Source organism: Tasmannia lanceolata, unplaced genomic scaffold (assembly GCF_043159265.1).
Source record: "Tasmannia lanceolata isolate RefF3 unplaced genomic scaffold, GAP_Taslan_0.1 ptg000003l, whole genome shotgun sequence".
NCBI lineage: Eukaryota > Viridiplantae > Streptophyta > Magnoliopsida > Canellales > Winteraceae > Tasmannia > Tasmannia lanceolata.
The window spans coordinates 60,923,590-60,994,707 of record NW_027518680.1 but is presented as its reverse complement, the minus strand read 5'-3'; the positions used below and the strand labels follow the sequence as shown (position 1 = coordinate 60,994,707).

Sequence of the window (71,118 nt, the reverse complement as noted above, 5' to 3'; positions counted from 1 at the left end):
TGTCCTCAAAATTTAGGCATCCTGGACAGACCCTAAAATGGTAGGTATTAACAGGTCTTCACTTAGCATATCTTCGTACGTGAATGGAAGTGGGGAGCCAATAGTTGTCATAACGATCGGCACTGAATCTTTCACCCATTTGCTCAAAGATTTCTGTAGCTATTTCTGCAGTATTTTCATGGGTTCGATCTACGCTTGTAATCAACCTATATTAGATACTATTTTTAATCTAATTTTCATTCTTTTGGTTATCGATTGAAGGTTAGTTGTTGAAATTTTCTGCATTAATTTATCTTCTTATTTAATTCAAGTTTTAAAATATCTTTTTGATATATCTAACCAAGAGACTCTTGGTTCATATTTCTGTAAAAATTTGCAACATAATTTGTTATCAGAGCAACAATAGTCAATACTAGATATATCAATTTTACCAAGAATTAGATTTCTTTCCTTACAGTTAATTGTAATTTGGTATCTGAACAACAAGAATCTATACTGGATATCAGTTCTAACCAAGAGTTAAATTTCCTTGCCTATCGGTCCTACAGTATATGGTCCATCATATTTCGTATTGGGGTAGGTTAATTCTTGCATTGTTTGTAATTGATAAATTTAGGTTAATTCTTGCATTGTTTGTAATTGATAAATTCAGTGTTTAAAAACTCCTTGACTCGACAAGGAACTCCCCCGAGTCGACTCCTTTCCGCGTTGCACCACATCCGCATTCCGCGTTTTGTCCTACAGAGTCAATAAACTCTTTCGACTCTCCCGAGTTATGATCACGTCAACCGCATTCTTGGCCACGTCCGCGCCGAGTCAACAAGGATTTTCCTTGGCTGCGTTCCGCATCACATCCGCGTTTTTAAACACTGGATAAATCTAAGTTTTGCTCAATGGTTCTATAAGAAATGCTCAGTTAGAGTGGCTTAATATCAGAGGATGACATTATTTGAGTGCTTATGAGTTTGTGGTGTGGTAGATGCAATGATCCACTGAGCTTAGCATCTCATTATCGTAAATGTCCGTGATATTTCAATCTTTTATCTTTCCTTCCATAATAATTAAACCTGAAACAATTTGATATGATGGTGTGGGCCCGTGGATGTTCTTTTTCTTCGGTGATCATCCAAATCAAGATAGATAAATTTATACTGGTAGTCTGTCCTGGAACTGTGACCTAAAATTTGTTCCGAACACAGCATCTGCCCACTAATGGGGATGCATTTGTTGTCTCTGCTGTTGCTTCCATGGTACCCTCTCTTTCAGGCTGATAACACTTGTTCTTTCATGTTGCTTTAAACATTGTAGGTTATCTAGTGGAATATTTCTTCAATCATTGTCTACAAATATCTGTCACACTTCGCTGTAGTCATTGCCACACTTTGATCTTTGGGGAGAAGCATTACTTCTTTTTCTCCTCATGTGTATATGTCTGTCATAAATGAAGTGTTTATTGGAGTTTAATGTGAAACCAAATCCATTATTGAATATGTCTGACCTTGGGAATCAGGTCAGATTGTGGATTCAAAATATGCTCTAACAGTTTGTGAAATGAAATGCAGACCATGTGTCATTCATCAAAGATGTAGCTGCAACTCGGCCTCCTGAACATCTAAATTATTTGTTGAAAATGCTTCGAGCAAGAGGTGGGAATTGCTACACCTCCTTAGTAGCTTGTATCGTTTATAGTTATGTTATAGTATCTGAAACAATCATCAATTACTCAGTTAAATGGCTACTAGCTTGTCCTTTTATCTTGGTAAACTGCTATTTGTTTCTATGAAGAGCTACATGGTGACATCTATCAACTATGATTTTCATTGGCAACATAATGGTCATGAATGAATACCTAGCCTGATTACCTTAAAGTGGTGTGCCTATTAGAGCTTGATGGCTTCAATGGCACCCTCTGATCTTGAGTGATTCTCTGGGCAATGATCTACATGCACACAGAAAATGAATATATGTCTACAGAAGTTCCCAATATTGAGTAATATCATAATATCTGGTTCATGACATTGATACAAAACTGAAAGGCACAAATCTATATTTCATTCACGAGTCCTGTTAAAGTTACCACAATTCCTCATTGCTTATTTGATTTGTACCAGGTGAAACGGTCATGTCTCCTGGAGCCAGGCAAGGGTTGATACCACTCGCTATTCCTCTATCGGAGAACCATTCAGGTTAGATAAAATACATTTTAGTTAGATAATCAGCTAGTAATCTTAAGTGAATGCAAAGCTTTGTGCTCGTTCCTTGTTGAAAATGTTTCCATTGTCATATTTAAATATCCTTTGTGACAGGTGCTCTAACTGCATTACTGAGATGGCCAACATCTCCACCTGGGTAGGAGGTCCAAATCTGTGACCGCTCTTTTCTTTTCTTTCCTTTTATCATTTGTGGTCTAACATTATCATCTGTGAAATTTCTTTCCATAATTTACCATCATATGCTCCATTTATATTCATATAGGATGGAGATGCCAGTTGTGGGAGTTCGTAAACATGGGGTGTGGCTTTTAGCAAAGAATGTAAGACGTCGATTGATAAAATGATTCTTAGTGTGGGAAATGGATATTTAAATTCATTGTGGAAAATCCTAACTTATATTTCCTATGAAAATCCCAACTTTACGGTTTTAATTTGAAAAAACAAGTAGTAATAGTCTAAATATTGTAGGTTGATCAATATATCCATAGAATCCTGGTCGAAGAAGATGCTAACAATTCCCAGGGAAATTATGAAGAGCTATTTTGTGCTTCATCGGAGGCTGGCAGAAAACTCTACAAAAGGGGTGATTTTGCGGAATCTAAAATATCAAATCTTGATGTCTATCTCCTGAAGAAGGTACAAAACAATATCTAAACTGCATTACACAAAGAACCAAGTAGATGAATACTTTTTTTTTTTTGCTTATTGTTTTCTCTCAGGTTGGTTTGTTTCCAGATGTTTTAGAGCGTAAAGTAATCCAACATTTGGAGAAAGGAGACCATGTACAACTCGAGAGCTTTCATGGTTTGGGTTATTAAATATTCTGGAAATATTTACTAAATGATTTTACTCAAATTTTTTTATTTTTCTTGTCTGTTGAAGGTTTCTGCACTCGTGACTGGAGAGTTCTATGCAAAGAATCAGTTTCCAGGATTCGGACGGCCTTTTGTGTTCAATGCTGAGGTTTTGCTGAAGTTCGTAGAACTATTATTTGAATATGTGAAGAAACTAGTCTAACATTGTGCTGACAGGTATGCCATTTCTTCTTAAATAACATTTTAATTCATTATTCTAGGATTGGGCGTAAGTCAGAATCGAAGGATGCTGCAAGGGTGGCATTGAAATCACCATGGTGGACATTGGGGTGTAGATATCAGGTATGGCACATTTGAACAATATAATGTCACTGGTTTTGTTTTGTTTTTGTGTGTGATGCAATGCATGAGTCGTCTGGTTTAGGATGTTGCGGCAATTGCAGAGTGGGAGGATGAGCAAATTGAGTACCTAAGGGAGAGGGTAACGGAAGAGGGTAGGCGTGAAGATCTCAAGAAGGGGAAGGCACCTGCTCAGGTATATGATACTTGAATATCCTTTTCAATTCTGTTAAAGTATAAAAGATTAAATAACACCATCTCCAACGGCTTCAGCTTTTGGAGTAATTGGTTGTTTCACATGGTATCAGAGCAAAGGTCCGAAGTTCAAAACTCTTTGATATTAAAAATCCACATCTAGTGGCCGACCCAAAAGAGGGGCCACATGTGCCACGCGTAGGCCAACCCTATAAAGAGGGGCCACATGTGAGGGGGAGTGTTAAAGTATAAAAGATTAAATAACGACATCTCCAATGGCTTAAACTTTTGGAGTAATTGATAGTTGAATTTCCTTTTCAATTCTTCAGTAATTTATAGACCAGAACAGAGGAGAAAATTGTATGAGATCAAGAATCCATTTTGATTAATGTTCACTGATTTTTTATTTTGGTTGGATCATGTAGGTGGCCCTGGACCAAGCTGCATTTTTGTTGGATTTAGCATCCATTGACGCAAATTGGGCTGATATCTTGGAGCAAATTGCGGAATACTATAAGGAGGCTGGACTCCATGACATGGCCAGGTTTATTATATATAGAGATTAGATTAGATAGAACAATCTAGTCCTCGGCAGAAATTCGTAAAATGATTCTCTAACCCTTCCTATTGGAGCATTACAGTGGGACCAATGGCAAAACAAACGGGTGGCCCAATATCTTGTCAGACAGGTCCATTGATTGCCCAATATGGAGTGGAGGATGTCCTCATTTTTTATTTATTTATGTTATTTTTTATTTATAATTTTATGGGTTTGAACCCCCGATATGACCGTCCTTGTTGGGCTCATCCTCATATGTTTTTGAGTTTTCTTCTTCTATAGCTGATGTAGGGATAAAAAACATAACTTCAGAGGTTGCATCATAGAGCATTGTCTGATTGAGCTAATGGGCTAAGTTAATGAATATGAAAGTCTAATCCCTTTCACAATTGCAGGGTGTTTTTGCAAGTGAAAATGTCCTAACTTGATTTAAAAAGTTTAGTTGTGTTGTAGGCTGTTTGATTGCATGATAGATTTCTCTTTGATAAGATCTGTCCCTAGAGTGCACTCAACATAAAAAGAATGAGTGTTAGTGTAATACCATCCAAAAGGTGGAACTGCATTTATTCTTGTTTTCTGAAGATTGTGTTTTCAGAGATAGGAATCATGACAAAACTTGTTGACAGTTTATAGTGTTTAAGTTAGAATCATACCAAGTTTTAGTGTCATTCTTTTAAGTTTATATTTTATGTTCATTAGATAGGGCCCATCATGGATGCTGATGTAGGACACTATTTGTATTTCTCTTTAGATTTATTATTAATAGTATTGTTTGTTTGTTTTATTTGTATTAGGATTACTTAAAATTTAGAGTTTTGTTATATTAGGAGTCCTAGTCTTAGTTGGATTACAGATAGAGTTTATCCTAATCCTAGTCGGATTAGATATAGAGTTTGAGTGACAAGTATTTGAAATCTATAAATATGTGGTCATGGGCATGGTTTTAAATTTCGACCGAAATCCGAAATATAGGACCGAAATCCGGTGGAACCACACAAAACGGAAATGATCATTTATTTCGGCCGAAATTTCAGTTTTTCCTAAATTTGACACAAAAAATCTGTTTTTTCAAATATTAATTTAATATTTCACCGAAATTTAATAATGAATAAAATATTGTTTTTTTTTTTTGGTGCCAGATTTTGACCGAAATTTCGAAATTTTAAAGTCCGAAACCGGTACCGAAACCGAAATTTTAAACCTTGGTCATGGGGTGTACCAAGAGATATCATTTCTTTCCATTGAATAAAAATTGAGTTTCATATCTACATCAAAAAAGTTTGATCAGTGCACTGTCCAAATTCATAAAACCATCACCCTTACTTTTCCAATGTTGATATTTGTCTTTCATAATCTCCAGTTGCATCTCATGCTTTCTCATCATTTCATATTTTTCAAAACCTGTTTTTCCCTCAATTTCTTTTTTTTTTTTCAAACCTTTTGTCGTCTATTTTAGTTCAGTTGTTTTACTTGAGGTGTGTGTGTCTTAAATAAAAAGCTTTTTTCATATAGGTAATTCTACTCTTAATGAGGATTGTTACTCAAACTCAACCCATTATGGCTAACCCATGGAGGCTCGTTCTTGTCCAATAAATTGGCCCGTAACGGCCATTTTTTCTAAGGATTGGGGTTCCTAAGCTCACTTCGCGGCTTATCTTTCAAGCGACACATTCTTTAGCAATAGAAAACAATTATCATTTTCATCATCATCAACAACACACGTCAGTCAATATCATTACCAAACATTTGGCATCAACATTCCACAATGTGCATCAGCAAATTCTAATTATATTTTTTATTGAAAATATCTATTATAATCAAAGCGTACGCAGATCTTCAATTCACGTATATTTGAGGGTTATATTTGTGTAAATGAGATCTCACCGTTGGATTAAGTTAAGATCTCAATATTAGATCAGATCAAGCTGAATGGGGTAGTTGGTGAGATTAGGCAACTAAGTTAGATATAGTAGGTATGTTATATTAGCCCGTTTAGATACCTCATGCATTTGTATTTTGATTTGGATTTGAGTTTTGGATACAAAACACATCAATCGTCTTCATGATCGTGTTTTGAGAGAGAGAGAGAGAGAGAGTGAGGGAGGGAGGGATGTCTCGCTGCTGCCGGAGCAACGTCGAGGAGCAGCGATGGTGACGGAAGTTGCCACAAATATTGATTTCCAAATAATGTCTCGCAGAAAAGATTTGAAAATTGGAATTTTTTGCACTATTGTAACTGATTTGGAAATTCTAAGGATCTTATCTAGTTCAAAATATCAACTAAATCCAAATCTAAATCTTGCTGGTATCTAAACGCGGCCTTAGAGTATTTCAATCTTTATACATTAATCCTTAGGTTGATATTTGCTAGGGAATTTGAGGGAAAGGCATTTCGTGACTGACTTTTACATGGGAGAGAGAAGTGAGAACAACCACCGCAGAACCACCTCAGACCAATCAAATTAATAAGACAAAATTTGCTGAAAAGTGAGCTTGTGTGGCTGTTCTCTCCTGCAAAAGTTGGCCGCCAAATGCCTTTCAGCGGCAATTCTCTTACAAATGTTCTATATAAATACTTACTGGGACTTGCTAAGGATTTTTGCAAAAAGGCATTTTGCGGACGGCTGTTGCATGAGAGACCAGCCACCTTTGTTGAAATAAATGAATAAGACAAAACCTGCTGAAAAGTGAGCCCCTGTGGCTGGTGTCTAATGCAACAGCCATCCGAGAAATGCCTTTCTGCAAAAGTGCTTAGCAAATCCCATACTTACTAGGTTCATTGTAAATCATTTAATATCAGGGGCTATTGCAAGAAAGAGTAACCACATAGTTTGCTATTTTGCGAAAGAGTAATGACATTTGACCCGTTTTTTTGCAAATGAGGTAAGGTTGATGGTCACTACTCACTAGGCAGAATTCAAACGGAAGATGAATTTAAATTTGAAAATGACAAAATTAACCTTTATTTAGAGAATGTTAGGGTAGGCATTTTGATCTTCCCATACCCACCTTGGTTTTCAGAGTTTTTATATGGTGTAAGCTCTCATAGTCCAGTATTTTTCAAAAAGTACTTTACAGCCCACACAATAGGATGATCCAAACCAACCATTTGATGGGCAACAACGTAAATAGGTTGCGCCCAAAAAATCATTTCCATAGGATGATCCTAGCCCTCGGATCGCATGTTATGGAAACCTCTATAGATCTGGAAGGCTAGGATCATCCTATGGAAATGATGTTTTGGGCACAGCCTATTTACATTGTGGCCCATCAAATGGACGGTTTGGATCATTCTATGTTGTGGATGGTACAATACTTTATGAAAATAATGGACTATACAGGCGTACACCATATAAAAACTCTAGTTTTTAAATAAGCTAAGGGCCCATTTGGATGCTGAGAAGATTTTGATTTGGATTTCTCACATTTGCAGCCCTTTTTGCATTCTAATTTGGATCGGATGAAATTCTTGGATTTCTAATTCAGTAGCTGACAGTGAAAAAAAAATCAGATTTCTAAATTTGCTGTGGAAATAAGAAATTGGAAATCCACAGACGTGGCAGTTTCCTTCACCCTCTTGGCTCCTCAACCTCTCTCCTCCACTAGGAAGTACCCCCTACCCTCTCTGTCTCCCTCTACATGAGCTGCCAGATCTATTCAATTTGTATTCAGAACTCAATTCCAAATCCAAATACAAAATGGGAGGTATCCAAACGGGCCCTGACTGTTTAAGAATTCATATTAAGCTTCGCTACTATTAGATTTTGTCGTATTCAAATATCAAATCTTGGCTCAACTACCGACATTTCACTTTCATTACTAATAGATTACTTGAGCTGTGTGAATCTCATTTTTCATGACTCATTATAATGCAATTCAACTTACGGCATGGTGAGTCTCGTCATAAGCCATGCTTTGGATCTCATGTGCCCCAAAACATCAGACCAATAATCCAATCGTAGCACCTAATCATGGTTTTAAATTTCGACCTCAATCCGAAATTTCGGATTTCGGTGGGGACCGAAACCGAAATTCACCGAAATCCGAAATTTCCCGAAATTTGAAATTTTGCAAAATTCCAAATTTAGGCCGAAATTTCGATTAAATGCCATTTTTTATTTTAAAAAATGTTAGAAAATTTCGGTCCGAAATTTAGAGACAAAATACCAAATTTCGGCCCGAAATTTTGGATTTCAAGTTAAAGCTCAACTTGAATTCCTACAAAATTCAACACGAGTTGCACCTCTAAAATCAATACACAAGAAACATTCTTTTGGACTGGGTGTTACAATGCAATGACTAGCAAAGGTGTGGGAAGATCATAATATCTCATAGGTTAAGAAGGAACGTGGCCAAGTGCAAAAAGAAAATTGTCTCCAGAAACAAAAGTAAACGAAGAAATGGATTCATAAGCAAATTAGCTTATTTAAAAAGTAGAGTTCTTATATGGTGTAAGCCTGTATAGTTCATTATTTTCGAAAGGAATTGTATGGCCCACACCATAGGATGATCCAGACCGTCCATTTGATGGGCCACAACGTAAATAGGTTGTGCCCAAAAAATCATTTTCATAAGATGATCCTAGCCTTCCCAATCTCTAGAGGTTTCCATACAGGATCATCCTATATATGGAAATGATTTTTGGGGGCAAAACCTATTTGGATCATCCTATGATGTGGGGTGGTACAGTACTTTTTGAAAAATATTAAACTATGGGAGCTTACACCTTATAAAAACTCTAAAAACTAAGGAGGGTGTGAGAGGATGAAAATGCAACCCCTAACATTCATTAAATTTAAAATCATCTACCGTTTGAATTATAGACACATTCAACTTCACTCCATGACTCCATTTGCAATAAAGAGCCAAATGCCTTTTTGCAAATATGGCATAGTGGGGTTACTCTTTTCTGCAAAAACCCCTTAAGATTATAAGCATTTTTAGTTTACAGACAGATAAACTACAAGGAGTAGCCTGCATTGCCCGTCGACAATCCAAGGAGACTGAAACCTCCCTTGTCGCCGGACTATTTTGGGAATTGCGTCGGAACTATAAGTTCGACAGCCACGTGGCGGCTCACACAGGTAGCATGTCATCTTCCTCCTCTTGTGGTTCTGGATCATCAAGCTATGGTTCAGTTTCCTTCTGATTGTTTTCATGTAATTTTTCTTGAAACAACCAATTACTCCAAAAGCTTAAGCTGATGGAGATGGCATTATTAATCGTTTATACTTAAACTCTCCCCCTCACGTGTGGTCCCTCTTTCTAGGGTTGGCCTACACGTGGCACATGTGGCCCCTGTTTTGGGTTTGGCCATTGGATGTGGATTTTTGTTATCAAGGAGGTTTGAACTCACGACCTTTGCTCTGATACCATGTTAAACAACCAGTTACTCAAAAAGCTTAAGCTGATGGAGAGGGCGTTATTTAATCTTTTTTTACTAGAACCACACTTTTCTTCATCTGGCACACAGACAGTGCCGTGCGAGAAGGATTGGAGGGTTCGATTAAAGCTCCCTACGTTATGCATTTACGAAATTTTGATCCTTACAGCGTGTTGATGACGAACTCGCCGAGGTTTGATATGTACGGGAATGATTTTGGGTGGGGAAGGCCAGTGGCGGTTTGCAGTGGCCGGGCAAACACATTCGATGGGCTGATGTCGGCGTATCCTGGAGTTGAAGAAGGGAGTGTGGATTTGGAGCTGTGTCTTGTACCCGAGTCAATGAGTGAGTTGGAATCGGATGAAGAATTCATGGCTGTTGTCTCGGAATTATAGATTGTGATTTTGGGTGCATATGAAATATGCCTTAAACTTGTAGTGTTTAAGACAAATATCGCCCCCACATAGATGATCTTTATGACATGCATGAGCTCTCACAACTACCTCGAAGGTCCAACGGGAAGTTGTCAATTCCGTTTTGTTCGTCGTTTTGTTCTGGTTATGTTTTGGTTAATGGAACGGAACGTTTCTATTTTTCTGCTGTTTGGGCATTTCGTTTTGGAAACTACGCTACAACTTCAGAAATTTGTTAACAGTTAAAAAAAGAAAATGCTGAAGAGAAAATCTATTACTATAAAACTCTGCCTGCAGAGATATTAAATTATAAATAATGTGCTCATCACACTCGCCCCACTAAACCCTTAATGCCCAACTAAATAGAGCATTAAAAATGTTCTAAACATTGTATCCCCAAACCTTCCTCTCTTTTCTTGATCTCAACTCTCATAAATACAACAACTCCATGCGTTCTTTGGGAAGCTTTAGCTCCCAACCAATATGGGATTAAAACCTTTCAAGCCAAAGTTGGTAAGAAGAAGAAAAATAAATAAAAATGGAACATGTTTCTCCTCTCTCATGACTAATCTTTTTACACTACAAGTGGGTGGCCCAGGGAAGAAAAGGGTCTGAATATATCATTTCCCCAAAAATAAAAATAAAAACAGGACTTCAGCCTCTTTCCTATTATTAAGTTTATATAATGGTATCTTTTAATTTTTTTCTAAACTTTAATATTAAAACATTATCAAACATAATTTTAATATCAACAGTAGTATCCTCAATATTATTGAAAGTATAGTAATTAACAATCAATATTATCGAGCAAAAACCCGGGAGGGTGTGGCTCTTTGGCGTAAAGTCATGGGTTTGCTCCCTAGTGACGAGTGTTCGAATCCCCCTTGCTTACCCGATGCGCATGGTTTCCAGGTGATTGCGCGCATCCATAGGGAAATAGTCCTACCCTCGAAGGGGGTGGGGACACCCTTCGTTACCAAAAAAAAAAAATATATATATATATATATATATATATATATATATATATATATATATATATATATATATATATATATTATCGAGCAATCACACTAAGAATTGAGTCTAAATGCATGTTTGGCTACACTGAAAACTTTTTTCCAAAAAAAAAAAAAAAATTGCTTAAAAATTGAATCCAACATTTGTTAACCCAGGTTTTAAGGTAAAACTTTTCATAAAAAGAATTGAAAAAACAACCCATGCTAAGATTACTGACAGGAAAAAAGTCAATTGGAGTGTAATAAGATTATATCATTTACTAAAATAGTAGGTATACAGTCATTTACAATTTAGTGTATAACTAGGGAGATCAGATCTGCACTCCCATGTTTTGATAATGCCACTCTACATTTTCTAATTGGGTGTTACACTTCCCAGCAAGCTATCAACAACCAACCAAATAAATTTAAATTAAAAAAAAGGGGTTTCAATATCAAAACCATTCCCCCTTGAAAACAAGAAAACCATTTTTTCTGTTTTGCTGATCAAGTAACTAATGGCAATTTGTGACAATCACAATGAGACTGATTCCTCTTTTTTACAACATGTGGGAAGATAACATTCATCTGCATGCTGAATGATGGCTGACAGTCAATCCTCCTGCATTTCATACTACAATTTATGTTGTTCACTATAGTGATTAGTGACTGGCAGATAAAAAAAAAACTAAGGCCGTGTTTGGCAATCTTGAAATTTTTTTATGGAATATTAGCTTACCAAGTGTGGAGAGAAGGGTAGCGAGAGTGGGAGAGGGAGAGAACTGAGAGTGCATGAGCGAAGAGATGGTGCGAATTGGCTGAGAAATAAGGAAAACATATACTATATTTTGAGTAGAGTTTATCTTTTCCCTATTATTCTATCACTTACTCACCCTTTCCTCACACATTCCCTCTCAATTCTCTACCTCTCCCACCGCTTGATAAACTAATATGCCAATGAAAAAATTTCATGGCTACCAAACATGGCCCAAGAGTTTTATAAAGCAAGTATACTGACCTGTAAACATTAAGGAATTGACGGCAACGATGGAAACTCTGAGAGCTGGAAGTGCTGTTGAGATTGAATAAAATGGGCATTATCAGTGTAGCAAACACAATGCCTTCTCTTTGAAAATAAATCGCTTTAAAGTCACTACAAAAATTGATTTGATGTTGATCAATTGCAATGCAGATGGTGCAATCTAGTTGGAATTAAGGATACCTCAAAACTTCACAGATCAAATACAAAGTGCACCCATGTCTGGTGTGTCTGCTTTAGATACATGGGAAGGCGCACTCTTCGTGGGTTCACCTTTTCTACCCTGCTTTCTTCCTTTTTTATTCTTACTAGCACCAACTTCTGGGGTACTGGATATTCAAATACACAAAACAGTAAGTTCTACTTACCAAAATCAAACTAGAAAGAGAAATCATCCGCGAATAAACAGCACACCAGATATATCTGTACTATTACTCCTAATAGAGAGCCTTGTAAAGACAACCTTGTTACTCAGTGCTAAGAGTTTTTATAATTGGTAAACAACTAAACAAAGTTCCTAAATCACTAATTTGTCAAGATTATGTCATTGATCAAAGGAAATTTCTAATTTGCCAAGATTATGTCATTCATCAAAGGAAATTTCTTATTCCTAATCATTACTAGAATTGAAAAATAAAGATAAATATCATCTTGGGTGCACTGACTTCAATTGAGTAAGTCATAAACTGAGTATCAAGCCCTCAGTAAGAGGATTTTCTTACATTAGGGAACATGGTAAATAGCCTACATATCAATATCTTAGACAGGATGACTACATTTTGCTTTTTTTTGGCATCAATGGAACTTAGGGCTCTTGGGATATGAAATTGTTGAACATTTACTTCAATACACAACTAGAAAACAGAGAAAGAGCAGGGAAATATCACTAACAAGTCTCTTAATCCTTACGAATGATTTCCCATTATGCCCACCCAAGTACAATTGGTTGAATGCCCAAGCCAGAGTTTTTCGTTCTTAGTTCACCTTAACTTTTAACGAAAAATCAAGTACCACACTGAGATACTACACTATCTTACATGTAAGCTTTATTGTGTTAAATTGCGAATGAGGCAAACATGTGAGATCAAACCATTTATGTCACACAACATAAGGTGGAGCAACTCATCCAAATAGAGAGGTCTGTATAAAACTTTGGGAAAATTACAGATAGACCCCTTGTGGTTTCGCCATTTTCCACTTTAAACCTTGTGGTTTGGAAGTTACCAAAGACACCCCCTCAACTTTCTGACATTCTTAAGTAGACCCCCTCCGTTGACGATCTGTTAGTTTAACCTGATGAAATGACTAAAACTAACCGTGGTTAATATTTTGAGGACAGAAATACCCTTTATCATTGGTTTTAAGCCATTTGCAAAGGGATTACGGTTACACCATTTCCCACCGCCGCCGCCACGTCCAGCCACCGCTGCTGTCGCCATCTCTGGCCACCGCTGTCACCTTCACCACAGACAATGAAACCCCACCCTATGGCTACATCAAACCCACATTTCAATGAAAAAAAGCATTGATAAAAAAAAAAATCCCTAAAATAGTGGGGTTTATGTGCAAATCATGATAATGATGTGAATGAAGACAAATAAAACTCCTAAATCGAGGGTTTATGTTGATAAATAAACAAGGGTTTGAATCAAACCCTAATTTTCAGTTTTAAAGTATGAAAACCCTAATTTCAGTTGGGGAAGACGAGGGCATAACAGTCATTTCCCCCTTTCCGTCCACTCCGTCACGTTAAAAAAACTCACGGAAAGTTGAGGGGGTGTCGTTGGTAACTTCCAAACCACAGGGTTTAAAGCAAAAAATGGCCAAACCACAGGGGGTGTATATGTAATTTTCCCTAAAACTTAGTCACTGCATAACTTGCTTTTATGTCATTTTATCAATTTCCTTTTAATCGTTCACTCTAATTCCTTTTTTAGTCACATATGGGTGTGTTTCACCATAAGAAGCTGCAGTTAATGGAAATACAAAAGTAATTGCAAGGGTAAACGATAAAGATGGGCTAAGGAATTAAATACAACAGCAAAATGTAGGATTCACTCAAATAGATAAAAACAACTTAAAAGAATTCAAGTATACATTACAAAATCTTGGGAGAGTTCCCCTCTTCCTGACCCACAACAAGCCTTGTACTTCTTTTTCGAACCACAAGGGCAAACCTTGTTTCTTGGGATCTTCTGTAGGAAGAAGAGAAGAAAAAAATAACATGCATTTGTAAATCAAATCAATATATATATATATATATATATATATATATATATATATAGAGAGAGAGAGAGAGAGAGAGAGGAAAATGATTGTGAGCTCGAAGCTCATATAACTTATATGAGCTTGAGGGCCCAAACACATGTGGGCCCACATTGTTAGGATGATCCAAAGCATTCATTTGAAAGACCCTTACATAGATAGGGTGTGTACAAAAAATCAGATCCATAGGATCATCCTAACCCATCAAAAGTGGAGGGCAAAATGGACAGACACCGTTTGCCACAAATCTGCACATTTTTGCCCTCCGCTTTTGGAGGGGTTAGGATGATCCAATGGAGCTGATTTTTGGTACACACCCTATCTATGATGGGGCCTTGCAAATGAATGGTTTGGATCACCACAAAAAATGTGGGACCCATCTGTTTGAGCCCTCAAGCTCATATAAGCTATATGAGCTTCAAGCTCACAATCCTTTCCTCATATATATATATATATATATATATATATATATATATATATATATATATATGGCTGTTCTGACTTACATCTCGAATTGGAATGTCAGTACTAGCCTTATTGTGTTCACATGTCTTGGACTGAGGAGGTGCCTCCTTGGGCTGTTCACAATTACCATTTTCATCATCACCTGCAAATTCACAAATATTGTTCTCAGGAATTTCTTGGCAAGGGAAAATCTCAGGATATATTAAATTTGTTTTATTTTTTCGGGTTTAGATCGGGGAAAAAACTATAAAAATTATTTAAAAGTCTATAAAAGATTTTTTTGAAAAATATAAAAATATAGAAATTAAGAAAAATTATAAATTATAAATACCATAAAAATATCGTGATATTATCGTGTCAAATGAAAATATTTCTATATTTTTTAATTTCTCCGGTCAAATTGATGAAGCAAAAAAGAGGTAGGGGCAGACCGAAAACAACTTGGGTAGAAACAGTGAGGAAAAGACTTGATAGCTAGGAACATAACAAAGAACATGACCTTGGATAGGATATAATAGAAGAAAATGATCCGTGTAGAAGAACCCAACTAGAGCCAGGATTAGAGCCGGATAGATTCCTTTCACATTTTTCATGAAATTTTTCTAAAGGATTCATTTAGCCGACCGCAACTAGTTTGGGACAAAGGCTTTGTTGAGTTGGAGTTGAGTATCGGAGATATTTGTGACAGAACAAATACTCAGAGTTCTTAGTATTGACACGATATCAGACAAGAGGCAAGACCATAATTGCTCTAAGACCACAAATGTTAATTTATTTATTGAGCACAAGAAAGAAAAATTGCAGAAATAGGATCATAGTCGTAACGTTTCAGAATATGTATCATCCATGGAAGCACCAAACCCTAAAATTGTTGACCATAAATCTGAGGAATGAGCCTCCCAGAAACGGTCACTTAGTTATCCTTCTTGTTGTTTACAAGCACTTCCCTAGGATGCATTACCACTCAAGAACAAGTACTAGCTCAATTTTAAGCACTCTATGCACGAATGAAACGATAACTTCTTCAACCAGAAATAGTATGAATAATCTTTTTGGTAACGATATTGGCCTACAAGTATCTTGTAGTCTAAAGTAGAAAACCATAACTAAAATTTACCCTTGAATTTCATCATTTCTCTGGCACTTGCTTTTATCTTCAGATGGGAAAAAGGATATTCCTTAATCGCAAAACAAATAGTAGCCTCTAAGATGTCCTGTTTGTGACTTTCAAGAAAGTGCTCCAGATCAGAGCTACAAGGAAGATATCCTTGATAAGCATGCAACCACCTATTTATATCAACTATCAACTACTAACTACAATATATTACTAACAAATCCCAAAATCAGAAAAGAAGTATACAGTAAGCAACCCTCACAGTCAGAGAAATGAATTTTCTTTCTCAATAATTATGAACAAAGTACTACAGATTCGCCATTACCATAAGGCCATGTTTGGATGGCAAGAATTTTGTGAAAAAGTTTGGAAAGAAAAAATATTTCTAAAAGTTCCAACTTTTCTTACACACGAAAAAGATAATTGGAACCAACCCTATTCGAATTTTATTTAGAGGGGCTTACAATTTATGAAAATATCCATCCAAATTAACCATAATCATATCATTTCCCTTTAAATTGTGGAAAGAAAAAAATTTCTCAGGAAATTTTTTTTCATCAGAAATGTTTTTCTTGCAATCCAAGAAGAGCCTAAAGGATACCTTTTCTATAGGGAAGCTCATCATGCTCAACCAGCTTTACATCTGTTTCTTGTGCTGCTGTCAGAAATTCTATTGCTGCATCAATGTCTCCATCTACATCTAGTAAAACCTGCATGTAGGGTCCATACAAACAATCAACGTCAGAAGCTTTATAATACCAAGATAAGGAAAAAACAGCAATTTAGGAAACCTTGAAACTTAGGCTACATAATTTTATTTTGCATGTAGACTTCATGAAGATTCCAAAGCGGAGGTTAAAGTAAGGTCTAACAGCTCCGTTGAAACACCATTCAAAAAAAAAAAAAAAAACCAACTTCGTCGAAACCAAGTCATATAACCTAAAATGACTAAGTTCCGGCCTCGGATGGCATGAAACATGTACTCAACAGGGGGATGTTAATGCACACATGTTTGGTTTAGTTCAGAATGTTTTTTTTTAATGGTTGCAGATTTCATTAATCAACAAAGGGGCCGATCGACTAAGGCAGTCAACCCAAAACAGAAAATGAGAACAAGTTCAGAATGTTCTATACAAACAATCAATGTCAGAAGCCTCATAATACCAAGATAAGGGAAAAAACCAATTTAGGAGAGTATAAAACATAGGCTACATAATTTGATTTTGCATGTAGAGTTCATGAAGATTCCAAAGTGGAGGTTAACATCAAAACCAAAGTCATATAGCCCAAAATGACTTGGTTCCAGCCTAGGCTGGCATGAAACACGGGGATGTTAATGCACACATGTTTGGTCTAGTTCAAAATGTTTATGTCAGTGTTGGTAAAATGCTAGAGTCTTACCCGAAAGGATTCGAGCTAAAAAATGTATTGACCAACACAATCACGTTAACACATGATTTTACCTAAAGTGAAAAAAAAAAAAAAAAACACTAAGCAAAGGAAAAGTATTATCACTCATTCCAACCACCTCGCCCCCCTGCGCGCACACTCACACACAGACACACACACACAACAACAAAAAATGGCTCCCAAAAGAAACAATCAAGAAAAAACAATGATTATAGCGTGATGCCGACAAAAAAAAGAAAAAAAAACGTTAGCACCCCATTTGTAAGGATTTTGCTTTTGGGGAAGTTTCCAAGTTCAATAGCTACGTTTTTAGTTTAGCCAGATCTGTGGTAATATGATAGATCTATGCATTTGGTGCTCTCCCACGTCAGTATCATATCATACCCTTTGATTTTCGGAGGCCTTTCTGATGAAAGTAGATCTCTGCTTTTCTAATATATAACCATATATTTCAAGGCCACAGATTAGAGGCTTATGCTTGGGCCATGGCCCATCCATAGCAACACCAGGCGAATAAATGATTTGGATCATTGGAGAAGTGGCCCCAGTTGTAGTTCTGCGGCATACTTTTTCCAAGGAAAATATGTGCATGCATCGAATAATAACTATATAAATGTACGAATATACATACATATATGTATGTGCGCGCGCGCATATGATATACTTAAAGTTTTTACATTAGAATTTAATGTAAAAATACAATCACATTACATATGGATGTAGTTCTATTTGACTTTTAGATCATTTATGTATGAACTTTTAGTACATGATACTCACAAGAATACGGCCCAATTGCATGGGAATTTGCATTATGAGATGGCCATGTGGCCTAAAAAAGTACAAGGTGGGTATTGTTTCAAGTGCAAAATTAAGCCTCTGCCACTGGGCTGTGATGCAACTAGCCTATGCAATCCCTCATGTGGACCATATTATGCTGCAACTTGCTAGTATTGGACATGTTAAGTCATCAATCTATACTATCCATTTGGAGTACCCACCACAATGCAAAATTAAATCATTTGGATGATCCAAACCATCAAACGGCAGCCTGAAAATGAAGTTCGAAACAAAAGAGAATAAGGCTTTTCTTTGCTTTAAGTATCTATTACAAAAACATTGATAGGATGGTTAGGATTGTTCTTTCAGAGCAATTTTTGGTCATTTGCAATTAATGTGTAGCGCCAAAATATGGTGAAAATGGGTTGCACTAGATCATTCCATACACATATGCACCCACATACATGGGAATAAATGCAAACAGGCAACAAAACAAAGGTGGTTCCACAGACTGAAAACTGACACCTCATAGGGACCAAACACCTCACCGATATTTTAGGCAATTTGGTGTGTGTCACAGAAACTTTTCTGGTCCTGATTCCTAGGTGATTGACTAAGCAGCCAAGAGGGCCCTACACTTACGTCTAAGCCTATGTCACAAATATCGTTATCAGAATTTCTCGGCAAGGGAAAATCTCGGGATATATTTATTTTTTTATTTTTTTTGGGTTTATTATCGGGAAAAAACCATAACATAAAATTATTTGAAAATATATAAAAATAAATAAAGGGGAATGATAGAATGAAGGGCACCCTTGAAAAACCAGCGTCAAGGGCGCCCTCATTGGTCAATCCGTCAATTTCAATAAAATGCATTTAAAAGGTGGCACCGAAAATTACAGAAACTGCTTTGGGAAAATCTCGGGATATATTAATTTTTTTATCTTTTTGGGTTTATTATCGGGAAAAAACCATAAAATAAAATTATTTGAAAATATATAAAAATAAGTAAAGGGGATTGATAGAATGAAGGGCGCCTTTGAAAAACCAGCATCAAGGGCGCCCTCATTAGTCAATTTCAATAAAGTGCATTAAAGGTGGCGCCGAAAATTACAGAAACTGCTTTCACTTTGAAGGAGTCGTAAATGACCTTGCTGAAATAGACCAATGAGAGCGCCCTTGAAGCTGGTTTTAGCAAGGGCACCCTTCATTCTATAATTCTTCATAAATAAATTAAGAAAAAAATACAAAATACAAAAATATCGGGATATTATCACGATAAATGAAAATATCACTCTATTTTTTAAATTCTCAGGTATATATCGGGATTTTGTCTTTTTCTCTAAATATCGCGATAAAATCGCTATATTTTGAAACTGTCGGAGATATTTGTGACATAGATCTAGGCATATTAACAACTGTGGTTCCAACTTCCAACTGTTTACAAATGATTCATAAAGCAAAATAGGATAGAGGGCATTATCTCACCTGCTTCACCTTCTCGGCATTCTCGCACCCAGTTCCAGACATGACTATTTTAACAGATTGTGTATCAACAACATTCTTACTAGAAATGCCTTTGGATTTGGTGGTTTGAGCCTTTGCTTGATGGGATGATGTAGCGAGATCAGCATCCGCCTTCCATGAGAGTAATAATCTTAGTCATACACAGCTTTAATCAAATTTTTAACTTTTAAACTTGGAAAGTAGTATGGATGACATATTTTTATTGATAATTCTTAAAAACTAATGCAGATCTTTGAAGAAGGAAACCTTAATCACAATTGGTCTAGCTGGTCCACTGCAAATATCTTCCTTTATTCGGACACTATTGTAGTGTTCCCCGTCATGATATGACCTACGGAAACAACTCTGGTAGAATTACCAAATATAATAAACATAACTGATAAAAATTTGTGGAAAAAAAAGGACATTCCACGAGCTCTGTAAATCAATTGGGGCATTATAATGGAGACTTTATATCCATCATTAGATGGACAAGTTTGAGGAAGAATTTCAGCAAATTGTGGATGGGTGATTTACTTAGGAATTGGAGGGAGGTGTAAGAGTCGTGCTCTGCTGGTGAGCACAGAACTGAGACAGAGCCATCTTCCTCTAGACATCATTAAAACTCAACTTTGATGCTAACTCTCATAGGAACTCGGGACCAACCAGTGTGGGTGGGGTTTCAAAAATTTTGATGTTATCTCTCATGGGAACTCGGGACCATCCAGTGTGGGTGGGGTTTCGAAAAATATACCATGGAAATCATTAAGGTTCTTTGCAGCCCGATTGGAAACATAGTTCAAATGAAGAAGACGTGAGAGCACTTCTTACCTGGTTAGGCATTCTCAATGAGGATTTTCCAGTGCTTTATTGGTACAAGACTCAGGGAATATGATGGCGTGGGCTATGTGATTTTGGGTGTGTTCGTGGAGATGAGCAAGATTTATTTTGGAAGTGCTTGATCTTTGCCGGGAGACTTCCAAACTCTCAAACCTAATCAAGATCTCCCAATGACAGAGCAGATGGGCTAACGAGATGACACTAGGATTGGTCTTTTCATTACAAAAAGGATTCTTCTATGATCAAGAACTGACTAAGTTGTAATCTTTTTTTATCACTAAGAGGCATTTTGTCCCACTTTATGATTGTACTGATCATGTCATGTTTTTTTATTAACGGAGTATATATTTATTTTTTTCGCTCAGCAATCCTTTGATCTGGGTTGTGCTTCTTTAAAAATGATTTTATTTGAAACTTTTGAACTTTTAAAAGCTTAAAACTTAAATCACTTAGAATTCAGCACTCAGCAGCATTGTGAAAATTACATAATATGACATAATAACTCAGAATTACAAAAATAAAACACCTAACAAAAATTTCTTTTACAAATTTTTTGTCGCCCATTAGTATAACATCTGAATGACTAGGGTTATTCTTGAGACTTCTGTAATGTGTGGCACACCAAAAGTTTTGTAAAGATGAGTCTACCAACCTTAAAATGGGATATGTAAAGAAACATAATCTCCTTCATAGGAAGTATCGTTGTGGAACCATTGCGCACTTTAGTTTTGTTAGTCGCACCTCCATTTGGAACTTAGAAAAAAGTTGCATCAATCAATTCATTTATTATAAACCTCTCTAAGCCATGAAATACTTACAAGTGAATCATGCGAGCACCTTGATTAACAAAATTCCGTATGTACCAGCGAGGTGACATAGTCTGCATCAAGAAAATAGTGAGCATACCCCAACTTCCCTATTAGAAGAAAATGTGAAGGGTTAATTAATCAGGCACTCAATCACAGACACATGCATATTTGTATGTTTGTTTATGTCGATAGGATGGGGGTTGTTCCCTCCCTCTTCTTTTTTTGTTTTTGTTTCCTGTGATTGAAATCCTAAAATTACTATGATCAGACAGAGTCATTCAATTGTTGTGAAGTTTGGGCTATAGCCCATCCAAAAAATGGGGCTCATTAAATAAACAGTGTAGATCATGTAAATGTGTGCCATGTTATTGCATTAAGAGGCACTGATAACAAAAGAGAAAAAGGTGACTAACACGGATAGTTTCTTTTGCCATTCAAAACATTCAAAACAAAAACACAGATACTGTATATATATATATAGACATACGCATGAAATGGATGTACGAATATACGTGTATGCTTCTATACATATTTGCTTGCATGCATGTATTTAAATATGACATGAAAAACTGCAAGTTTAATATTTAGATAGCAAATTGAGAAAAAACATAAAAGAATATATATCTCTCTGCAGGGTGAGCATGACAGATTTGTTACTTGATGTTACAATCTTGAGCTCCAAACTCGCTAGACCAGAATCACAGTCTAGGGTCCCCTCAAAAGACTTACCCCAATTCAAAAGGAGAGTGGACTCTGTTTTCAGAAAGTCTCATGATAAAGCCAGACAAAATGACAAGATGAACAAATGAAACATGGTGCACATACAGGAAGATCTGAATAACATAGCAATGCAATTGCAATAAGTACAAAAGCACGGGGAATGGAAAACCACAATACATCATTTTCGAAACAAGTAGTCAATGAGAAAACGCTAGAATTTCAAACACAAGTGATCTATTAGTGCCCCTCTTGATGTGAGTCAGTTATCTTAGTAGCGGCTAGATTTTTTTTTTTTTCCTATTGGACTATTGGGCATCTGTTATTTTCTTTTATTAGCATTTAATTTGGATTATTAGTATTAAATTTAGCCTAGATGTCGGGATGTCGGGATGTCCACATCACCTATGGCCGACCATACCCTTTTTCCCCATGCCCCACCTTCCTCACATTTTTTCCAAGCCCTACGATCACTTAATCATAAGCCCACATGTCACCCATTAAAAATATGCCTACTCTTTTTAGTAAGTACGAACCTTGGCAAAAGACTCATTGGCCTCATATAAAAGACCTAAAGGAGGAAGCCCCTAGAAGTCTTGGAAATGGTGGAAAACTCCCCCCTTGGCTGCAAGGTATCTCCTCTCCTCTCTTTCTTCTCCCTCCCTCATCTTTCCCCTTCTCATCTCCCTTCTTCTACTATTCCATCTCCTTTTTTTGCCTAATTACATCCTACATCCATTCCCTTTTCTCACATCTTACATCATATATTCATTCCCTTTCTCTCTTCTTTCATCTTACTCCTATTTCCCCACATTTTCTCCTCCTTTTCACCCTTCCCGATTGGATTTATAAATCATTCCCACTTTTTCCCCATTTTCACGATTCCCGGTTAGGTTTCTAAATCATTCCCTCATTTCCCCCATTTTTACCCTTCTCGGTTGGATTTATAAATCGTTTCCCCCTTTTCTTCTTGTCTTTTCTTCCTCTTGGTTCCCCTTTTCTTGATCTTGATCTTCTTTTCTCTCGTTGATCTTGATCTGTTTTGGATCTTGATCTTTTCTAGATCTTGATCTTTCATTCTTTATTGATCTCTCTTATCTTGATCTTCCTTGATCTTGACTCTCTTTCCTTCATCTCTCTTTATCTTGGCTGAGATCGACTCTTCTTTCCCTCACTCTAGCGTTCTCTCTTTCTCCTCTCAGCCATTATCTGCAGTTGGCGATCAAGATATGAAGCCTGACATGTCACTCCCCAAGTACAGATCTCATTTCCTTCATTTCAGTAGCCTACTCATATTCTTTACCTCTTGAACCTTTCACATCCTGTTTTACATTCCCTTAGCTAACCTTTTCCAGATCCTATTAGTTTTTGCAATCACTTTGCCTTGACTCCATTACCGAATACCACACCCTAACTAGCCACCTGTAGGTATTGCTTGAGCCAAGACTATTTCAAAGATATGATTTTTATCATACATTATCTGAGATTTGTTATATCTTTCTTATCTAGGGTGCTTAATCTTATTTTTGGAATGCATATTGCTGTTTTTTTTATTGAATTAGAACTCATATTAGATCTAACCTTTATTACCCACTGCCCTATATACACTTCTATTTACAACCCCATTTCTTTGGCTGTCCATTTTCCACCCAGGCCTTAGATTTTTCGGCCCTAGCTTCGTTTATTTCCCATCTTTGCACACTGTGGACAATTAGTACATCATTGTTTCGTCTTAGTTACATATCTGATTTCTTTGGCATGACTTTGTGTTTGCAAACTATGTTTAGGCTGAATTTAAACTGGTGAATTAACTCCAAAGCTTTATAACTTTGCAAACCCTAAGTTGCCACTTGATTAATTTTGGGTGTTTAAATGTGTTCGTGGAATGAATGTGTAGGGGTGTAAACGAGCCAAGCCAAGCCGAGCGGAGCCTGGCCTAGCTCGGGCTCGGCTCGTTAAGATTAACGAGTCGGGCTAGCCGGCTCGGCTCGGCTCGTTAAGGATTCGAGCCGAGCTAGAGCGAGCTTCCGAGCCCGAGCCCAAACTAACACCCCTAGTGGTTTTTAAATTGAGGTTTAGGTCCTTTTATGCTCCTGAAGTTCTCGTAATGAACTAGCAAACCATACGTTTGTACCAATTTGGTATCAGACCTAGATTTGCATCAAAGTTGGGATTAGAGAGAGGTTTACATTAATTTGGTATTAGAGTCAAAATCACATCAAAGTTAGTATCAGAGCTAGTATCACATCACATCTATTGGTCCTTTGATCACTGTGTTAAAGTATAAAAGATAAATAACGCCTTTCTCCAACAGCTTAAGCTTTTGGAGAAGTTGGTAAGTTAAACAAGAGGATGCAAAAGTAACGGAGAAAAGTAATTACTCGATGAATGCAGGTATTGCTACGGGTAACAAGACAAGCGGCTTGCAGTTCCATATGGCCAGCCCATGAGCCATCCTTCTCCATGGATTTGCAGTACTCATCAAATGGAACATCATCCTCAATAAATGGCTCAAACTCTGCCTGGTTCTTCTGTTGAAAAAAGTTCCAATATCTGATGTAATAATTTGCACGTTGTCATAAAATTTAACAATTTAGCATTCAAGTATATCCTAGATGCACCTCTATACTCGACAAAATACAATTTACAAAAATAGAGTTGCATATACCAAGTTATGCAATTAAATGTAAACAGCATGTAATGAGATGAATTAAGTGTAGAAAATATCATTGTCAGGTCTTAAATTGCTGTCCGCAACAAAAGAATGCATCATTAACCTAGAGCTGCTCTTCATGACCAGACTTTCCCATATTGCAGTCATCATTGTCATGGAAAAACATCCAAACAAGCCTAAGACAAGTAAAAAGCATGATTCGAAATATCCAGTAATATGGATACGCACCATCCGATATGTATCTGTATCTATCGGTGAGATCAAATAAATTGCGGACCCCCCATATTGGTTCACGAAAACTCGTGTGTATAGGCCAATATGCTATGTATATCAACCAATATGACCAATACAAGGGCGAAATGGGGTCTGTATCATGTCATGTTCACGTGAATGCCATGAACCTCATTTTTTCAATTTTTTCTGTTTTTGCCATTTTGAAAGGGTTTTTCTTGATTTAAGCCTATGATCTATGAGATTAAACCACGAAAAATAAGATTTTTTTTTTTGAATGACAAACAATCACGAAAAAAATAAGATTTTAACAAAAAATTGATGGAAATAAGTCAGATTCACGAACTTTTGGGGTTTATTGGTTGGAAGTAAAATTCAGATTTCTTCTCCTCTTTTTATTGATTAGTTGGAATGCACCAAAAATATACATGGCTCATTGGATATGCATGTTCAAGACAAGATTTGAGGAGATTTTGGTGTTATCTATGTAGATTTTATTTTCTTTTTATTTTTGGGTTGTTTGAATTTGAAAAGTGTTTAGGATCAGGAATCCTTAATTAGGAGGTTTCTAGAGTCGTAATAGAGCAATATATTGTCTCCATAAGGGGGCTTTGGACTGGTTTTGTAAGAATCACAAAATTAAAATTTATTTAAGGCACCACTCAAATAAAATAAAATTTAAGCAAGGAGTTTTTATATCCCGCTCTCCTTGTCTTGTATTGAGGTATGTGCTTGGTTTTGTTTTAGGATAGAGTTGAAGTTAAAAAGCGTGATTTTCATTCTACTTTTGTTGCACCGGCAATGCTACAAATCGATTTATGAGTAGAGTAGATCATATCATCATACTATGTTAGTGAGATGGGGTTAAGTAACTACAAGTCTTATAGTGTATGTTCAGGATATTGTTGTTATATGTGATTCTCTTAAAAAAATTCAGAGGCCAAGTATTATTTGGGCGAGGTGTTTGATATTGAAGATTTAGGACACTTAAAATATTTTATAGGGCCAGGTATATTTGTCTCTTAGCATAAGTATGTTCTAGACCTCTTGAAGAAAACAGAGAAATTGGGAGTGAAACCATCAGATACTCTGACAGAACAAAATCACCATCTTCATGAGAAGAGTGAAGATCTATAACAGGATGTTCAGATGCATAAAAAAATTGTAGGGAAATTGATATATCTCGCCATCACTTGGCTAAACAAAGCCTATGTTGTCAGTTTGGCCAATGAATTTATGCACAAGCCAGAACAACACATCTTTAAGCAATGATAGGATTTTGATGTGGTTGAAACCTGCTCTTGTAAAGGGAATTTTGTATTGGGAAAAAAAATGAACTCTATGAAGTAGAAGCTTATTGTGATAAAGATTGATAGTTTTTTTTTTACGGGATTGGGCCTGTAGCTCAATGATTGAAGCTTTGTTTCTCAACCTTGAGGTCGCAGGTTCGATCCCCCCCCCCCCAAAAAAAAAAAAAAAAAGATTGGTAGTTTTCAAGTTGTATAGGAGGTATACTACAAATCACATGGATAAACACAAAGTCAAAAACCAATATGCTGAGACAAAATGAAGTGCATAGGAATGGAGTAGGTCGGTTTACTTTCATAACATAAAGTCAATTGAATACGAAAAGATCTAAACTCCAATAATACTTAAAACTCCATTTTGTTTGGACTCAAATTTGAACTGAGACTTGGTGCCTCTAGGGTTACAAGGCTATGAAGCCGGTATGCATCACATCATCAAAAAAATGGTGATGTTGTTGCTGTTGCAGACCTTATTTGAAGATTAGGATTTGATGAAAAAGAACCATTCCCTATTTCCAATTCTAATGCCATCCTTAGCTCGAACTAATCTAGTTATACAGACGATGAAGAATAATAGAGAGGATGAAGACCTAGGCTTCTGTATTTTTCTGGGAATAATGTGGCCTCGATCATATAGCAGAACAAAAGCAAAAAATAGTAGCCCTTATTGAGATGCAGCATCTCCTTGTCAACCCTTGCCATTAACTTCGGCTGGATGGGAATGCTCTCGAACCAGTTCACTGCCTTGTGGGTCTCAGTCTAGGTACTGGTCTGAGTCAGTCTGATTCAGACAACTTTACCTTCTCAAAAGCATAGTCACAGATATGTCCTATTTTTTTCAAAATATTGCGATTTTATTGTGAATATTTGATAAAACGACCTAATCCCAAAATAATCCCGAGATTTAAAAAATATAATGATATTTTCTTTTGGGAAATGATATCACCACTACTGTATTTTGATGATCGCACTCCTCATTTTATTAAAAAGTAAGGTATGGCCCGCACCATAGGATGATCCAAACCGTCCACTAGATAGGACACAGCCAAAATAGGTTGTGCCCCAAAAACCATTTCCATAGGTTGATCCTAACCCTTCGATCTATAGAGGGTTAGGATCAACCCTCTATAGATCGGAGGGTTAGGATCAACCTATTGAAATGATTTTTGGGGCACAACCTATTTTGGCTGTGGCCCATCTAATGGACGGTTTGGAATTTTGGATCATCCTATGGTTCGGGCCATACCTTACTTTTTAATAACGTGAGGAGTGCGATCATCAAAATACGGTAGTGGTGATATCATTTATCATTTACCATGAAAAATATCGAGATTATATCCCGATATTTTTTATTTTCTCTTAAATTATATATTTTTAAATAATTTAATTTTTGGGATTTGCTAGCGTCCATCGCAGAAGACATTTTGCGGATGGGATGTTGCATGTGCGATGGACGTTAGCAAATCCCTTAATTCTTATCATTTTTTACCTATATAAACCCGAAATATATATATATATATATATATATATATATATATATATATATATATATATATAGAGAGAGAGAGAGAGAGAGAGAGAAAACGGTTAGTGCGCTTAAGCTCACCATTTTTTTGGTGCGCTTAAGTTGTTATAATGCCTCCCATTCGTTTAAATGTTTGGGTCCCGCTTAAGCACACCAATGGGAGGCGTTATAACAACTTAAGCGCACCAAAATAGAAAAACCCATGCGATGCACGGGCTGACAAAGAACTGTACGGACCACATCATAGGTTGATCCAAACCGTCCATGTGATGGAACACAACAGAAATAGATTGTGCCCGTAAAATCATTTCCATAGGCTGATCCTAGCCCTCCAATCTATAGAGGTTTCCATAATATGTTGTTCATCTTAAGGTGCCCGGAATTCGTCAATATTTTGAAAGGCGTCCTGAATCCGTAGTATTATGCAATATGTTCACAAAAATCCGTAGTACTATGTAACATATGTACCAAATCCGTAATTTTGCAAAGAAAAAACCTCACTATGTTGACTTTGTCCACATTTTTTTTACAAAAGCATAAAGGAGGGGGGTAGGATTGAAATTATGTAGCTTTAATGGGTGCCTTTGTTAAAAAGCATAAAGGAGGGGGTAGGATTGAAAATATGTGGGTTGAATGGGTGCCTTTGTTAAAAAAAATGATGTGTATTTCTATTAGAATTTTGGGAGAAATTAAAATAATTCTCTCCTTTTCTCTTCTGCTATATAGTATATAGATATCCAGAGATTTTCCCTTTCTGAGATATTATCTCGATAACGATATTTGTGAACTAGCTCCAAAGTAAATGAAACAGTGAGAAGTCTGGCCAAACCAGAAAATTTTATGGAGGATGAAGAGAAAATATGGAAATGTTATTCATACGACTCAAAACGTCAAATAGAGGAACCTTGCTTATCAAAACTAGGTAGTGAATACTAGTTCTTAAGACCAATGACATCCTAAAAAGAAGAACAAGAACAAACAAATACAAATTGTTGAATCGTTTTTTGTTGGGGTAAACAGTTGCGTACCATAATATATTCTACCACCATACGGCGATATTTTCCATGTTCTTCTTCATTGCCTTCCAACTGATCAGCTAAAGCCCTGCAAACTATCTAACATAATCAATTTGAATTATAAGAATTTCAAACTGGGTATAAAATGAAATGTATCGCCTGAAAAAATAAAGCAGATCTATTTATTGAACCATGAAGCAAGGTAAAAAAACACACTAATTAAGCTCAGTACTTTGTCGAGGATTGAGCACCAGTTTCAAGAGCCTCAGTGAGTTTTGGGTGAATTTCTCAGTGGAGAGAGTGAGAGAGGGAGAGAGATTATTATGGTTTATTTTTTCTTCTGCTTATCTGGCAGGTATATGATGTAAACTACGATTTGATTAACACAGTAAAACCAGTCCACAAACCCTAGATGAAACAAGAAAAGTGCAACTTTCATCCGAGATGATAAAACTCACAGAAAAAAAATGAACCGTAGTTGCAACAACAAAGGGTTGGTTAAAGCTGAAGTTTGATGGTAATAGCAAAACTGTCATGGGCATACACGACTGAAAGAATTGCCAGATGCAAGGAGACCATTTTAGACCCAGACAGAATATGTATTTTTGGCTTAAGAAGAGATTGAGCGCCCCATAAGGCATTTTTTATTTTTCAGTGAGATGGAATCACTGAGCCTGAGTTTTGGGCCGTGCTCTTTCTCTCACCTTCATAGAGAAAGAAACAATAAAGCGGATAGACTAGCTAACTAAGAGATCTGGTGCAATGGTGCATTGCCTGCAACTAAATGTCAAAACTGTAATCATGGTATTATTTTGTTTTTGTTTTGCATTGTTTTTTTTTTATTTGATCCTTTTCTCACTCCTTTTATGTATTTTTTGTCTGTTCTCAAGAAATGACCTCGGGTTTTTTCCTTTTAATGAATTACTTGTTCAAGAAAAAAGCGTTACCCACCAACCTAAAGAAGCAATTCCCATCTGCTGTCACTTGAATTACTTTCAGACCCAAAGCATCAAGCTGAGAACGGAACTGTGCAATGTCACCCTGTTTGCCATGCTTCTTCACCTGTCAAGCATATAATACTTTATGTTAGACTAACCACTCAAAAAAAATATACTTGATGTTAGATTAGAAAGTCTTGGCCAGCAAGGGAGTCAAACAAGATTCAATACACTACTACAGTGAGCATAGCAAACTAAAGCAGGATAAATAGAAAAAAGACGGCCTTGAGTAAAGCAAATTGAAAAGTAAAGCATGGCTTCAAATAAGAAATGATGGGACCGTGATTCCTCATATGTTTGCCTTAAATCACAAGAAAGCTAGAAGACAAAACCTTACTCTCAAGAAGATGTTCATCTGAAGAGATGTTGGAGAGAGATTTGCACTGGCTGAGAGGAGTATATGCCCCTTTTCCACATTGGCCCCCTCCCCCTCTCAGGTTATTAAAGCTGAATTTTGATGGATCTAGTATGGTCATCCGAGCCCAACTGGAGTGGGAGGTCTTCCTAGATATGATTCTGGCTTTCTCTGGTCCTATTGGTGTAGAAGACTCTAGTGAAGTGGAAATTCTAGCTATCCTCTATGGGCTCTGGCAGATAAGCAGTCAAAACATGGCAATCCAATAGTGGAAGTGACTCCCTCAATGTGGGCAGGTGGGTGAATCAGATTTGATCTTTTCGTTGGAGATTTGTCGATGCTTTTAACAAGATTTTGAACTGTGTTGAGGTCCACCAAGTGACATTCCAGCATGTTTGGCGGTCAGCTAATAGTGAAGATGAACATTTAGCCTGTTCAAGGGTGGAGAGGTTACGTTTAGAGTTGTTTGATTACCTCCCCTTGAGACAGCTTTGGACTCCTCCAATGAGTTTCTTAGCTTGTTCGCTAAGATCTCTAGCCCCTACTTTCCTAAAATCGATTATCCTAAGGAGAATGTTTGGTCCTTGAGCGCTACAGGGTTTTCTTTTTCAAATCCTTTTATTACCTAGTTACCCCCTTCTGAACAAATTTTCCCAATATTTGAACGTCCCTTGCCTCTCCTAAAGCCATGGCGTCTCTATGGTGTTTTTCTCGTGGAAAAATTCTCACTGGGTACTAGCACATTACAAGGCAAATTTGTGATTCTTGCAGTTGTGTTCTTTGTGGCTTTCCATTCGAAACCCATATGAGCTTTTTCACTCAGTGCCCTCAGTCTCATGTAGTTTTAGATTCCCACCGAAACTGACACAAAATGGCCAAACTGTTTCTATTTCCGCCCCTACTGAAACACATATGGAAACAATTATTGTAAGTGTATTAGTGGTATACTATACGTCTATACTAATGTGTATTACATAGTTATATTTGGCTACTGATACTGGCACTACCACTATCTGTAGTGCCCTCCGGCTCAGATATTGGCACTACGAACTAATATTGGGCCACAAAACGGCTGGAATACTTATATTTATATGAATTGCATTGTGAAATATTGTGTATGTATTATGTGATTGAGAAATCACAGCAAGGAAGCAGGATTCTTCCTGGGAGCCTTCGATTCCCGCTTTCGATTCCCGCTTTCAGTTCCCGCTCTGGCAACCTTGAGCAGGATTCTTCCCTGTGAGCCTTCGATTCCCATTTTCGATTCCCGTTTCGATTCCCGCTCTGGCAACTTTGAATCACAGTGCCAAAGAGACCGTTGTTTAATTTCAAGCAAGTTAGCACATGTCAGCTCAAATATCGTGCCCATGATCAAGTAATCTATATTCTACGATTAAGATTTTCTAACAAAATCAAGCACCAGACCCAACTGTTATAAATTGTAAATATTGTTTTTAGTGTTAAGAAAACAAATAACCAAGAACATCAGCCATGATATCCAGATTCTGGGCAAGCATTTTAACAGAGACCCATTGAAGGAAAGATTGCAAAGTGAGATTGATATAGTTTTTAATAGATGAAGACTGAAAACATGAGTGCAGATAAAAAAAAATTAAAAAAAATGGAGATGAAACTGAAGGCTTACAGTGGTTAGCTTTTTGGGTTTGGATTTTTTATGCTTTGCTTGAACCATGGTGGGAGATTTAGATGCTCAGCACAAATGCTTAAAACTGGTTAGTTTCTAGGGTTTTCGTTGTGCTGTTCTGGGACCCAGTAACTCGATTCGTCCAATCCTTGATTCCTATTTGTTAAGGTATGGAGATTGGATGGGAATCTGTAGAACCAACTTAGTATTTTTGGAATATGATTTGGGATTGGACAAAAAAATGACACTGGAATTGGACACAGTCGAATAAGGGCAAAAATGGATTTTGGGCCATAAAACCCTAATTTGCAAAGTTTGAGAATTTATTTGGAAACCCTAATTCGCATAGCCCATAAAAAGAGTGGGCCCACCTTGTTTGGGTGATCCAAACCATTCATTTGTTGGGCCCTAATGTAGATAGGGTGTGCCCATAAAATCTTTTTCCTTGGATGCTCCTAAACCTCTGATTTGTGGAGGTTTAAAATGGACGGCACAGCAGAGCAATGGATCAAGGTTTATGATCATCCTTTGTTTATGGGATTCACTACTCTGATTCACGGTTTTAAATTCGACCGAAATCCGAAATTTCGGATTTTGGTGAGGACTGAAACCGAAATTTACCGAAATTTCATTTTTCGCCATTTACAGAATTTCGGTCCTAAATTTTGATTAAATGCTATTATTTTATTTTATTTTAAAAGTGTTACAAAATTTCAGCCGAAATTTCAGAATTTTGATCCGAGATTTTGGAATTTCGGTCCTGAATTTCGAACCAAATTACCAAATTTCGGACTGAAATTTCGGATTTCGCCTGAAATTTCGGTTTTTGGTGGGGTCCGAAACGGTTACCGAAACCGAAATTTTAAACCATGCTCTGATTTAGGGAGAGATAAATAAGAGTGGTGGAAATGCTAGAAAGTGGTTGAAAATATCAACACCTTAAAATGATAAAAAAAAGGAATTTTATTACAGTAAAAATAAAAAAACAAGTAGTGAAGCATCCTAGAGAGAAAATAAGTAGATAAATCAAAATCTTTGTAGGGAACCTCATCAGATTTTCGAGTTGGGAAACTTACCCTTGGCTGTAGTAAGTCTAAAGGTCCAAATTTTGATTCTTTTACTCTAATCTAAAAGGGTTCAAATTCAGTTTAGATGATTGGAATGCGTTAGGCACTGGTCCTACCCGGTAGAAAGACTCAAAACAGGTCTCTACTAATATGTAATGGTTTCCAATCATAATCCATGTGCAAGTCTAAATAATCATGGCATAAAGCACCAACCAAATACATGTGAAACACCCATCGTATCAAGCATCTAAGAAAATCCAGAAAAAAGCAAGCACGAATTCAAGAAAAATTAGAAGTAAAGGACTAAACAACTTGGAATTGTTATCATATTTTAGTTCGACATTTTGACTTCTCCAATCAGTAGTGTTAATCCCCGATTGGTAAACACATTTACTGATCATTCTGCAGAGCACAACCATCGTGAAGCATTCGTTTAGAATAAGGGATTTGCTAGGGACCATCGCAGAAGGCATTTCGAAGGCCCCGCCAAATTCACATCAGAAATCGCCAACATGAACACAAACGAAAGATTGAATTGCGTATAGAAACAAAACGAACCACTTCTATTCTCGGAGGTTGTTGCATGAGAAAGTCATATAGGCTCACTTTCCAACAGATTTTGTCTTATTCATCTTGTTGGGACCCAGGTAGAACTCACCTTTACAAGCTAGCCGTTAAGGGGAGAGTGCCTAAGCTCTTACAAACCCATCCACATCTCCTTACTTTTCAGATGTGGGATCTTTTGCTTTTGCGTAGAACCCCCAACAATCTCGCCCTCCACATGAAAGAAACATGGACAATCTTGCCCCTCCACATGGCAGCAACATGGAAACTACGCGATCTTCTCTAAGGGAATTTCGCCATCCTTGAAGGCACACCGGGTTTACCACCCCCTAGCTCCGATGCCACTTGTTGAGACCCGAGTAGAACTCACCCTTAAAAGCCAGCCGTTGATGGGAGGGTGCTCAAAACTTATAAGCCCATCCACATCTCCTCACTTTTCCAATGTGTGATATTTTGCTTTTGCGTGGAACCCCAACACACTTAAGTTATCTGAGTGGTTGCTCTCTCATGCAATAGTCAGCCCATGAAATGCCTTCTGCGATGGTCCCTAGCAAATCCCTTATATTAAACATTATCGTTGAGAATTTTAACACACAAAATTACTAGTGAAAACTGTCATTAATTTGGAACTTAAATAAAATTCAATTAGGGTTTTATCTAATTGAATTTTGCAAAAAATAAATGATTTGAAAATGATTGAACCAAAATCCAAATCACTAATCTAATCACATCATGCAAAACTAAAAAAAAACCTAATAACTTTCAAACATTTCAATGGTGAGAATAGATCTGTCATTTCTTGAAATCTCTTTTCTGATTCAAAATTGTGGTATAACGTGTACCCCCTCTTGTTTCAGTCATTGAATAGATAGTAAACTAGTGACTTTCAAGCACATGAAATCTCTGAATTAGTTTGGCAACATAATTTAAAATAAACTAGCTAATAAGTAATCATACAAACTAATGAAAAAAAAAATATAAACTTTAGGAAAACTAGACTCCACCTCTTTTTTAGGGTAAATATGAAAGTGGCCCGAGCTTTGACCAAAGTTTTTATTTTCCTTGGATCTTACTTAAATTCTTCGAAAAAATGTGAAAGTGGCGTTGTTTGTCTTGAAATCCTCTTTTTAGATAGGGTTTGGAACATTGGGGAAAGTATTCTAGGGTAAATTTGTCACCCAGGTCATGTTTGGCAACCATGAATTTTTTTAATGATAAATTTAGCTTCTCCAGTGGTGAGAGAAAGGTGGAGGATGGAGAATTTTGAGAGGGCACAAATGACTAGAGGGTGAGAAATGCCTAAAAACCAAGGAAAAAATCAATCATAATTTTAATGGAGTTTTTTGTTTCCTTGTTTTTCAGGTTGTTCTCACCGTCTACTCATCCATGCCCTCTCAAATCTCTCCTCCCACCCGCCTTACTCCTTTCTCACTACTAGAGAAACTTAAATTTTCATGAAAAAATAAATCATGGTTGCCAAACATGGCCTAAAACTCGAGCTAGAAATCAAATAGGGAAGGTTCTAAATTTGGGTTCTTTTGCTAAGATAGGTTTTTTTTTTTTTTTTATGAATAGGATTGAAGTTGGTTTGGAAAACAATGGTCTAGATCAAAGATTATTTTAAGCCTTAAACTTACTCCTTGGAGATTGGTTCTGTTGTCAATTGACGTGAAGGTGTTCCAATTAAAAATTAGGAGTGTTGAAATTAAATTGAAGGTATTAGCAAATTGACTGCAATTTGGTTAGTTGATCAACACAAAACTAGGTCTTTATGAGATTTTTGCAATCTCTTTTGAGACATCAAACCTATCTTGAAGAATGAAGGGTTTATCTAATATTTTGAATTAATCTAAGCCATTGGTTAGAAATTTTATGACTATTTTTAGAGAAATATATACTTTTGAAAACAAGTTAATCTTTCTTGAGCACGGCTAGCAAAACGGGAATATGTTTTGTTAAAAATGACGGGGATCAATTACTAGTGCCATGTTGGCAGAAAAAGGCAATTAATAGAGCTCGAATCCCCGTGAAACGCAACTAATACATTGAAAATTACCAAATCCAAGGTCATTTCCACTGTTGTCTTTATTTGCAAGACGGGATTCCGTTTTCAAAGTGTTTTCCATCTTTCTTTTACCTTTACTCAAGATACATTCTTACATTCAAAGAAACTTTCAGCATCTTTGGTTGCCGGGTTTTTTTTTTCCTGGAATTTATGTGGGTAAAGGTAGGAGACAAAAGAGGGGACAGGCATTAATTAGAGAAAGATATTATGATGAGTGAAGAGAGAGGGTAGAGAGAGAAAGAGAGACCACCATTTTCAAGACAAGATTTTGCTGATGTCACCAAGAAAAAGCTAATGTTACCACTAAATATTCTCCCACATAAAGCCTAGGAAAAAAAAAAAAACCCAGCAACCAAACGGAGACCTTAGGATTAAACTAAAGTCATACTAGGTGGGACAAAATGAGGTGTGGGCACCTAACAAGAGTAGAAATAAGTGATAATGCTAAAACGACCTCCAAATGCAACCTCATGGAAAGATTATCGTTGGAGCAAATCAACATTAAGGTAAAGGATCCATCCTGGAAAAATCTTCTCTAGTTTACCGGAGATGACCTGATGGCAAGATCTTGAAGCCATGAGTGGATTGCCCCCACCACCCTCCGCGCCTTTGAGAAAATCTTGATTGTCCAAATCGATAGGTTTAGTTAGCAATTTTTCATAAAGTTGCCCTTTCAAATTGAGGATTTTTCTAGATGACCTAATGGCAAGATCCTCAAGCGATGGGCAGATTCACCCCCCCCCCCCCCCCCCCCCCCCCCCCTCTTGAAATCTCGATTTTTTTTCCCTCCTTACGTTTAGTTAGCATATTTTTCGTACAAAGTTACTATATTATAGGGTTTTTTCAGTAAGTCTCTCTCTCTCCCCCTCTCCCTCTCTCTGAGGAGCTATGGGAATTTCACCTTAGCTGCATAAGTAATTATGAGATCTTATATGTGTAAAGTTTTTTTTTTTTTTCAAAAAATACAGCGAGCCCACTTCATAGGATGATCCAAACTGTTCATTTGTAGGGCCACAACATGCCCCACCCCATCTCCACTGGATCTGTTCCGCTGTGGATTCAGAAGTTGAAGCGGTACCCATCGGTAGTGGTCGATCCGAAGAACCAATGTTGCGTAAATAGGTTGCACCATGTAAATCAACTCCATAGGATGATCCTAACCCTCCGATTGTTAGATTGGAGGCTTATGATCATTCTGTGGAGATCATTTACGCGGTGTAGAACATGTGGGGCCCCCACTAAATCGAAATATGAGGTCTAAAGTGTGGGCTCCACCAACCTGGTAATGCTGGGAGAAGTGGTGGCGTCAGAGATAGTAAGAGCAAGCCAAGATTTGCCTTTTTTCACCCTAACAACGAGAATACTAATATTGATCTCAATGGTAGGGTTTCTGTGGGCCCACCACTTGAATGAATGGGACCTTGCATACTACTATGGTACGGTAGTCCTCGGGGTCATCCATTATGAGGACCATAAATAAGTAACCGACACTTTGATGGTCCCCAACTGTCTCCCACCCCCTTGGCAGCCATGGGCCCCACTTCCATTCATTTTTTATACGAGGAGACGGGCATAATGCCTGTTAGGCTAGTTCCTAACAGTCACTTCCTTGGGCCCGTTGTGCCACATCCATGTGATCTGATCGGGCCTACAAGTCCGACTAAATGCCGATGTGATGAGCCTAGATCCCTGATCCTTAAAGCCTCATTTAGGGTCTTGCAAATAGAAGCTAAACAATTGACTTTTATTGACCCAGCCTAAGAATACAAATCCTACCCATTGTAGTTGGACCCACCTTGATCGGATGATCCTAGTCCTTCGATATGTAAGGCCTCGCCGAATGTTCTGCTTGGAGAAGCCAAAGTTTCGATTCTTGGAAGTCTAGAATCTTATTGATGATATGTACACACATACACACGCACACACATACACACACATTTTTAGGGTTAGGATTCGGGAGATTTTATAGTGTAAGCCCGTGTAGTCTAGTATCTTTCAAAAAGTAATGTACGGCGTACACCATAAGATGATCCAAATCCTTCTTTGATAGGCTACAACATAAATAGATTGTGCCCAAAAAATAATGTCCATATGATGATCCTAGCACTCCGATCTATAGAGGAACTGCATGTTATGGAAACTTCTATAGATTAGAGGGCCAGGATCATATGATTGACATGATTTTCTGCGCACAACTTATTTACGTTGTAGCCCATCAAATGGACAGTTTGGATCATCCTATGGTGTAAGCCGTATAGTACTTTTTGAAAAATAATGGACCATACAGGCCTACACCATATAAAAGCTCAGGTTCAATATGGTTTATCTTTTCTTGATGGAACCCTAAAATAAGGGGCGATGGATCAAGGGCCGGATCATTAGATCTAAAGTTAAGACTTATGGCCGTCGGTGAGATCAACGTATTCGATCACGTCCACATAACATTTGTGGGCCCTAAAAGTGATTGTTATGAAAGAGTCTAACAGCAACAGTCACTTTAACTTTGCTTTCGAACAATTTATTCATGGATACCCGCCGGTGGCTTTCCATCATAAACCAACAAAAATAAAGCCCTCAATCGTGGGCTTCTCTGTTGACATTTTGGAGATCGACAAGATAGTATTTTCCCATAAACATTTGTCACACGGCCTCTCTGTATTCTAACTTAAAAATAGCACACAACATAGCTCACCTGTATCTTTCCATTAGAAAAGGGCATTATATCACTCCTATGGAATTATGTAAGGACATGTCCAAGAGGGACCATTTTTTTAATAGGACAAAGGGAAGTGATATATTCCCCCCCTTTTGTTACTTGGTACAGCCCTCTATAGTGTATTTATGACTCCTCTTTTACACTAGAAGGGCAGTCCCGAGTAAGAAAACGGGGCCAATGTATCATTTCCCTTGGGCAAACCATTCATTTATTGGTCCTCGTCATAGATAGGCCATAACCCAACCGTCTTTTTCACTGGGATATAGACAAAAAATCTGATGTATCATCCAAGGTCCAAATGGTAGGCTCATAGGCACCAGCATTTGAAAATGCCCGTCATAGCATTTGGTTGCTTGTGGATGGCTGAGAGAATAGGAGAAAAATAAGTCAAAGAGAATTAGACAAGAATGGAAGAGAATGAAAGATGGGGAGAATATTAGGAGGGAGATTTGCGAGTAGTGTTTGGTTGCGCGAGGAAATTAGCGGAAGATGTAGGGTGTCATTATCAAAATATAGGTGTAAGAGAGAGAAAAGTAAGAGAGAGAGAAAGAGAGAAAAAGAATAAGACAAGAATTTCTCCTAATTCCCCCAACAAAATTTTCCTTTTTGGTGAAAAAAGGGGAGAAGATTATCGGGGGGAACATCTCCACCACGAGGCGCCACCTAGGATAAAAACCAATAATATTGTCTAGAAGTTGTCTAGTGGTCAAATGTGTAAATGACAACCAAACATGCTTTGGGGAGATCTTATGCATTTGAAACTCCTACAATCCCCCCAAAACAAGCAACCAAACAGAGCCCTGACCAATTGGACCAGTCTATTCACAAGGGTATTATTCACGAGGGTATTTATCTCTTTTTTTGTTAGGTAAGCTGGGTTGAAGAACAAAGCCTTGACCAATTGAACCAGTCTCAAGCAAAGGCTCGACGATTAGGATAATTTTATCTTATTAAAGGAGAGTGATAAATCAACCCCATATATCTTAAATCGACTCCCCATGTGTCTTTCTCTCTCCTCTGGGTTAGAGAGAGAAAGATGGATAACAACCCTATCCAAGTATAAAATAAACCCTGAGTTGCCATTTTTAGGAAGAGCAGCCACAATTGTATTAAAATGTCTACAAATTGGAGTGACATGCTTTACCAGTGCAAAACTCTTTTTCATGTCATCCATTGGAATGTCTAATAGATGAACGGTTTGGATCACCTAACTTGTGGAGCCCAATCCTACTTATGGTGCTAATATTTAATGCACAAGCACAATTTAATATTTGAATTGCTCTTTTAGTTTATAAATGAATAATTAGCTGCTAAAACTTTGTTACAATGTCTAGAAAGCTGTCACCAACCACTAAAGACGTGTTTAATGTTGGAGTGTCATTTTCAATACAGGCAAGTGACAATGTTGTTTCCATTAAATGTATCCCTTTTAATTTAGGCCATGTTCACTTTTATTCCCCGGAAAGGACTTTCCAAGTGACATGGCAGAAGGAAAAGGAATCCAGGAAAACTGTCAAGGAAAAGGTTTTGTTTTCCTTGGAAAGCCTCTTTCCGATATATTTAATCGGAAACCAAATCTCGAGTAACATGGAAAAATACAATTTCCACGTCATTTTCAGCTTTTAAATAAGAAATTCAACATCTGATAATATTTTTCCCTGGAAAAGAAGTTAACACAGAAATTCTGTCTTGTCGAGGTCTTGTCGGGGAAAAGAAGTGAACAGAGCCTTAAGTCCCGTTTTGTTTTGGATTTTGAGAACTGGTTTTGAGTCCAAAATAGATTATTGGACTCAAAATTAAGGCCCTATTTGTTTTGGATTTTGAGAACTGATTGCGACCTGATTATTGTATAATTGCATTTAATTTCGAGTCCGATAATCAGTTTGGGACATAAAACGAAACCCATATTTTGTTGCTAGCAAAAGGTAATCCCAATTAGATGAAAATTGGATTCCCTTGGTGTAACTTAGAAAATGGTTTCTAAGGGTTTGTTCATTTCCCACTATCGCTTTTATTTGTGGGACGGTCAAACTAATGATTATGCAAATTACCAAATGATTAAGATTAGGGCAACTCCTAAGAAAAGTAAAAAAGGAGAAAGTGTGGAGAGCTTCTTTATTAGTTGTTTGGGAATATACAAAACAAAGTTAGGCACGAAAGAAACCAAAGTTACGCTAATCAGATTAGTTGCTAACAGCCAAAAACATGTCATAATCTATTCTCTTTCCAACCTAATAAACCATTAACTGGTTTAATTTTGATAATGAAATAGGAACCACTTTTTTTTGTTCCAAATGTGCTATGTGGATATGATCGGGTCCGTTGATCTGATCGGTAACCACAATCCGGCTCATTGCCTAGTCCTACTTTCATGCGAAGAGACATCCCATCCATAAGATGAAGGTATGGGAAAAATCAATGGTTTAGCTTCTCTTGGTGAAACCATAATTAACATCTTAATAATCAAAGAGCTAACATGATTTGGGTCTCATGAAAAATAGATGCCACATTAGATTAAGGTAGATAAAAATCAATGGTTTAGATTCTCTTGTGGGACGCTAAGTAAAATCTTCATAATCAAGAGGCTAGGATCATCCAATCAACGGATGTGATCATGTATATGTGAGACACGTGGGACCCAATGGTGATTGTTAGGAAAAAATAAAATAAAATCCTAACAACATTGCATGGATAGGATTTTTTTTCTTGTACCTACCACTAAATAAATTGTTCTAGTATTAAGTGGTAGTAAGATGGCGCAATCAGTTGCTAAAGTTATCACATCTGGGGTATTGTTAGGAGAAATAATCATTCAAAACCACAAAAGTGGTCCCCACATACTACTCAACTGGCCTAGAAATCCTTGGACAAGTTGTTTTATGGTATTGGCTATACCATAATCGGATGATTTTAGGGAAATGATATATCCGCCCCTTTTGATCACCAGGAACATCCCCTGTAACACAAGGGATGTTCCTGGTGATCAAAAGGGGTGGATATATCACTTCCCTAATTTTATCTTGAATAAACTCCTGGATTGGGTATCCTGTTTGGATAGTAAATTATTCATTGGACCCGGTTCGGATTCATATCCTAAGATATGACCTAGACACGAAGCGTCTTAGATTTGATTAGGACAATGCGAAACTATCTTCGTAATTAAAGTAAAGAAAAACACTTTGAAAATTGGATCCCGTGTGGAAAATAAAAATGGGAGTGACATGACCGTTGATTTGACCCTTTTCAAGATGCATTTATTGCTTTACGAGGATTCGAGCTCCCATCCTTTGTCTTTTAGTGGACTTAGTTGAAGCCCTTTTTTTCTTTTTTTTTCACAAAACGGATTTCCATTTTCATAGCAATGCTCATTAAAGTAATGAAAGAGTACTTATGAAAGGTATTTTCATCATATGAATTCAAATCCTCAACCAAAACTATTTTTTATCCTTTCGAACGAACGAAGTTTCAAGGTGTTCTCTATTTCTCTCGTTTCTTTCTTTCTTCTCGGTTCTCCGCCTAATCTTAAGCCATGGCGAATTTTAAGGGATCTGAACGGATTGTGACCCAAACATAGATGGATCATATCTGAATTAGATATGTTAAAAATTAATACCTAGGATCCGAAGAGCACTTTGAATAAGATCCCGCCCAATAAATGGATCTGAATGGATCATGACACGATCCGAATTAGATATGTTAAAATTCTAAGTATGTATGACATAGTTAGGACCTAGGACACTTGGCTTCAAAATGAACCCAAACACTAATAGTAGGAGCCAAAGAGCACTTTGAATAAGATCCGCCCAATAAGGGACGTGAACGGATTGTGATCCAAACATAGATGGATCCGACCCGAATCAGATCCACTGACACCCTTACTAAAGTGTAGGATTTTCTTATTGATCAACCAGAAGCATATAAGACCCCTCATGGGGATCCACCAAATCAATGGCCTTCATCACCCACATATCGTGCAAATGTCGTTAGGTGTATAACACGATAACCATTGAAAAGGGGGCGTCCCTATTAAATAGGAGGTGGGGGAGTTAATAAACTCCATTACAAATATACAAATTTATAATAACATGAAAGGTAGCTTGCTGCCAGCTCTTTTTCCACTTTTTCTTCATGATAAATTGGCACCCCCTGCAGTATAACTCGCACCCTCTATAGGATAACTCGTGCACCGGGGGTGCAACTTGGGCGGGCTCTAGTCGGGTTGGGTTGAGTTCTGTTAGGGTTCAGGATTGGTTTTCTCAACCCAGATTGAGTTCGGGTCGGGTTCCGGTTGAGGGCTTGGGCAACCCGACCCGAGTGAACCCAACTTTTTTAATAATTTTTTTGAATCTTTTAAGCTAAAAATCTCGGGTTGGGTCGGGTCGGGTTCAGGTTGGAAAAAAGGGTTTCTCGGGTCGGGTCAGGTTGAACCTTATAGGGTTGGCCTCAACCCGACCCAACCTGACCCGAGTTGCACCCATAACTCACACTTTTTTCACGTTAGAGGGGTACAAATTATCCTACAAGGGTGCGAATTTATCACCACACCATTCTTTTTCATTCCCAATATTCCAATTAACAATCTCCATCTCTCATTTAATAACCTCCAAATCTCACCGCACGCCCCCCCCCCCCCCCCCCTCCGTGCCAGATTCCAGCCGACACTTACTCTCTCTCTCTCTCTCTAGCTTTTGTTGTATCAGAAGTTCTCTGTCTTGTTCCTTTCTACTCTTCCATTTGACTACCTTTTCTTTTTCTATCCCTACTTCTTTACAATTTAACGTCTTCTTCGTCTTTATTTCACTCTCTCTCTCTCTCTTTTTTAACCTCTTTATACCTCTTTCTTTCCATCTCTTCTCTTCTCTTACTCTGCATTTGAGTCTCTTTTCTCTGCTCTCTGTTGATTCTTTCTCAACACTTAAAGAGGCCAGTGCTAATGTGCGCCAGGTGAGTGCTCTAATCACTAAGCCACTGCTAATGTGCGCCAATCTTCTTCTTCTTCTTCTTCTAGCTCAGATCTCTAGAATCTATAAGAAAGTGCAAGAGATTTTTTATTTTTTATTTTTCAAATTAAATGTACTGATGAAAAATCTCTTGTTAATTTAGTAAAATCAAGTATACCTGATTTTAGATTCTTTTCCTGTCTCGATGTGGCGTGATTTCGTTGTTCAGTAAACAAAAATGCAAGATTTAAAAAAAAAAAATAATTTCCTGATGAATAATCTGTAGTTAATTTGGAAAAATGAAGTTTATATCTAATTGAATTGTTTCACATATTTGATCTGCTTATTTGATTGTATCTGTTCTTCATTTAGATTTTTCTAGGGCTGGATTATATGAAAATGCAAGAAATTTTTTCAAATGAAATATCTTACTGAAGAATCTCTTGACAAAACTAAGCATATATCTAATTGATTTGTCTATATCTTGCTTTATCTACACATTTTTAGTTTGTTTTCCTGTCTCAACGTGTAGCACTGTTTCGCATATTTGATCTGCTTCTTTGATTGTATCCGTAGTTTAGATTTTTAATTTTTCTAGTGTTGCACTATAAGAAAATGCAAGATTTTTTTTTTTTTTTCAAATGTAATATCTTTATGAAGAATCTTTTATTAATTTGGAAAGACGAAGTATATAACTAATTGAATTGTCGATATCTTGCTTTATCTAAGTGTTGTTAGTTTGTTTTCACGTAGTTGATCTGCTTCTTTGCTTGTATCTGTTGTTCATTTAGGTTTTTTCTGTTATGTTGGAATGAATGAGAATGTTCATTCCTCTGTCACATTTTAAGGTCTCTGGAGTCTGGACCATGACCTACTTTGCTTTGCATTGATTTGTCATGAGAATTTGGTTTCAATGTGGTCTAGAATTTGGTTTCTGTTCCCCCTCCCTAAAAAAAAGTAAAAAAGAAGAAGAAAAAAAGAAAAAAAAGAAGAAATTAATACTTGCTTCTAGATATCTAGAAATTAGTTTCCTTCATGGTTCTATGTAACCAATACATGTTCTATGGTCTCTCTGCCATACTCTTGTCATGCATGTCGACTTTCCTCTCATTTCAGGCTTAATTTGTCTCAAACAACCTAAATGATCATATTCAAATGGCTAACATCAGAATTGTCCTATGTTTTTCTCTGTGTTCTCTCCCTTGTTTAATTATGATAAGATATTTTGATTAGTATATATGAGTTTTTTTGGATCAAGAAGACTTTAGTGTTTATATTAATACCTTGTAGATCTTCAATGTGATGAACACTTCTGTTCTGAAGTTTTCCGAATAAAAGTGTAAAACGCAAGCTAACCCAATTATCATCGAACTTCTTTGTTTTTCCCTTTTTCTGGGTGTATCATTTATATTTTACTATACTCTATCTGAAATATTAAAAAACCTTTAATAAAGATTTACCTCTTTCTTCTATGTTCTCAGCTATCATTATTTGGTTGTTAATGACTCGATAAACTTTCTAAAGAAAGTCCTTCAGAAGTAAAATTCCTAAGAAGGTCCATCTAACCAAATTAGTAGCAGATGTGTACAATTTTCCTAATTTTTTTTCCATTTGTTGATAGCAAAAGCTAATAGAAAGCATGGATCACAAGTCATGGCTTTGGAGGAAAAAGTCGTCAGAAAAGACGATTACTGTATCCGAGAATGTCAATCACACATCGAAGGGCAGTGAAGAAGAGGTAACTATAGCTCCTCTAATTTTGTCTAGTTTGTGTATTAATTGCTCTAATAATTGTTTATTTTTTTGTTTTTTGCTATAGGTATGTTACAAATTCTGACTAAATAATCCTTTCAAATTGTAATTAATTGCTCTAATAATTGGTTATTTTTTTGTTTTTTGCTATAGGTGATGTTACAAATTCTGATTAAATAATCTTTTCAAATTGTAACATAAGATACATTTAATTATTTATGCCCTCCATAATGGTATTTGAAAGTTATCAAGAGGAAGATAGAAGTGAAATTAAAGGGGAAAGACTGAAAGAGAATTAGTTGTTTCTCTGCCCACATATTGCTTATTCATTAATGCAGCTTTACATATGTTTATGAAATTGCTACTCAATTCAATAAATACCCTTCAAATGAAGCATAAAGGACTGTTAAAATGAGATATAGAAAGGACAACAACAAAGCTGATAGTCTATTTCATCATGCTTTTATTTATCTTCTTGATGTTTACCGCAATACTCACGATTAGCTGACTAATCAAAGGTAATAGAAGCAGGTAGTAATGACAAAAATGCTTTAGCAACAGCAATAATCCTCAACAATGCCCCGCTCAAGCTGGTGCATAGATAAATGTCTGGCTAGCCGAGCTTGTTACTTGGAATAACCAATGGATTAAGCCTAATAGGCTTTGTGAGCATTTTTCCTAACTGAAACTATGCTCTGATGTATGTCTTGGATACCTCTCCTTTTGTTACCTTTTCCATTACATAGTTGCAATCTGCGTCTGTGTTTGCTTCTCTCATGGAATACTGGATTTTTTTTATCCTGAAATTTATCTAGGAACCCAGGATGACACCTGAAATTTTATTAATAAGAGAAACATACAGGAGGAGGACATGCTGCCTGGCCTCAAACCCAAAAAAGAAAAAAAAAAGCCAAACTATAAATTGCCACTATAATTACTAATCTCCATAGGATCACATCCGACTCCTCCTCTACTAGTCTCTCCAGGTACATCAACCCAAGATGTAAAGACTTTGTTTTCCTTCTTTAAACATTGCGAAATTGGCTAAAGAGTCCACAGCTTGATTACCATGTTTATATTGTTGAGCGACGACAACATTATGTTACGTGCCTAATCGGCCGTAACACAAATAAATAAGAAAAAGAGAGAAATAGACAGGGAAAGGGGTTGATTTGAAAAGAGAGAAATAGACAGGGAAAGGGGTTGATTTGAAAAGAGAGAAATAGACAGGAAAAGGGGTTGATTCGAGGCAACCGGACCTCCTAACGGCTCAATTCGAGAGGAGCCATGACTCTCCAAAACAAAGTTTCCTTTGCTGCTGTAAAATTCTTCTCTTCCTTCATTTCATTGAATTACTACTACATAACTACAAGCAAGAGAGGATGCCACATCACAAGCACACTCACCCACTAACAAGACACATCACAAATAACTAACCCCACCACCCTAAACTACATACCATTATCTACATAACTACGACATTAAAACTACCCACAACATAAGCACATAACAATTCACTTGCTGCATTAAAAGTTCAATCTATTCCCAACAGCAAATAATATGCCAAGGAATAGAGAAGGATTGGGTTAGGGTTTTAGAAGAAAGTGGAAGGCTAGGGTTTCGAAAGATGGAAGAAAAGGATTAGGATTTTGAAGAAGAAAAAGGGAAGTATCTCCTTTGATCGAGATGTTGATCTCTTCTTGAATCATTGATCACCTTAGCTCTAATACCATATTAAAAATTTCATAATCTGATGTCTGAGTGCGCGCGCGCGCGCGCGTGTGTGTGTGTGTGTGTGTGTGTGTGTGTGTGTGTGAGAGAGAGAGAGAGAGAGAGAGAGAGAGAGAGAGAGAGAGAGAGAGAGAGAGGGCCCAACTAGTCATCGGGTTTGAAATAGTCAGCAAGGTCTTAGTTGACATGATCGTTTCTAACAAGGATCCTTCTTGATCAATTAAATACTATTGGCAGGATCTTCAGTCTCTTATCCTTGATTTGAAGCCTACATTGAAAGAGTAGTTCAATGAGGGTAACCAGGTTGCAGATCACCTTTCTAACTAAGCTTGTAAGTGTAAGAAAATAATGTTCTTTTTTGGCATTAGAGAGATCTTCCTACATTGGCTAAATGCGTTGTGAGATGTAATTTCTTGGAAATCCCTAGCATTCGTAGCAAGTAAGATTTTTGGCTATTTATTGGTTTTTTATTTATTTCATGAGATAAAGTGGCATGCCCCCCTCATGTAGTTCTGTGACTCCTTGGGCATTCAAAGTATTTGTACCAGGTAGATTTTTTTGTATTAGTTTTGTGGATCTAGAGGTAAGGTTGTATGCCCCTCTTTGTACGCTTTTATCAATATCAATATCAATAAATAAAATAAAATAAGGTGCTGGCCCGGGTTCCTAGATAAATTTCGGGTTAAAATAAAAAAATCCCTAATCAGTCACTTATATACGTAACTAAAGTTTAGTAGTTACAATACAAACACTAATAATAGGCACATCTTCTCGAAACATATGTATGCACCATACTAAGTGGTGTGATTTATATGTTATTTCCAAGTACCAACAATATCGCCCAGGTCAATACAAGGGGACTTCTAAGCAAACTTTGTTGTAACTAAGAGGAGTAAAGGAGAGAACGTCAGCATATAAATCTCACCAAGGACGTGGTTACTTCAATTCTTTCTCATAGGTATATCCAACGTAGGCCTTTGGATGCTCCAGTGAGAAGACGTGACTCGTGCCAAGTTGATGGAGTAAAAAGAGGTAGGGCAGACCGAAAACAACTTGGGTAGAAACAGTGAGGAAAGACCTGAGGAGTGGGAACATAACAGAGAACATGACATTGGATATGATAGAATGGAAGAAAATGATCCATGTAGACGAACCCAACTAGTGTCAGGATTAGACTTAGTCAATTTGAGCCGGGTAGATCCATTCACCTTCTTCATGAAAATTTTCTAAAGGATTCATTACCCGACCCCAACTAGTTTGGGACAAAGGCTTAGTTGAATTGAGTTGAGTTGAGATCTTTAGAAACATCATTTATCGACTTCCTATCTTTATCTCCTGTAGCTAAGCTTCAAAATAAGTTACTAAATGCTTTTCAATATGAAAACTTAATTTCTCTGGGGATAAAATAGTGCACAATTGATCATCCTTATATGAAACATAACTATGACTGTCTTATTTGATTGAATGCAGACATATGTGGTGGACAAAGCACTAGACCAGTCTGTGAGAGATCTCAATGAAAAGTTGTCTACAGCCCTCACTGAGTGTAATGGCAAAGATGAGCTAGTGACAAAACATGCAAAGGTGGCGGAAGAAGCCATTGCAGGTTATTAATTTTATTTTCTTTCATCCCTGAATCATTTGTAATATGAATCTCTTGTTTGTATAGATGTCAATTATCTTCAGAAGTGTATATTATTATAACTTGTGTCCGATTTGGTATTTATCTGATCACGTCAATATTCTATTTCCCTGGAATTATCATATAGGCCCTGTTCGTTTAAGATTGTGGCAGGCGATTGTGAGCCGTCAAAACGATTAATGGACTCAAAATTAATGTAATTTAGAGTCCAATAATCAGATTGGGGGCTAACAATCGCTTGTCATAATCTCAAACGAACAGGGCCTTACTAACAGATTACTTTTTTTAGGCTGGGAGAAGGCCGAAGCGGAAGCAGAGTCTTTCAAGAAGGAACTAGATGATGCTTTACGACAAAGAGTGGCCGCAGAAGAAAGGATAGTTCACTTGGATGCAGCTTTAAAGGAATGTATGCAGCAGCTACGTTTTGTTCGGGAAGAGCAAGAACAGAGAATTCATGACGCCGTTATGAAGACATCAAAAGAATTTAATAAATCACGGATAGATTTAGAAGGGAAGTTATCAGAAACAAGCGCACGGATTTCTAATTTGGTCTTTGACAATAGTCATCTGAGTGAGCTTCTTCGGGTCAAAGAGAAATTGATTGAAGATTTAAGTGAGCGCAAGGGCCAGGTGGAAGCAGATTTCAATGCATTAATGGAAAGACTGGATACCACTCAAAAGGATAATGCATCTCTGAAATATGAGGTTCGCATTCTTGGGAAGGAGCTTGAGATTCGAAATGAAGAGAGGGAATTTAACCGTAGATCAGATGATGCATCACAAAAGCAACACATGGAGAGCGTGAAAAAGATTGTGAAGCTTGAAAATGAATGTCAGAGATTGCGTCTCCTAGTTCGGAAGCGATTGCCTGGTCCCGCTGCCTTGGCAAAAATGAAAAGTGAGGTTGAAACCCTAGGAAGGGATGCAACTGATATGAGGAGAAAAAAAATGAATCCTACAATGGGAGGTCTGATGGTGAAGGATAATTTGGTGGAAAATTTTCAAGAGACCTCCACTAAGAGGATCAATTTTCTAATTGAGCGATTATGTGGAATGGAAGAAGAAAACAAAATCCTCAAGGAAACATTAGCTAAGAAAAACAATGAACTTGAATATTCACGAATCACGTGTGAACGTACATCTTCCAAACTATCACAAGTTGAGGCACAGTTTAGAGAATTATCAAAAGGTCAGAGTAGCCTAGAACTTGCTTCAATATCAAAAGATGGTGGCAATGGGGATGATGTTAGCTGTTCTGAATCCTGGGCTTCGGCTTTAATTTTGGAACTAGAGCATTTCAGGAATGGGAATCAGAAGGGGTCATCATGTAAATCTCTTGGAGTTTCGGATCTAAGTCTGATGGATGACTTTGTTGAGATGGAAAAGTTGGCAATAGTTTCCTTGGACAGTCCATTTGGAAGATCTCATAGTTCTACAGATGAAAATAACAGATGTATGGTCCCTATGGAATCTGATTCCAGAGTTTATCCATCGGAAGCAACAGGTAAGGAACTAGTCCTAGTAAAAGACAGTCACTTGGGTTTTAGCGAGTCAAATCAGGAAATCATTTCAAAAGGTCAATCAATTGAGAAGTTTCACAGCTGGCTTCAGGATATTTTGAGGGTGATCTTGGAGCAATGTCATGCAACCCAAAGAAGCCATGATGATATTCTTGAGGAGGTTCGGATCGCTTTGATGAGTATGAATCATCCCGGTTGTGATGAATTCGTTGATGTGAGTAAAATCTCAAGCGATTCTAGCATTTCAAAGCCCCCGTACATTAGTGGCTACATCTCTTGGAAATCTCCAATTACATCTCCAACAGTAGATTCATCTGATAGAACATGTGGTATGAACACTTCGTTGTCTGAAATAAGTAATCAGAACTTGTGCTCGAATTTAAATAAATCGATTAGTAAAATAATTGAACTTATTGAAGGGATCAATCAGCCATCTTTGACAGACTACAATAATGAAAAGTTCTTGGTGGACAAAGATGCAAGTTCTACATTACATAAGAACTCCGAAACTCTTACGGGCTACACAGTGCGTGTTTTTCAATGGAAAAAAACTGAACTTGGTGGTGTTGTACAGCATTTTGTCCACATTTGTAATGATGTGTTGCAGGGTAAGGTTGATCTTGAAAAATTTGCTGTCGAAGTGACTTCAACTTTGGACTGGATTATGAACCACTGCTTTTCCCTGCAAGATGTTTCCAGCATGAAAGATACAATCAAAAAGCATTTGGGTTGGGATGAATCACATAGTGAAAGCGAACATGAAGTTGGGGTGAATAGTCCGCGTTCAGAAACTGAAAAAATTTATTCGCCTGAAGAATATAGAAGGACAAATGAGGCTTCATCTTACCCCCCGGCCACTTCAAATGGCCAAAATGTTTTGGCCCAAAAGGAGAAAAAAGAAGTGCTTAGATTGACAGAAGAAAATATGAGATTGAAAGATGAGATCATGAATATGGAGTTTGGAAAGAAAGTTCTGGAAGAGAAGCTTCGGTCTACCACTAATAAGAAGGAGACCTTGTTGATTCAACTTCAAGAAACAGAACAATGTATTGCTAGTTTACAAGTGGAACTAGCATTGTTAAAAGACGCAAATGGTTTGATTGAGGGTCAAATTGAAAACCACAAATTACTTAATGAAGACCTTGATATCCAGCTTAGTGTTTCCCGAGTTGAACTAAGTGAGGCCCGCCAAAAGGTGTTGTCTCTGGAAGTGGAGCTTGAAGACAAAAATAACTGCTGTGAGGAGTTAGAGGCAGCATGTCTTGAACTACAGCTCCAGTTGGAAAGGTGGCGAGTTGAACTTCTGTCTTTCGATTTTCTTTTAATATTTCCTGGATAAACATATTTATTTTCAATCATCAATGACGAATCTAATATTGCTAAATTGTTTGTGTGATTTACAGTGCAGCAAGTAAAGAAATTTCCAATTACAGTATTGATCATGAGGAAAAGCAACTCAGGGCTGTAAGTCACGTGTTACAATTGAATAGCAGCTACACAACCAAATCCTTATCTTCTCTACTACTCATCACTTCTTTTATGAACATAAACTGGATTTGGAATATTTAACCGGATAGCTAACAAATTATGCTAACAAATTATGGTTGAGGTCCTTGCGGATGAGTGTCTGTTAAGAATATCTTGGAAGGCATTGGGCATGCTTGTTATCACACTGCTACTTGATCGCTTCTATTTTGTTGTCATAGGTATTTCTTTGAAATTTAGATCAAGAAGTTATGAACTTCTGAAAGTAGTCTCCCAATGGATCTATAGTCTCTTGATGCTAATTACTACTAGTACTAGGTAGTTACTGTTATGACTGCATGCACGACTACAAATGCTTTGAGGAATTTTGGAGCTTCATGTCTTTCTATGTCATTTTTAACAAGTGAAGCTTAGACAGATGAATTGTTTTCATGTCTTTCTATGTCCTCAGGGATGAAATGTTGGTTGTATCCTCTTTGTAACTCTTACATGCTTTGGGTTTATCCTGGATCTTTGATCCAGTCCTTGTAATTGGGAAGGGACAACTTGTCCTGTCCTATTTATTTGAAGATTAATAAATTGTCAATTTTCAAAATAAAAAAAGTATATGCTTGCAAGCATTCAACCAAATATTTATAAACTGCATGGTTGGATTGTTAATGATTCTATAATATACCCATAAAAAAAAATTGATTTATAATATATATTTTTTGAGCATTGACAATATTGAAAAGTTTATGAAGTACTTGAAATTGTTAATTGAAAGGCAACACAGTAAATAGAACAACTTATAGTAGATATTAAGGATTTCTCTTGACAATGGACAAAAAAAGAATATGTATCCATGTTTCCTATACGAATCTTCGAAGACCTGGGTAAATGGGACTTCTGTCCACCCGCTACCTAAAGCTGACTGATATTTTGACAAAAGTTCAAGAAATTGATATGCCAAGAAATTGATATGCCATCATGTCCTGAATTTGAGGACTTAGAAGCAAAAGGGGTTCTTCTTAAGGAAATACTACTTTTTTATATAGGATGAAAATCTGTTACTTTCTCCATAACTGTAAGTTGTAACTGTTGTTTCCATGTGCCTGAAGATCAATTTATTTGTTATTGTCTTCATCTGTTAACCATACACCATTTGTGATCTTATTGTACCACATCTAATGGTTTGTGTTTAAGAAAAAAAATTGAAGATGATATTAATAGGATCACAGATAAGAATGTTGGTTTCTTTTCATCTCTTACACCAATCTGTTTTGCCTTGTTGGGACTCTAATGTTGTGTGTGTTCAAATTATGATTGCATAAGTTACTGTGTTTTGAAGGATTGGGAGATCTCAGCAGCTACCGAAAAGCTCGCAGAGTGCCAAGAAACCATCCTAAATCTCGGGAAACAGTTAAAAGCCTTGGCTTCACCCAGGGATGCAGCTCTTCTTGACAAAATGATCGCTCCCCCTGAGCCTACCCCTGCCTTTCCCCCAGCTCAGACCAACCACCGCACCTCCTTACTCGACCAAATGCTAGCCGAGGATGATGGAAAAGTCGAAGAGGAGTTCAAGTCCCCAAAGACAAAAGAAATAATATGCACAGGAAACCCAGAAAAAACAGACAACTCAAATGCCGGTCTGTTGTATGGTCGAAAACTCTCCATCAACCACAAAACCAATGACCCGGCAACAAGAAGTTTTAGGGCATCCCCAATGAAGTCCCCCAGAAGGTTTTATGGTTTGAATGAAACCAAACACAGAGGGGAACCTGGTGCAGGATCTCTTGCTATTGTGCCTAAGAGACAAGGCGGGGGCGGTTTACTGAGGAAGCTACTAATGAGAAAGAAGAGGGAAGGCAGCAGGAGAACACGGTGAGAAATTTCATTATGAGTTTGGTGTTTGATAGTTGTGTGCATGGAAGTGTTGATGAAATAATGAAGGTTGGGGTTGGTTTCTAAAATAATTTACTGGTTCAAGGGGGAAAGAAAGAATGCTGAGAGACTTTGTTGTATATTTCCCCTATGGTTTGGATGGATTGAGATTTCTCCCCCAATGGTTTTTGTATGTTTTCTTCCTGTATATATTGGGCAAAAGACACTTGAAAGTCTATTATAATAGGCTGTATGTTTCTATTTGCATGGAGTAGAACTTGAAAATTTGTGATGGGTTTTGCTTTCCAATACTATACTAAGATTTTGGTATTGAAAAGATGAAAAACTTATCTTTTGTTACATGGTAAACACAAGTTCAAAGAAAAAAAAACCATCTAGTTTTGACACTTAAAGGTTCCCAAATTTAGCTGATAAGGCTATTGTTTGAACTATGGGTGGCTGAATTAATAAGTACAAACACCTTAATAACATGGTGAAAATCATGGTTAGCTTTTGAATAGGGTTATATCTTTTTCCCTCATTCATACAAGTGCAAATGATTTGGCTGATAGTCTTGCCAAATGGGGAATCTCTATCTTTTGCACCCACTAAGTGCACTAGTAATCCTTTGTATATTTTAATAAATATTATTTTCTTCAAAAAAAAAAAAAAATCTAGGGTTGGGGGTGTGAGATTTAAGGCACTTTATATTAGCATGTTAATATGTTCAGACACCTTAATAACATAGTGAAAATCATGGTTTGCTTTTGAATATGGTTATATCTTTTTTCGCTCATTCTTGGAAGTGCCAATGATTTTTTTAATAAATATTATTTTCTTCAAATTTATTTTTTTAAAGCTTGGGGGTGTGAGATTTAAGGCACTCTATAGTCTATAGCATAGTTTAAAATTTCAGTTTCGGTAACTGTTTCGGACCCCACCGAAAACCGAAATTTCGGCGAAATCCGAAATTTCGTAATTTGGTTCGAAATTCCGGACCGAATTTTCGACCGAAATTCCAAAATTTCAGTCCGAAATTTGGTAAATGGCGCAAAATGGAATTTTGGGAAATTTTGGTTTCGGTCTCCACCGAAATTCGAAATTTCGGATTTTGGTCGAAATTTAAAACCATGGTCCTCCTCCCCTCTCCCATATTCTCTCACTTCTTAAGGTGCAATAAGAGAGGATGATTTCTAAATTCATCCCAACAGGACGGAAATATAAAAGAGCGAAATATTCAAAATAAAAATAGAAAATATGTTTAAAGGCGACTTATGATATGGACTCAATGGCAAATTGAGTCCATGAATGTTGTTGCCCATCACAAGTCCTACCTATTGCCTTTGATCCCACCAATCCTCATTGGATGATTCTAGACCTTTGATCAAGCACGAAGAAAAAGATCTAAAGATGTAAATTAGATCCTCGTTCTGCATCAAACCTAGACTCATTGGGTCACCCTACGATGGCCCAACGATCAAAGGTCACGATCACCGATCACATATAGTAAGTGTGTCTTGGATTATGGTCGTTTTCGTTCATCAATCGAGATTATCTTCTTAAAAATAAAAAAATGAAGAGTGAAGAAAAAAAAATCAAATTTTGAGGGAATTTATATTGATTTAGACCCTGTTTGGTAGGGGTGCAACTCGGGTCGGGTTGAGGCCAACTCGAACCCGACCCGAGCAACCATTTGGTCAACCCGACCCAACCTAACCCGAGGAACCCTTTTTGCCGACCCGAACCCGACCCAACCTGAGATTTTTAGCTTAAAAAATTTTAAAAATTATTAAAAAAGTCGAGTTCACTCGGGTTGGGTTGCCCAAGCCCCCAACCCAAACCCGAACCCGAACTCAACTCAACCCAACCCGACTTTTTCCTGGGTTGAACCCGTCGCCCAAGTTGCATCCCTACTGTTTGGATTGTAAGAAAAACATTTCTGAAGTAAATGATATGATAAAGCTTAAGTTGGATTTGTATCATCCTAAATTGAAGGTCCATCTACATAAAAATTGAATAAATTTTGGTTCAAGTTGTTATTTGTTTTTTTAAATGTACATGCATGAGCCATACAAATCAATGGTCTGTATCATCATAAGAAGCGGTCCCTCTCTATGTTTTAAAAATTCGTGCATGTAGGTGCGGACACCATATAAAAACTCTGATTTACCATACGAGTCAGAGAACATTTGGTGGCTTTTTTGTTAAAGGCACCCTAGGAAAAACGTGCATCTCTTCTCCAACCTGAAATCCTTTTTCTATAAACGCTCTGTTCACTTGTTTTCCCGGGAAAGAAAAAGAAAAGGTTTCCCGGTAATCTGACGTGGCATTAGGAAAACTGTGTAGGAAAAGGTTTCCCTCGTCTGTTCACTTGCGTAGAAACTGTGCAGGAAAAGGTTTCCCGAGAAACTGCTTGCCCACCTTTTTTTACTAAGCAAATCCGACCAGAATAGTGGGATTTAGTTTCTCACACTTGTGAGAAAAGAGACATTTTCACATCATATTTGGCAATTTCCATGTCATTATTTGACATTTTCCACCTAGACTTGTTATTTTATCAGGAAAGCAAGAGAACACCATAATTCTATCTTGTCAAGGTCTTGTCAAGGAAAAAAGCGGCTGTTTTCCAGGAATTTGCTTTTCCGGGAACGCAAGTGAACAGAGCATTGTTTTCTTACCTTCTAAAAAAATTGGGTACCAAATCAGGCTACGAGGAGAAAAAACATTACTAATAGAGTTAAGTAAAGCTACACATACGTGTAGCTAACTTGGCTACACCGACGGCTTAAAATACAGTGGGCCCATATTATTTGGGTGATCCAAACCATTCATTTGATAGGACCTCACATTGATAGGGTGTGCCCAAAAAATCAGTTCCATTGGATGATCTCAACCCTTCAAACTGTGGAGGCAAAAATGGACAGATTTGTGAAGGTTTTTACACGTCCATTTTTGCCTCCACAAATCGTAGGGTTGGTATGATCCTATGGAGCTGATTTTTTGGGCACACCCTATCTATGTGAGGGCCCATCAAATGAATGGTTTGCATCACACAAACAATGTGGGGCCCATTGTATTTTAAGCCGTCGGTGTAGCTAAGTTAGCTACATGTATATGTAATACAATTTACATGCATCAAACCATAGGGAAAAAATAAATAAAAAAACATTACTAATCTATTTTTTATGGTAAATATTATAAAAATTATTATTATAATATATAATAAAATATTATAATGTTTACTAATATCGTTATATGTAATAAACTTTTATAATAGATTACCAACAGCCTCGTCCACATGTGTATCACGTTGTTCGGGCTCAGCGCGGGTCAGGGCTCATAGGGCCAAACGTGCATATCATTTCCCTTGCACCCCTAGGGCTCACAGGGCCAAACGTGCATATCATTTCACTTGTACCCCTAGTTTGTGCATATCATTTCCCTTGCACTTACGCATCTTGTCTTTTAAACAAAGAGCTCTGGTTATTAGAGTTCCCCAAAAGCTAAAGGGCAAGCTCCTTATAAATTGTCAAATTAGAAGAAGATTGCTTCTTTTTCTTTTTTTTTCAGATAAAGCAAAGTGGTAGACTTCTTTTGCAAAGAAAACCTTCTATAAAAAGACACAACAAGAAGGGATGAAAATGCTGAAAAGGGTGGTGGAATTATCATTTCTGAAAAGAAAAATCCACCTGATATCTTGTTTTTTTGGGGATTCACGGGAAAGAGGAGATATGAAAGGTGGCCTAGAAGAATCATGGGGGTTAAAATTTTGTGAAAGTTTTTGTTGGATAGTCGGCAAGAGAGAGACAGAAAGAGAGACAGAGAGAGAGATTAATGGCAGAATGTCAATCAATCAAGTCAGTGTTCTAAAAAAACAGGAAGAAAAATTGGAGAACCACAAATAAGGAAGTGGGTGGGGCCACCCCAATCATGGGGGGGACTCGAGCGGATCTTCTAGGATCTTAACGTACCATTAACATCTGGTTCTTTGTATTATAAAATTCCTCACGACAAAATCTCCTCGGATTCCTTGTATTTGTTTTCTAATATTTCTAATCACATCTCTATCTATGGAAAGGAACAGAGCGTCAGAAAATAGAGAACAATCCCCTCGAGATGCCAAAACCCTGGTAGAAAATATCAGATTCTAGCTGTAGCTTTTTCTCTTCTACTCACAGTCCACAGAAAAAAAAGAAAAAAAAAAGAAAGAACAAATGGGTTAGGAACAATTACCAATGGAGGATGAAAATTAGGCGGAATTATCAACATACCCGTTGTCACGCCCCAAGCCACTCACCGTCATATTAATTTACAATCACAAATCTTAGGGGTGCAACAGCACCACATAACAGTAAAGTTGCCTTCAAAAGCATGTAAGGCTAAAGATAAAACAGAACCATGCTCAATCCATAACTCTTAATCATTCATAAACTATCCAACTAACATATGTCTAGTCTATTACATCAAATTCAGTCTCCTCTCATCTAAAATATTGAAATAAAATAAATCTATATATATCCAATGCCTACTAAAAGCAGATACTCACTAAATATGTAAATAAAGTGAATAACTGGAACATCCAGAAGTCTCCCGTTCCGCTCCAACCTCAGGCTAGAATCACTCCACAGGATCTAAAACTGTTAGATAAGAGTGAGCTAAACGCGCTCATGTGAGATAATAAGAAAGCTACACTAATAGATATGGCATCAAAAACAAAAGAAATCCAAAGACAGTAAGGCATTCAATGGTAACAATAATCGGTAGTTCAATGGGCATCAATTTCAGAAATAAGGCATTATTCAATTTCAATATTCGATATGGGTAGACCTGGCAAAAAGTGACCCGAACCCGCGGGTCCACCCGGCCCGCCCGTAAATTGTGAGTTCGGGTCACCAATCAGTGACCCGTTTAAAATTGACCCGTGGGTCCACCTGGCCCTTCAAAACTGGGCCGGGCCTGGTGGACCCGCGTGTGCCTGTAGAGAAGTGCAAAAGGTTTTATTTTGGCACTTTTTTTTCTGTAATTGTCGTAACTTTTAATTTTTCTATGTATTTTTTTTCGTCATTGTCATAACTTTTGGTTTTTCTATATATTTTTTTTCCGTAATTGTCATATTTTATAACATTATTTCGGTTTTTTTTGTTGTTGTAATTTTTCTACTTTGCTTCCATTTTTCCCTAATTTCTCATTTAAAACTTAGTACCCATGATTATTATTTATTGCTAGCCACTTTTTCACAAGTCGTACTTCTGGTAATCTTTGCAGTTTGCACCATGCGACAATAAGACAAATTTCTCAAACAGTCAACATAAATGGTTTGGCGAAGGTGGCTAGCAAATCCCCATACAAATAAAAAAAATCTTAAAAAATATGTCAAAAATCCGGGTGACCCGCGGGTTGACCCGGTCCGTACAGGCCGGGTGCGGGTCCAAGCTTAGTGACCCGTAAAATTTTTCAGGTCATTTTGACTCGGCCCGTTGACCCGGACCCGTACGGGCCGGGTCAAAACCGGCCCGGCCGTATGCCAGGTATAGATATGGGTGTCAAATTCGATAAGTCAGAGTTTCTTGAGACATCGATAGTGCTATATTTATTGATTCAATATCTGTCTACTATATGACAGTAATTACACTGGCCAGTGGTATCGAAGTGCCAAAGGTATTATGCATTCCCCCAGTGGCTAAGAGTCCAGAAAATAAACTAGCATCTCAAGAAAAACTAATTCGATATTCAGAAGGTTAGGTATTCAATAACACATGATTCAAAAAGATTCATAATGGGTGTATAGTCTCAATCTGTAAGGTATCACAATTTTCAATATTCAATAGGGTGCAATAATCAATAATCTGAATTGGTTTTCAAACAGTGAAGCATGTGAACAAAAGAATACTGTAAAAAAGGGTTTCAGATAACGCAACAGTATAGTCCCTTATTACTCACCTCGATTGCAGTTCGATTCCTTTTTTACAGAACTCATTGGTTACCTACAGTCAATATGAGGAGCATTCCCCATGAGTTCCATTATTAATATCAATCCTATGGTTCTTTTTGACTATTTTGGAATTATCATTATTGTAAAATTTTTAAAACTTCTTAAAACTATTTTTAACAGAAAGAACTCGTTTCCGGCATGTCCGTAGAGTATAAGAGCGTTGAAAACAGACAAGAAACGAATAAGTTATGGATTTCTGAACTTTTTACAAATTCCTACGTTCAGACGCCTCCCTCGGATGCCTCTGAGATTTTCCAGAAAAACCAACTCTCGGGTTCAGACTTCCTTCACGTTCGGACTCCTCCCTCGGACGCCTGAACGGACCTTGGACGCTCGCTTACACAGATTGGGTTTTTTCGAAAATTCCAGATTCGTCCCTGATTTTTCTAAAACTTCGACGGGTCATATCTTCCTCATTTTAGCTTCGATTCGTGCGTTATTGGATCTGTTAGATTCGTATCGACGAGAGGAATCCATCTAATCCAATTTCACACTAAAAATTTTTAGATCTAATTTCCAAAAAATTAATCAAAGCTTTTAGGGCATAAGCTCAAAACTCAATTCTTAGGGTTCTAAACATGTTCTTAATCTCTTAGGGACCTATAGACTCATCTCTTAGATTATCGTATATCATCCCGATATCTTAGTCTTATTTTCAATCCTTCGATTTCTAGTTTTAGTTTTCTTTAATTACATATACAAATTATAAACGGGGTTTTAATTTCTTACCTTGATTCGCGTCTCCAATTTCTTGGCCTCGATCTTCATCTCCTTCAATTCGCTTTTCTCTTATATGGCTGCAAAAACGATTAGGGTTGGAGATATGTTCTGCAGAACCCTAAAGGATGTGCTTATAGTTTTTCTATTAAGAGTTCTAACCCTAATGGGTTTCTAAAAGTAAAAAACGCCCTCTCCTTTTAAGGGTGGACGAAAATTTAAGTAGGGGTATTTTGGGTATCAAAATTTTGGGTGTTCACACCCATGCTTTTTAGAAATTACCAACGAGGGACAAAAGAGCTATTGTTAGTAAAAGCTGGACAAAATGCCTTTTTCTTAAGCAACACGTTTTGCTTTTCCACTTTTCCCTCTTCTCTCTTCTTTCCCTCTTTTTTTTTTACTTTCTATTTTCAACTTTGTTTTTTTACCCTACTAGTCATCTTCCTCATCGTTCAGCCACCATTATCGCTGGAAAGTCTTGAAAACTTGAAATGTGAGTTCATTCCCATCTATCTCTCTGTATCTAGGATTGTTTTTCATTTGTTTTAGGGTTTTGCATTTCTTCTTCTCCCTTTCAATGGCGGATGGGGAAGATGAATCGTAGGGTAGAAAGAAAAAAAATGGTGAAAATGAACGAGTGAAAAAACAGGAAGTAAAAACGTGTTCATAAGGAACTTGATAAGCCCATTCGGAAATTGGTAACCCCATTTTGATACTGGATAACCCAAGTCCCATAGACTTAAAAACCCCCTTCCAAAACTCCAGTACCCTTGGCCAATTTTCAGGGACTTGATAAGCCCATTCGGAAATTGGTAACCCCATTTTGATGCTAGATAACCCTAATCCGAGATACTTGAAAACCCCCTTCCAAAACTCCAGTACCCTCGGCCAATTTTCAAGGACTTGATAAGCCCATTCAGAAATTTGAAACCCCATTTTTGATACTAGATAATCCCAATCCCAAATACTTGAAAACCCCCTTCCAAAACTCCAGTACTCCTCGGCCAATTTTCAGGGACTTGATAAGCCCATTCGGAAATTGGTAGCCCCGTTTTTATACTGGATAACCCCAATCCTAGAGACTTGAAAACCCCTTTCAAAACTTCAGTACCCTCGGTCAATTTTCAGGGACTTTATAAGCCCATTTGGAAATTGGTAACCCCATTTTTTATACTAGATAACCCTAATCCCAGAGACTTGAAAATCTTCTTCGAAAACTCCAGTACCCTTGACCGAGTTTTAGGCACTTGATAAGCCCATTCGGAAATTCGTAACCCTACTTTTGGGAGTTACTAACCCCCTTCCAGAGAGTTGATTAACCCCTTCTGCTACAAAGCCCCTGCCTTTAGCAACTCTTCTAATGGCATTACAATTCTGCTCATCATAGAAATAACAAAAGAAATGTATGTTGTATTAATTAAATGTGCTTCATATATTACATCCCAATTCGTGTGTTACAAAAGAATTTTTTTTAAGTACATCAAAAAATGTGTAGCCATCTATTCATGTATTACATCAAATTTTTCTTATACAACCACTTGTCCTCCAAAAAGTGAGTGAAGCCATCCATGCATTATCTCTAGAACACACCCTAAAATACAAACCACTTAAATCCTAAACAAGATAAATACAAAACAGAGGAATGAAAAATAGTTTGAAACCCTAAAAAAAGAAAAAAAGAAAACCTAGATACTGAGAGATAAATGGTAAGAGCTTAACTTTCAAGTTTTCAAGACTTGCCAGTAATAATGGTGGCTGAACAACGAGGAAGATGACTAGTAAGGTAAAAAAATAAAAAAAGGCGAAAATGGAAAAGTAAAAGAAGACGGAAGAAGGAAAAAACAAGGTGAAAACGTGTTGTAAATGCCAAAGGGCATTTTTGTCCAGCTTTTACTGACAAGACCTCTTTTGTCCTCCATTGGTAATTGTTCCAATGGGTCATTATAACAGATTGTACATGTTTTCCATGTTATCATAATCTTTGACTAGAGAAATTACCTTTGTTAATGTGAAATATAGGAGGGGTCAATTGACTTTTTTGATGTGGCTTAATTCTAAATTAGAAACCATTACACGGGTACTGAGAAAATTCTGGTTCAAATATATCGGGCTTTCAAACAAATTCTTTTGTTATTCAGGGTCAATTTGGGGGATAAAAATTCAATGAAATTCGCTTACTTGCTTTGCTTTTGAATGAAATGAAAAGCTAATTCTTAGATAGTAAGGAAAAAATAGATTTTATGCATAGGGTATAAGCACTTTCGCATAAACCCATCTCTTCTTCTTCTTCTTCTTCTTCTTCTTCTTCTTCTTCTTCTTCTTCTTGCTAAGCTAGGATCGAACTTGTGACCTCAAGGTGGTTGAGATACAGAGGGTCAACCATTGAGCTACATGCCCAACCCCAAATGGCAAATTTTCCATTGCCTGGATTTCAACCCTGTTTGCTTGGGTGAAAGCTAGATTTCCTAACCGGGTTGGACGACGACAAGGGATTAAAAATAAATGCTCTTGAGACTTGAACCATGACCTGTAATATAAATTATCAAAATACTAACCAATATAACTAAATGTCTTTTGATGTGGCTCTCTTTTTTCAGGAGAGAAGAGCCACATCATAGATGAATTTATCTTATTCTTTTAATTCATGCAAGGCGGCAAGGGCGCCCTATTGGATCTACGACACCCAATTGCATTTATCATTCTTTTAATTTTGCAATTCTCACTCCCATTACAAATATGGCTGGTTGAGGTAGATCCAGTGGGGAAGGCCTTCAATTTAGCATTCATCTATATATTAAGGGTGTGCATATATTTGGAATGGGATTTGCTAGGCATTTTCGCGAAAAGCTATTTAGTAGCTCACTTTTGTAGGAGAGACCAACCACAAGAGGATTGAGCTTCTTTTATTTGGGTAGGTAAGCTGGGGTTTGACTAGGACCGTACTGAGTTAAAGAAAAAGATGTTACATTCATGGGCACAAGTAATCATCCTAAACTAGTAATACATGGGAGAGGGAGATCCAAAAGCTTGTCATAGACAAAAACTACAATACTAAATCTAAGAGTTCAATCTGCTCAATTACTCTTGAGTTACTTAGTCTGCTAGCTTGATGGGAGCATGTTGGGATCTTTGGGTGCATCTTAGTTAATTCTTTTTTGGAACATTTTATTCCTCCTCTTCTTCTTCCTCGTAAGAATTTTGGTCGTTTATATCCGGCCAGTCCTTGATTCCCATTGTATCAGCATGTGAAGATTGACTTAATGCTTATATGTTTGAATCTACATCCTAATTTCCTTTTCTTGAAGGAACGAGTCCTTGATTCCCATTGTATCAGCATGTGAAGATTGACTTAATGCTTATATGTTTGCATCTACATCCTAATTTCCTTTTCTTGAAGGAACAAGTTATCTTTATTCAAACCCATATCTAGCACATTTAGGCCATTGTTGTTTGTATTTCCTTCATTGTCCTCATCCACCGGAATTGCAAAACTATTTTTGGTCTCATTGGGATGTTGAAAAATTGTAGAAATTTGGGTGGGATGTTCATTTCTTCATTCTATCCTGTTTTATCCTATTGTCCATTCTTTCTCAGCATGTGAGGATTGAGCTTCTAGCTCAATGTTCAAGGCTTTGTTCTTCAGTACAGAGGTTGGAGGTTCAATCCCATCTTACCTATAAAAACAAGAGAGAACAACCTAAGGGCTCACTTTTTAGCAGATTGTCTTATTCATTTAATTCATCCTAAGGTGGCTGTTCTCTCCCCTAAAAGTGAGCTGTGAAATGGCTTTTAGCAAAATTGCCTTTGCAACTCTTTAAAAAAGGATGGGGTAGGAGAAGAATTTGTATGTCTTGACCTTTCAAAGATTTTTGTATTGGTTCTAGAAGAAGGAAGAAATATAAGAAATGGAGTTGAGGGGAGATTTTTGGCAAACGCTTACACATTTCATCGTAAACAAATGTCTAATGCCGGTTGGTTTCTTCTTCTTTAGTCACCGATTGCCATTTTAACACATAATTGAGTTTGTTTGTTGTGGGTCATGTCTAGTTTTGGGGATTTGTTTGAAACGTTATTCACAGGGAAGTGATATATTCACCCCTTTTCTTCCCTGGATCACCCCCTCATATTGAACTTATAACCATAGTTAGCAAAACGTGATTCGGCAAAGAAGTGGGAAGGGAAAAATCGAGTTAAAAAAATGTAGTAAAAACTTGCTAAATACACAATCATGAAAAAAATTAGGGGTGCAACTCGGGTTGATTTTTGGGATTCGGGTTGAGCTTTTACCTTAAAATCAGGTCGGGTTCTAGCTAATTCATATCCATTATTTTAGCAAAATCTCAACCAGACCCGACCTTGCCCAAGTTGCACCCCTAAAATAACTATTCAATACAACTAAAATTTTGTCATTTACCGAATTTAGCACGGGTGATTTTGAAAAGATGGCAAAAAAAACATGTTTTAAATGTTTTCCCGAAGGCATTTCGAGGATGGACTGAATTAAATGAATGAAGACAAAATCTGCTGAAAAGTGAGCTTCTGTGGCTACACTCACATGCAACAATCCATCCACGAAATGCCTTTTGCGATGGTGGTTAGTAAATCCCTTTCTAAAATGCCGTTTAAAATGAATTTTTGCTTGTTTAAAATTAAGTTTTGCTTAACTATGCTTATGACTACCCTTTTAAAACTAATGGGGTGGCCCAAGGAAGCAAAAGGGGTGAATTTATCATTTAGCTATATGTAATCTATATATAAGAGAGAGAGAGAGAGAGACCCTAATGTCCCTCTTCTATTATGAGGAAGAGGTGGAACTGGGGTTTGCTGCCCTGTCTAAGTGCGAAATGACGTGCTATCCTAAGCACCCGTGGGACCCACTTGAAGGGGATGTTACTTGTCACACACACTCTCTCTCATCCTAAATAATACTAAAGTATGTAATATTATACTAATATGGTGTATAGTTTATTAGTTTGGCATTTACTACGAGAGTTGGTGAACCGTGATTGGCCTTTCGAACGTCCCAAAAAAGGATACCGTGCCCACTCTCCCGTACGCTTGGATTGGACCTTTTTTTGGAAACTCTTTCCTTTTCTGCCCCATTATTCCAGTTTCCTTTTTTCTTCACCTCCTATCGTTTGGTAAACAAAATACTCCTTCACTTCCCTCCAAATTACATTACACTTCTAAAGGGGCTTTTGCGAAGGAACCCTTCTACTCTTCTATATTTGCAAAAAGAGTCTTCTAGTTTTGACAATTCCAAATTACACTACACTTCTAAAGGGACTTTTGCAAAGGAAGTCTTATACTCTGCTTTATTTGCAAAAAGAGTCTTTCTAGTTTTGACAATTCCAAATTACATTACACTTCTAAAGGGACTCTTGCAAAGGAAGTCTTATGCTTTGCTTTATTTGCAAAAAGAGTCTTCTAGTTTTGACAATTCCAAATTTATGTTACACTTCTAAAGGGACTTTTGCAAAGAAGTCTTCTACTTTGCTTTCTTTGCAAAAAGAGTCTTCTAGTTTGACAATTTCGAATCACATTACACTTCTAAAGGGACTTTTGCAAAGGAAGTCTTCTACTTTGCTTTATTTGCAAAAATAGTCTTCTAGTTTGGAAATTGCAAATAGTCACTACCTTTAAGTGAATTTTGTATGCCATCAATTTATGTCCAAATTATACAATGTTAGATTTACCTTATAAAAGATGAAAATACCCATGATGGTCAATGATAAGTTTTAAATCGTGGGTGTCAGAGTGTGGGAATATCATTTCTATATATGCTAGCATTCTTTGCCCATGCTATGAATGGGTGTAAAAATTGGCCCACCTCATCAAAACACAAAACATGAGGTGTAAATTTGTTGGCCCTACCCAATATATAGGCTCATGCGGAGATCGTGCGACTTACTCCATCAACACACCACGCAAAATGGTGGGCCCCACAGGATGCATGGCTTTGAATTGAGTTGTTGGCCCCACATAAAGTATTTTTTTTTTGGTAACGAAGGGTGTCCCCACCCAATTCGAGGGTAGGACTATTTCCCTACGGATGCGAGTAATGGAAACCATGCGCATCAGGTAAGCAAGGGGGATTCGAACGCTCGTCACTGGGGAGCAAAGCCATGACTTTATACCAAAGAGCCACACCCTTCTGGGTTTACATAAAGTATTTTGGTCTTTCTACATGGTAATTTTCATCCTTCCATATATACAAGGACATTGTGGTATTTTTTGAGTCAAAAAAAAAATCTACCATGCGTATTTTGGTAACATGTTAAATTTCCAAAATTCACTCAAACCCATGACTCAATTTGCAAATTCTCAAACTAGAAGACTTTTTGCAAATAAATCCCAGTAGAAGATTTCTTTTGTAAAAACCCCCTTATTAAATTTGACTAGTATATTACTTAATACGTATTGGTATTCTAAAAGGGGTGTCTTTATGAAAAAAGGGGGTAGATCCGTAGATGAAGCAATTGTGGTGTTTATTAGTGGTTTTTTCTCCATTTCATTAGTTGTTACTTGTCGTATATAAAGTCCTTGAAGTTGAATGAAATTGACACATAGATTATGCTTTTCGATTTGGCTAACGTGGGAAAGAATAGTAAGAAAGAGATGCTTCTTTTTCCCATTTCTACAAGAATTTCACTAGTAGTATGATTTGAGAACAGTAGGGAACAACAGAGAGAGAGAGAGAGAGAGAGAGAGAGAGAGGCTTCATGTTGGATCTAAATGAGTCACCCGATCAGATAAAGGAGTGTATTTATCAAAATAACAGTATAGGATCTGTTACTAACGAGCTTGATAATGAGAATTCAAGCTCTTCTGTGGTAGTAATTGAACCCTCAGATGATGAGAAAAATAATAAGAAGAGAAAAATATTTGGGTTTTCAGTAGAGGAGGAGAAAGAGAATGGAAAAGCAGTTACTCGGCAGTTTTTTCCTGTAGAAGAATGTTCCGGTGAGCTTGCCGGAGAAATGAGTAGTGGTGGGAAAAATCCGGCCAGTCCTCTCCCTTGGGCCCACTGGGTAGGTGTCACATTCTGTCAATCGGAGCCCACAGGAAAACCCACCGGAAAACCGATTAAGAAGAGCCGGAGAGGACCCAGATCAAGAAGTTCTCAATATCGTGGAGTCACTTTTTACCGGAGAACCGGTCGTTGGGAATCCCACATATGGTTGGTTTTTTTTTGGATTCTTGTTCTTTTTAAAGTTGGATTTTCATTTCCACCCAAATCACCTTTTTCTAGGTTCTGTCTCCTCTTTCATTTCTTGTCTTGAATTGCACCATTCTCTCTTTCTTTTTATTGCAGGGATTGTGGGAAACAAGTTTATCTAGGTATGTAAATTTTCTTCTTCTTCTTCTTCTACCTTTTTTTTTTTTTTTTGGTTCATTTTTGAATGATTTTAATTGTGTCTTTCTGATATAGGTGGATTTGACACAGCACATGCAGCTGCTAGGTATTTCTTTGTTTTTACCCTTCTTTTCTTCTAATTTTTTTTTCCACCCAGGATAGTAATTTTGTTAAATAATAATGGATTATAGGTGCACTTAAGTGGTAAGGATTACCCCATGTAAAATGATTCACTAGAAGCTCCTAATTTGGCTAAGTAATCAGCCAAATCATTGGCACTTCTAGGAATAATGGTAAAAGATCAAACATTAAACAAACACATAATCTTTTATTCCATCCATAAGATTGTGTTAGATGAGTCACTTTCCTCTTCCAATCTACCTTCCATTTGAAGGAAATTGTAAGATTCTTAGTGAAGTGCATGAATTTCAGCTTCTCTAGAGTCCCCAACACTTTGTTTTCCTATAATTTCTGTTGGGTTCTTGTAAAATCCGTTTTTATTTTTGTTGTTTACCTGTTTTGCTAAGTAAGAAATAATTTTCCACCGAAACTTTTGGTATTAAATTTGAGAAAATTTTGTTTCAGAGCATATGATAGAGCGGCCATCAAGTTTCGGGGTGTCGATGCAGACATCAATTTTAGCCTGGATGATTATGAGGAAGATTTGAAGCAAGTAAGAGGGAGATCTCTTATTCTCTTATCTTCTTATCTTTGCTTTTATTGTTCTTTTATTCAATTCGTTATACATCTAATAAAAGTAATTCAAGGGATAATGGTGTGGTTGTAACAGATGAGTAATCTGACCAAGGAGGAATTCGTCCATGTTCTTCGTCGCCAGAGTACTGGATTTCCTCGTGGAAGCTCCAAATTTAGAGGTGTTACCTTGCATAAATGTGGAAGATGGGAGGCTAGAATGGGGCAGTTCTTGGGGAAAAAGTACTAATTTTTTCCTCTTTGTTCAAAATTACTGAAACATTAAGAGAAGTTTTGTTCTCTATAAAGATTTTGTCTTTTTGATGGTGTTGTTGGCTTTGTTTTACTCATTTAGAATATCCCAAATTTGGGTATGTTAATTGAACAGATATGTGTATTTGGGCCTATTCGATTCTGAAGTTGAAGCGGCGAGGTATTCTGCACTTGATAGATTGTATGTTTTTATTCAGATCATATAAATTTGGGGTTGTTTTTATCTGAAATCTACCTGTTTAGGGCTTATGACAAGGCGGCGATCAAGTGTAATGGAAAGGAGGCAGTAACTAATTTTGATCCTAGTATTTACGAGAGCGAGATTAATTCTGCTAGTAAGTAATTTGAGGGGTTTGGCATTTGGTTGCAATCTAAAATTTGAAATTTCATCTCTCCTTGTGCACATTTGGAATGAAACCATTGTTCTGTCCAGATAGTGATGCCATGGATCATAATCTGGATTTGAGTCTTGGGAATTTGGCATCGAGACGGGACAGTTTTGAATCGACAGAGAATGAGAGATTTAATGGGTTGGATCAGATGGGTGGGAGGAGCATTAAGCCATGGGTAATGCACAATTTAGTTATCTTTCGGACTCAAGACATGTATCCTACTGAAATTCTCATTTTAAAACTTGAATTTCCTTTCTTTGCTTTCATTTCCAGGTTGATGGGGAGCAAGGGAGAAGCAACAATCCTCATAGACAGCTTGACGAGAGGACCCGGGAACTAATGATGTTCAATCACACCCACATCCAATCTCCATTCTCTTTCAAGTTGAATGAGGTGAACAAGTACGCTCATTTCACGAGAAGCAGAGAAACCCCCATGCTGCATTTGATACAGCAGCCATTCAATCCTCCCTGTTACCAGGTGGGTACCCAGAATTATGCATTCTCTGAGTTGGATTTGTCTTGTTATGTTGTATTTGATCTTGGAGCTTCTTTTTTTTTTTTTGGAGTTGGTTTTGTTTCGTTTATGCTGTATTCTATCCGGGTTTTTATTAGAAGCATTTTTCTGAGTTGTGTTTGTTTTATTGTGCTGTATTCCATCTGGGTTTTGATCAGAAGCATTTTTCTGAGTTGGGTTTGTTTTGTTATGTTGTATTCAATATGGGTTTTGATCAGAAGCATTTTTCGAGTTGGGTTTGTTTTGTTATGTTTTATTCCATCTGGGTTTTGATCAGAAGCTTTTTTTTTGGGTTGGGTTTGTCTTGTTATGTTGTATTCTATCTGTGTTTTGATCAGATTTTGTCAATAAACAGATTTCAGGCAGTAGTGATGGAGGAAGAATTGGAGGCCTGGCAACAGGAGAACCACAACAAAGGCAATCAAATTGGGGCAGTATCAACTCAACCCAACTGTTTGCTACCACTGCAGCATCATCAGGATTCTCATCTCAGATAATAAAATCACCCAATTTGCTGCAGAAAAATGGGTTCCACTCTCTCATGAGACCCACATGACCTTGGATTTTTCTTCTTTGCTACTTATTTTCTCTGTTCATTTCTCATTTTCTCTCATTTTTCTTCAATGCTTCTTCAACCTACTTATCTACCACCAATTCATATCTTCTCTCCAAAGTTTTATTGTATTGTATGTATCCACTGAAAGATTTTTGAATTCTAAGAAATATATGAAAAGAACCCAACCAGTCAATGTCCTGTGCCTTTATGCTTTGTTTGGTTGCACAAAAGCCCCGCAGCGGTCGGAATTTGGTTTGGATTTGACATGCCAATGCATTGGACTCTCGTTGATTTCCTTGGATTTCTCTCATGTAATAATTGCTTGTCTCTTTCTTGTCCCCTTCTTCCAAAAGCAAAGAATTATGGTTGATTTTTTAGGGAATGATGCTCTCTCTCTCTCTCTTCCCTCTCTCCTCTCTCCCTATATATTGGTAATAAACCTCTACTTTTTCTCCTACTCTCCGAGTATTTGCTGCGAAACCATACACTGCTACAAAATTTTCCGAGGTAATTCTAAGAAAATCAAAACGCTTGTCTCCTCCCTTTGACTTCCTATTCCACTACTCTCCGAGCCCCTCCAAGCAACCTATAGTAGCATTTGTATTTATAGAGGCTTTTACATGAAATACTTTTGCAAAACTACTATAACTACTTTCATTTGGAATTTAAAGTGTAACTAAAAAATATATAAAATAACTGGGATTTGCTAGGGAATTTCTCTAAAAGGCATTTCATGGCTGGCTTTTGCATGAGAGGATAGCCACCTCAGGTGATTTAAATGAATAAGACAAAATCCGCTGAAAAGTGAGCCTCTGTGGCTATTCGCTCATGCAAAAGTCAGCTGCCCCCTTCCCACGAAATTCCCTAGCAAATCTCAAAATAACTATTAAGCTACCTAATCTACCACTACCCTAATGATATATCCTTTGGATGGATCTTTCTAGATATGATCTGATTTTTTTTTAATTTATTTATTTTTTATTTATTATTATTATGACATAGGGTATCCCCACTCCAATTTCTAGATGTGATGTGATATTTTCAAACATCCATATGCATGATGACTAAAGCAACTGCATTTAACATGTTTCTTTGGTTGTATTGAAACTTGAAGAGACCACTAATAATGAAATTCTTACTGATTTCATTTTACTCTAAGGAAAGGTGAGCGTACTCGGTCGAGTAGATAAGAGTAGATAAGCTTATCTACTCTACTCGGTCAGGTTAAAAATAGTGGGAGCCCATATTTTTGGGGTGATTCAAACCATTCATTTGAAAGGCCCTTACCTAGATAGAGTGTCCACAAAAAATCAGCCCCATAGGATTATCCTAACCCATCCAACAGTGGAGGGAAAAATAAGAAAAAAAATGAGAGAGTAGTACATATCAAAGTGGGTTTCTTAAGGGGGGTGTAATTATCAAAAGGATGGGGCTGTGTTGTGTCTTGGAAACACTGTTGGAGACAGATGAAGCGTCTCTATCCTCGTTCCTTAAATTCAGTTCACTGAAGAGACAATTATAATGGCGAGAGAGACTTAACCTATGCACACTAACGCCACAGACAAGTCTTTTGGGAAAATCAAAACAAAACTAGAGAGATAGATTAACCTAGTACATTTGGCCTTAATGACTTAATGTTACTGTAGAACACACACCATAGGATGATCCAAAC

General features: G+C 37.1%; 4 protein-coding genes across 13 annotated transcripts in view; 3 read left to right on the top strand and 1 right to left on the bottom strand.

Moving 5' to 3' along the window:
• LOC143857807 (protein IN CHLOROPLAST ATPASE BIOGENESIS, chloroplastic-like) overlaps window positions 1-4,510 on the top strand; it is a 5,877-nt gene extending 1,367 nt beyond the window's left edge. The window contains exons 2-11 of one of the 2 annotated variants that reach the window (XM_077368306.1): window positions 1,563-1,646; window positions 2,112-2,186; window positions 2,307-2,349; window positions 2,476-2,533; window positions 2,682-2,849; window positions 2,933-2,995; window positions 3,096-3,187; window positions 3,289-3,370; window positions 3,453-3,563; window positions 3,988-4,510. In XM_077368306.1, the coding sequence (XP_077224421.1) occupies window positions 1,563-1,646; window positions 2,112-2,186; window positions 2,307-2,349; window positions 2,476-2,533; window positions 2,682-2,849; window positions 2,933-2,995; window positions 3,096-3,187; window positions 3,289-3,370; window positions 3,453-3,563; window positions 3,988-4,128 (917 nt within the window). In that variant the 3' untranslated portion in view covers window positions 4,129-4,510. The remainder of the gene's footprint in view (window positions 1-1,562; window positions 1,647-2,111; window positions 2,187-2,306; window positions 2,350-2,475; window positions 2,534-2,681; window positions 2,850-2,932; window positions 2,996-3,095; window positions 3,188-3,288; window positions 3,371-3,452; window positions 3,564-3,987) is intronic. The other variant, XM_077368315.1, reaches the window with a different exon arrangement.
• Window positions 4,511-11,165: 6,655 nt separating this feature from the next.
• On the bottom strand, window positions 11,166-31,891 carry LOC143857769 (SEC-C motif-containing protein / OTU-like cysteine protease family protein). Of its 8 annotated transcripts, none has more exons than XM_077368268.1 (13): window positions 31,606-31,889; window positions 29,563-29,669; window positions 28,620-28,695; window positions 24,236-24,385; window positions 21,147-21,244; window positions 19,756-19,840; window positions 19,471-19,620; window positions 16,397-16,505; window positions 14,723-14,823; window positions 14,054-14,146; window positions 12,135-12,280; window positions 11,931-11,984; window positions 11,166-11,546 (listed from the first exon to the last, which is right to left on the bottom strand). In XM_077368268.1, exons 1-11 carry the CDS (start codon window positions 31,651-31,653, stop codon window positions 12,260-12,262), a joined length of 1,038 nt encoding a protein of 345 aa, XP_077224383.1. In that variant the 5' UTR covers window positions 31,654-31,889; the 3' UTR covers window positions 11,166-11,546; window positions 11,931-11,984; window positions 12,135-12,259. The 8 variants fall into 8 exon arrangements, with proteins under 8 accessions (XP_077224383.1, XP_077224400.1, XP_077224391.1 ...); XM_077368285.1 differs by having other exon boundaries at window positions 14,049-14,146; window positions 29,559-29,669; window positions 31,606-31,886; XM_077368276.1 differs by having other exon boundaries at window positions 14,049-14,146; window positions 28,620-28,702; window positions 31,606-31,886.
• Window positions 31,892-42,713: 10,822 nt separating this feature from the next.
• LOC143857759 (filament-like protein (DUF869)) lies at window positions 42,714-53,242 on the top strand. Of its 2 annotated transcripts, none has more exons than XM_077368229.1 (6): window positions 42,714-42,961; window positions 44,579-44,695; window positions 47,911-48,046; window positions 48,372-50,889; window positions 51,006-51,066; window positions 52,418-53,242. In XM_077368229.1, exons 2-6 carry the CDS (start codon window positions 44,597-44,599, stop codon window positions 52,952-52,954), a joined length of 3,351 nt encoding a protein of 1,116 aa, XP_077224344.1. In that variant the 5' UTR covers window positions 42,714-42,961; window positions 44,579-44,596; the 3' UTR covers window positions 52,955-53,242. The 2 variants fall into 2 exon arrangements, with proteins under 2 accessions (XP_077224344.1, XP_077224349.1); XM_077368234.1 differs by lacking the exon at window positions 42,714-42,961 and adding an exon at window positions 42,993-43,001 and having other exon boundaries at window positions 44,578-44,695.
• Window positions 53,243-66,247: 13,005 nt separating this feature from the next.
• LOC143863983 (AP2-like ethylene-responsive transcription factor TOE3) lies at window positions 66,248-69,634 on the top strand. The gene is made up of 10 exons (XM_077374796.1): window positions 66,248-66,839; window positions 66,975-67,000; window positions 67,092-67,122; window positions 67,602-67,689; window positions 67,807-67,952; window positions 68,098-68,142; window positions 68,226-68,317; window positions 68,416-68,549; window positions 68,648-68,854; window positions 69,246-69,634. The coding sequence occupies exons 1-10, from the start codon at window positions 66,382-66,384 to the stop codon at window positions 69,444-69,446; spliced, it is 1,428 nt and encodes a 475-aa protein (XP_077230911.1). The 5' UTR covers window positions 66,248-66,381; the 3' UTR covers window positions 69,447-69,634.
• The last annotated feature ends 1,484 nt before the right edge of the window (window positions 69,635-71,118 follow it).

Excerpts from the sequence above, each read along its gene's own strand:
- LOC143863983 (XM_077374796.1), top strand. The coding sequence starts at position 66,382 with ATGTTGGATCTAAATGAGTCACCCGATCAGATAAAGGAGTGTATTTAT. Across the intron at positions 67,123-67,601 it reads ACAGCACATGCAGCTGCTAG|AGCATATGATAGAGCGGCCA; the intron begins GTATTTCTTTGT and ends ATTTTGTTTCAG. Across the intron at positions 68,143-68,225 it reads TCTGAAGTTGAAGCGGCGAG|GGCTTATGACAAGGCGGCGA; the intron begins GTATTCTGCACT and ends CTACCTGTTTAG.
- LOC143857769 (XM_077368246.1), bottom strand. The coding sequence starts at position 31,653 with ATGGTTCAAGCAAAGCATAAAAAATCCAAACCCAAAAAGCTAACCACT. Across the intron at positions 16,506-19,470 it reads ATGCCGAGAAGGTGAAGCAG|GTTTTACTAGATGTAGATGG; the intron begins GTGAGATAATGC and ends CCCTACATGCAG. Across the intron at positions 14,147-14,722 it reads CTGACATTCCAATTCGAGAT|AAGATCCCAAGAAACAAGGT; the intron begins GTAAGTCAGAAC and ends TTCTTCCTACAG.
- LOC143857759 (XM_077368229.1), top strand. The coding sequence starts at position 44,597 with ATGGATCACAAGTCATGGCTTTGGAGGAAAAAGTCGTCAGAAAAGACG. Across the intron at positions 50,890-51,005 it reads CTACAGCTCCAGTTGGAAAG|TGCAGCAAGTAAAGAAATTT; the intron begins GTGGCGAGTTGA and ends TGTGATTTACAG. Across the intron at positions 51,067-52,417 it reads AGGAAAAGCAACTCAGGGCT|GATTGGGAGATCTCAGCAGC; the intron begins GTAAGTCACGTG and ends TGTGTTTTGAAG.